The 72,089-nt window shown below is 36.1% G+C and overlaps 6 protein-coding genes and 3 pseudogenes across 8 annotated transcripts; 5 read left to right on the top strand and 4 right to left on the bottom strand.

Moving 5' to 3' along the window:
- Nucleotides 1-6,368: 6,368 nt before the first annotated feature.
- LOC114545144 (isoaspartyl peptidase/L-asparaginase-like) lies at nt 6,369-9,764 on the top strand. Its single transcript, XM_028563489.1, has 3 exons — nt 6,369-6,630; nt 6,896-7,068; nt 9,570-9,764. The coding sequence occupies exons 1-3, from the start codon at nt 6,369-6,371 to the stop codon at nt 9,762-9,764; spliced, it is 630 nt and encodes a 209-aa protein (XP_028419290.1).
- An 887-nt stretch (nt 9,765-10,651) lies between these two features.
- LOC114545139 lies at nt 10,652-13,079 on the bottom strand. The gene is made up of 9 exons (XM_028563485.1): nt 12,893-13,079; nt 12,774-12,797; nt 12,512-12,541; nt 12,352-12,396; nt 11,925-11,969; nt 11,736-11,780; nt 11,605-11,625; nt 11,465-11,518; nt 10,652-11,216 (listed from the first exon to the last, which is right to left on the bottom strand). Coding segments are annotated over exons 1-9 (411 nt in total). The 5' UTR covers nt 12,894-13,079; the 3' UTR covers nt 10,652-11,070.
- A 16-nt stretch (nt 13,080-13,095) lies between these two features.
- LOC114545140 lies at nt 13,096-16,658 on the bottom strand (annotated as a pseudogene).
- An 80-nt stretch (nt 16,659-16,738) lies between these two features.
- Nucleotides 16,739-50,604, top strand: LOC114545136 (tetratricopeptide repeat protein 28-like). Of its 3 annotated transcripts, none has more exons than XR_003690846.1 (3): nt 16,739-16,867; nt 17,787-18,037; nt 37,661-38,668. XR_003690846.1 is itself a non-coding variant. In XM_028563481.1 (3 exons), exon 3 carries the CDS (start codon nt 43,455-43,457, stop codon nt 48,018-48,020), a length of 4,566 nt encoding a protein of 1,521 aa, XP_028419282.1. In that variant the 5' UTR covers nt 17,964-18,037; nt 37,661-37,859; nt 43,414-43,454; the 3' UTR covers nt 48,021-50,604. The 3 variants fall into 3 exon arrangements, 2 of the variants coding, with proteins under 2 accessions (XP_028419282.1, XP_028419283.1); XM_028563481.1 differs by lacking the exon at nt 16,739-16,867 and adding an exon at nt 43,414-50,604 and having other exon boundaries at nt 17,964-18,037; nt 37,661-37,859; XM_028563482.1 differs by lacking the exons at nt 16,739-16,867; nt 37,661-38,668 and adding an exon at nt 43,414-50,604 and having other exon boundaries at nt 17,966-18,037.
- Nucleotides 17,919-19,250, bottom strand: LOC114545138. Its single transcript, XM_028563484.1, has 2 exons — nt 18,324-19,250; nt 17,919-18,003 (listed from the first exon to the last, which is right to left on the bottom strand). Exons 1-2 carry the CDS (start codon nt 19,240-19,242, stop codon nt 17,972-17,974), a joined length of 951 nt encoding a protein of 316 aa, XP_028419285.1. The 5' UTR covers nt 19,243-19,250; the 3' UTR covers nt 17,919-17,971.
- On the bottom strand, nt 21,945-23,498 carry LOC114545137. The gene is made up of 2 exons (XM_028563483.1): nt 22,630-23,498; nt 21,945-22,378 (listed from the first exon to the last, which is right to left on the bottom strand). The coding sequence occupies exons 1-2, from the start codon at nt 23,297-23,299 to the stop codon at nt 21,945-21,947; spliced, it is 1,104 nt and encodes a 367-aa protein (XP_028419284.1). The 5' UTR covers nt 23,300-23,498.
- On the top strand, nt 49,984-52,118 carry LOC114545145 (annotated as a pseudogene).
- Nucleotides 52,119-57,008: 4,890 nt separating this feature from the next.
- Nucleotides 57,009-58,798, top strand: LOC114545146. Its single transcript, XM_028563490.1, has 3 exons — nt 57,009-57,131; nt 57,446-57,692; nt 57,782-58,798. Exons 1-3 carry the CDS (start codon nt 57,009-57,011, stop codon nt 58,036-58,038), a joined length of 627 nt encoding a protein of 208 aa, XP_028419291.1. The 3' UTR covers nt 58,039-58,798.
- Nucleotides 58,799-62,949: 4,151 nt separating this feature from the next.
- LOC114545148 lies at nt 62,950-65,057 on the top strand (annotated as a pseudogene).
- The last annotated feature ends 7,032 nt before the right edge of the window (nt 65,058-72,089 follow it).

Raw genomic sequence — 72,089 nt, forward strand, 5'->3', positions numbered from 1 at the left:
CCACGGCGGTGCGTGCGCATCTCATGTTAACCCTTCTGTACTAACGTAGTTTGTTAGAATTACAATCAAACTTCAACTTACAGGTAAGTCTTGTTTAATTTTTAAATTATCTTAAATATGTCTTAGGCCATTGTTGATCAGTTGAGTTTCTTACATTTTAATATAATCTCATAAGTACCCCGCTGCGTTAAACATACATAACACGTCTGGCAAATTTGCATGCGAAATCGCTAGCTCGTAATTAATAATGATCAGCGGAAATCCCCTGCAGAATAGCCAATGCGCGCAATAATCTTGCGTTAATTAATTAAAGGTCATTATAATATCACGCTTGGTGATTGGTGTCAATTGGCTCCCATCCTAAAACTCAAAGATTACTTCTTACGTCATAATCTTCGCAAGACTGCTAATTAACGTTTAAACCTAATAATTATTTAAAAAAATATTACGTTTAGGCGGAATAACCCGCCGATAGTTTTAATTCTCAAAACTCCAAAAAAATACCTGTTTTATATCGCTAAATTGAATTATTTTGATATTAAACATCACTCATACCTGCAAGCTTCATGATAAACCGTTGAATGCCGTTTCTTCGTGCAATTTTTTCCTTTTATTCACGATGCTGTGTACGTACCTTTTTGGAACTCTTTCCTACCTTTTCAACGAAGCAAACAAAGTGACAAAGCGTCACACGCACGAGTGACATAAGCATAATTAAGTAAAAGAAGGTATAATATATATGAATTTGAATTTAAAAAGGGATAAAGCAGCTAGTTCTGAGCTGCCTGTGTTTTGAAATGTGCATGGTTTTATCAATAAATCTATGCCCCTCTTTGAAGTAACAATGTTAATTGTTTCAAATAGCTAGGCAAAGTATATCTACGCGCTCCAAACTATTGAAATCACCTATTGAAATTTGAATGACTCTAGTTAGCAAAATTTCGGCTGTGAAGAATAATTGGATGAATGGATGGACGGGTTGATGCATGGATGTACGGATGGATGAACGGGTGGATGGACGGACGGATGGATGGGTGGGTGGGTGAATGGATTAAATTATGTGGTGATTAGAGTTTATAGAATAAACTAAAAATTTTTATATTTACAAAAAAATGAGCCAGTATAGTTATTATTATAACTGTAGGTAATAAAATCCGTCGAGCACTAGTTCAAAAGACAACATCAGGGAAAGCTCAATAAATAACTATAAAAAGTGGAATGCTTGGGAAATCTTAAAAGACCATTCGCAATCAAAATTATTGTTTAGCCTAGAAAAAAAGTTTAATTGACGCGGAGGTTAGTTATAGTAAAGGTCGTCGCCTAAAACAACGCATGTCACATTAGCTAGAAGCAAAAAAAACGTGATCTTGTACGTATCTATTAAAGCAACTATTATGAACCATTAAAATACGTTAACTATATAATAGATTTTTTATTACAGGCAATTAAACAGTATATAAAACTGCAGTAGCTCCTAACTGTGCGTGACTGCCGTGTTTCTCGTTCTGGTTTATTTGCTAAAATATATACCTGCATGCCACATTATCATTCTACAATAAATAATCATTGATCGATTCCACTCGTGGATATATTATTATGCATGCTTACACTTACGTACCATTAATTATTACTTTATATGCATTTTACGGTACGGAAATTGTAAAGGTAGGTCTCTCCGAGAATTCACATAAAGTTGTTTCAGTTGTTTCAAATCCCACGGTAGTTACTCTCATCTGTATACATATTAAAGTAAAATTCCTGAATAACACTGTGGGGGACGGGTAATATATTAATTGTTTATTATAATTACACCATTCCTCTTAAAAGACATAAGCTATTTTTATTTTATTCTAATCTCTTTTAGACCTCTTGAAGACAAGATTAAAGTTGGCGCCTTTTCAATAATTATAATACAAGGTTGACTATTTCGAATTTTAATGCTAACTAGAAAACTAAGCATAATTTCAAATGTAACAACAATGTGCGTTGACACAAAAACTAATGAATCTGGTACAGTATGCTTACATTGATACTAAATTGTTATGTTTTCGTTTCATTTTAAGGAAATGGCAGAAACCTCCTGTACAAACCCCCCAAATCCAGGAACAACTGAGCAAGGTAAAGTTTAACCACGATAAAAACTGTTTAGAATTATATAGCAATGAAATATTTGTAACAATTATACAATTAGTCACTGTATACAGAAGGGAACTACAGGTTATGCTTCATTTAAGAAATAACGTATTCTATATCTATTTGGAATAGGACACAATCAAAATTCTTGAACATTACTATGGGTTATAATTATAAGAGGTACACGCGGACCGAGAATTGAGTGCTGACATCCACACATGCATGGAATTGGCGTAGCCAACCTGGCGATTTAGTCTCGTTATTTTGGTGTTCATCTACTGAGAAGACAATGAACTTTTTAAAAAAGGGAATAACTAAAATGAGTTGAAATTGGCATTGGGACTAAATCGCTAGGCGCCAGCTGTTTTGCATTGGTACAAAGAATTAATGCTAAAATTTATACTAAAATGATGGTAATGTCTTCATTGATGTTCACGTCCGAAAATCCTTAATCCTTTAGCTTGCACAGCAAATGGCATATATAGTAAAAGTTTTCAAACGTTATATGAATTGCCAAATCTTTGAAAAGTCAAAGCAAGTTTCACTTTCAGTACCCGCAAATTTCCAAGGAATTGCGGAAGGTTGTTCCGGGAAAACCACAAATGTTCACGACATGTTGTCCAGTCATGCTGGTGAGAATGACGCTGTAGCATAAATGAAAATGATATATAAAACCTAATGGCTCTTTCAAACAAAACCAAGCTGGTTTATTCAGAATTGTTGTTTGTTGTTGAGAACGGTTTAAATATTGTAACAAATAATTATAGCTACAATTTAGAGCTTAATAAAAAAACTGTAAGTGATGCTATAGCTTTTCTTCAATTGAATATTCAGCTTGGTGCATTTTTAGGCTCGACCAATAAGCTGTATTGTTCTGTCCGAGATTTGTACCGTCCTATATTATCCATAATTCTAAAAAGGCTAAAAAATATAATAATTTCTCTGCAGCATTCTTGAGTTAATTATCCAAATTTAATAAATGTTTATAAAAGAAAAAAGTTCACAGCATGTTTTCAGTCATACCGATTGGAATAACAACTTCAATTTATTCGTATTTTAAATTAGATTTATAAGGGAGTCTTCGATTGTTCAATTTCAATAAGGTTCCAATTAATGCTATAAAAAAAATGGCCTCTGTTATTTAAATAATTTTATTAGCGTGGATCACGTTGAATTACCTCAGCAATTGAATTAAGACGGTCCAATAAGATTCTGAAACAATTATCTCATTTTTTATTATTATATTAATTTTGTGACATAGCTTCTGTTACAAATTAGAATGTGAGAATTTTTGTAGAATGCATATTCATAAATTCATGTTAAGAGACTTGCAAAGACAATCGATTTGAAAAGAAATTGATCTTGCACAAAATAAATATATGAAGATTCCCCAAACACCCACCCCTTCCCAATTATCGCGCTTGCTATACGCCACTGGATTTTGTAAAAAAGTAGCCAGATGGCCTTGTTTAATCATGCCTGGATGATCTGGTTTAAGCCCGTGGAGTCGTTTTTTAAGGTGCAGATGAAATAAAAGATAAAGCTCCACAAATTATAGTTCAAGGAGGTTTGTATAATCGAGTTGTAAGGCGATCGGGCCGTCAGGATCTAACTATTTACCTGGACGCAACCAAAGAAGCATCCAAGATAGGTTATACAGTTTTACTGGTAAGCAAATTTTATACGTATTTGATAAAATTTATCTATTCATATTGGCGAAATTCATCCAGCAATTTAATCAGCGACTTAATGAGTTGTGATCAATTATAAACAGGTAATGTGTTTTCATGTTTATCCTACGCAGGAGAGTGAGTTATTTTGCAAAAGTGCGTGTTCAACTTTTGCATCTGATAGTACATTAGGAATATCAAAACGGGCGTGATTTCGTCAACATAATTTTAGTCATTACTGCATGACAGTGATGTGGGGTAAATTTAATATCTCTTTATGCAGAATGGCGGCACAGCCATTGACGCAGTCGAAGCAGCAGTTCGTCATCTGGAGGAAAATGAGTATTTCAACGCAGGTCGTGGATCATTTTGGAATAAAGATGGGGATGTGGAATGCGATGGAATGATTATGGATGGACATGAATTGAGAGCAGGTATATATGGATAGCCATTGTGTTTGTTAATAGCATTAAAATGTTATTTTTAATAATTATTTTTTAAGTTACTATGCAACGAAATTTCAGCCCTTATTTTTATTGTTGCACTGCAAAGAAAACTTGAAATGAAGACAAATGATTTTTTGTTCAATATACTTAGTTCAATCGTTTAAAGAATTCTTTCCAATGCTACCACAAAAATAAAAGGCAAAATTTGCCTTTGATGAATGGGCATAATTATTGTGTAATAGTACAATTTTTAGGAAAACGCCATATATGTTTCTTTGCGTAGACTTTCTGAATAATAAATACATAATAAACTTCGAGATGACATTGATATTTGAACAAGAGAGCTGAAACGTACCCTCACAAAATCACTTTATGTCTGATTGTAAAATTTCTACTGTAAAAACAATACTCATTTATAATATGGGCATTCTTCATTTCTGGTACTTAAAATATTTAACAATTACTCGACGAAAGCATTTTTTCAGCGATATTCACCGAGCCTGAGGTGAATAATTGTTTTAGTATGATTACAGGTGATGACAAGGTGATTTATTGGGATGGCGAATCTGTAAATACATCTACAATCTTAAACAAATATCTGGACAGTTTTAGAGCGATTCAAATAAAAAAATGCTTTCGAAAAATAAAGTTAAAAAGCGTTCTAGAACGTATTTTTTAACTTGAAAAAAATTTCAGGCCTATTTTTTTCACGTCTTTTGCGCTTTCAGGTACAGTATTTTCGTCAAAATAACGTATTTTTTCATCTGTCAGTTTTAATATTTAATATTTTGTAAAGAAATATTTAAATTTGAAATTTACTTACTTCTTGTACGCATTGTGCCGATTCCCAAGTTCACTCCTCTGTTTATTAGCGAAATCGTTTGAATCCCTCCGAATACGAAGGTCGGTCAATAGTCGATATAATAATATCGTTAACATTTTTAACAAGTTTCCAGACGTTTTCAAGTAGATTTCAACTAGCTCTTTAACCATCGACAACGTAAAATCCCAACTTTGACCAAATATGGCGCCATTGTGTCATCTCATCTCGATTGTTAACAATTTCGCATTGTTAGTCTTACATTCAAGGCCTTTTAATCTCAGCATTAACAAAATTAATATGACCTTTATAAAGGACTTGAGATTAAAAACATGAATAAAATATGAGAAAGACAGCATTTTACCACCCTGTAAAATTTGCACATGAGTCGTTCAAAACAATCCCTACAGATTTCGTGCGAGGAACGGGGAACGGCTCTAACAGGGGGTTGAATATCTTCATAAATGATAGAAAACTGCATCTGAAGACTGAAATACACACAACATTGAACGCGTTCGCACTATATATCGCAGTATATATAACAGTAAATTTCAGGATATAACTTTATTAATACATTGGTTTTCATTCTTTGTTTAATTACAGTTATTAGTCCTTTGTTGTCGAACGCAGCTTTTTCTCTTCGTGTGAAAATAGATCAACCCCCCTAGCATATCCTTATCGCGTTCCTCGTGCGAAATCTATACGGATTGTTTTAAAAGACTCGTGTGCAAATTTACCAGGGTGGTAAAACGCTGTATTTCTCGTATTTTATTAAAGTTTTTAATTCCAAGTGTTTTACAAAGGGTCATATTAATTTTGTTAATTCTGAACACCAAACATGCAGTGATAATATATTATTTAAAAATTTACGATTTATGTTTTAATAATTCATAGTCATTTTCTTGTAAAGTATTAGTTCTAGGCAATTATTCTTACCAATGAACACCCCTAAAAGCACCATCTCTGAACCATACAAGCAGCTCATATTACTCAAAGCTTTTTTGCTTTGGCAGATAGCACTATAGTGAATGTCCCGTTTTTGGGTGTTTCAGTTTTGCGGATATTTCGCCCTGTGTTACCCGAATACAGTTGAGTTTGCCTGTCCTAAATGAAATGGTCCTTGACTATTATTACTAAAAACAACTCCGGCGACATTTAGAAAAATCCGGTTAGGTGATTATCGCGTAGTAGTCCGAGGGCGCTCAACCAATCAGAGGGCAGAATTTCCAATAATTGCCTTTGTTATTGTACTAAACGTTAACCGTGTCAATAATTACAACTTTATATTCAGGTGCGGTAATGGCAGTACGACATTTTCTTCATCCTGTTACGCTCTCCAGGGCAGTCATGGAAAAGTCGAAACATTGTGTCTTGTGTGCAGATGGAGCTCTGGCATTTGCTCGATCAATAGACTTCCAAACTATTCTGGAAAATCCCGATGAACTTAAAATCCCGGATGCAAATAACAGGCAAGCTACCTTACCAGACGAGGGATATGGTGATTCAGTGACAGCTGTTGCATTAGACTCGAAAGGACGTATGGCGTGTGCCATTTCGACAGGTAATGATTGACGATAATCAAGTTCATAAACTCTTTCGGGATAATTCTATGAATTGAAGTTCTTACATGGTCAGGTTTCCTTGTTCGGTCTTGTAATGAATTTAAAACTAATTATAAGCTTTGCCCAAATTTATATAAGATATAATCGATTTCACGCTAATTTTTCGGTTACAAAGCGAATAATATCGATTGAGGCATTAAAAAATCGGAATTGCTATTCCCAGTTCACCTCTATACGAAACGACAAATAAGAATTTTTTTTCAGGTGGTACTCCAGACAAACTGATGGGTCGTGTTGGCGATGCACCTCTGATTGGTTGCGGAGGTTACGCAAATGAACATGGTGCAGTAACAGCATGCGGGCACGGAGAATCCATAATAAAAATGAATTTAGCAAAAGAGATTGTTCATAATATTGAAAAGGAACAAAGTGCTCAGGTTGGATGTAAATAATTTATCTCCACTTTGATAAATGTCTTTGCAGATTTAATCTCGGAATGTTTTGGATTTTTTGATGACTATACTGAGTAATATACTACATGCATAGCATGAAAATAGTTATGTATTTTTGGCATCAGTAGGGGCTTAAGGGACAAATTAAACCCACTACGGCCTCTGGTTGTTTTTGATACCTCGGGATACCTCTATACCTCTCTCTATATATATATATATATATATATATATATATATATATATATATATATATATATATATATACATATATATATATATATATATATATATATATATATATATTTATATATTATATATATATATATATATATATATATATATATATATATATATATATATATACACCCATTTGCAAAAACGTTGGCCGCAGATAGATAGATAGATAGATACTCGAAGTCTAATTAGAATTGCATATGACTACATTTGCATGGGATTTCAATCATATTACACAACATATGCAATTCTAATTAGATTTCGGGTATCTATCTATATATCTATCTGCGGCCAACGTTTTTGCAAACGGGTGTATATATATATATATATATATATATATATATATATATATATATATTTATATTTATATAATCTTAAAATTTTTTCATCGCTACACTGTGTTTCACGCTTAAAAAGCGATCTTCAGGCGAATGGATACTACGATTTTATAACTAACGGTTTGCTGACGCGTTGAGATGACTTGCGCGTGCGTTTGCGATTTTGAATTTTTTCGCGCTGAATTTATTGCGGTGTCTACACTTCGCAAACAATTCCGATCGTTTATTCAACGCTCTGTCTTTGCTCAATTCAAGGATATGAAGTTTCTCCTCCAAACACAGATTACATCTTTTTCCACCAGCTCTACACGCCGGGACTTGCTTTAAAAGGGACCACTTGATAGAGAATTGTCTCTCGCTTTCTTTCAATATCCAAACATATTTCGAAAGTTCCGTTTCTGTCGAGTAGCGCGCGTTGTTGAATGACTTTTTGTGGTTAGAGAAACGGTTCTTGAAGCTTCCTGCTGTCATTCCAACATATTCTTTCGTATCGCCGTCGTCGGTTGACGTAATTTCAGCTTTGTAAACCACGCTCTCTGACAAGCATTTTCCTGATAATGGACATTCTTCTTTGACGCGACAGTTGCAGTTTCTTTCGCTGGATGGTTCGTTTCGTCTTTGTAACACACGGTGGTTGTGGTTTGAGATTGAGGTTTTTACGTTGAGGTCAGCTACTCCTGCATGAACAACGTAAAAACCTCAATCTCAAACCACAACCACCGTGTGTTACAAAGACGAAACGAACCATCCAGCGAAAGAAACTGCAACTGTCGCGTCAAAGAAGAATGTCCATTATCAGGAAAATGCTTGTCAGAGAGCGTGGTTTACAAAGCTGAAATTACGTCAACCGACGACGGCGATACGAAAGAATATGTTGGAATGACAGCAGGAAGCTTCAAGAACCGTTTCTCTAACCACAAAAAGTCATTCAACAACGCGCGCTACTCGACAGAAACGGAACTTTCGAAATATGTTTGGATATTGAAAGAAAGCGAGAGACAATTCTCTATCAAGTGGTCCCTTTTAAAGCAAGTCCCGGCGTGTAGAGCTGGTGGAAAAAGATGTAATCTGTGTTTGGAGGAGAAACTTCATATCCTTGAATTGAGCAAAGACAGAGCGTTGAATAAACGATCGGAATTGTTTGCGAAGTGTAGACACCGCAATAAATTCAGCGCGAAAAAATTCAAAATCGCAAACGCACGCGCAAGTCATCTCAACGCGTCAGCAAACCGTTAGTTATAAAATCGTAGTATCCATTCGTCTGAAGATCGCTTTTAAGCGTGAAACACAGTGTAGCGATGAAAATATTTTAAGATTAATATAAATATAAATATATTGCTCTATCACACCTCGATATTGAGCACTCTTTGTTCAAGTACGGACAACGAAATATTATATTGGATATAATATCATCATCTATATATATATATATATATATATATATATATATATATATATATATATATATATATATATATATATACTAATTTATTCAGTTAAGATGTCACGTATTACTGCTCGCATGTTTGGAGATTGAAGCAAATTGAAAAACCATATATAACATTAAGTAGTCGATCGTATCGCTAGAAAATTCAATCGTCGAAATCCTTTGAGACACAATTTTAAATGCATGCATGGTATAGTTTCTTCTAAAAATGCGATTTCATGCACTAAGATTGCACTTTTATGGTCATTTTGAGTTTCTCCAGGGCTGTTTAGTTTGTATGCAAATTCTTTCCAACATTTTTTGGCACAATTAATAATTTTATACGCGGTGCAATTAATGAAGTAAGTCTCTCTTTTCGCCATATATTTTTTTTACTCTTTTCGCCAGCAATTATCTTTCGCTCATAATATAATTACTGGTCTTGAACTGAATAAGAGTAGAAATTCATAAAGTCTTTCATATTTTAGGAAGCTGCTGAAAATGCTGTGAAGAAAGTGAACTCTGATAGCCGCGTGGGAAGGTTTGTTGGTGTGATTGCTATTGACAAAGGAGGGAATATCGGGGTAAAAACAAATGCTGCGGTCATGCCTTGGGCGTCCATCAAGGATAATAAGATGAAATTTGGCTGGCACCAAAATATTTTCGAAACAGTTGACATATAATTTTTACTCGTGCACACAAAACAACGTAACAATAAACATTTGTAGAAAACTGACCATACATATGGCTGAGATATTTGTTTCTTTATTTCAACTAACCAAGTTCAAGAAAAATAATCAGATGTTTAAAGCTAATTATGTCACAGCATTGCTGGGGCCGGTTGTATAAAAACGTAGTTAAGAAATAGTTAAAAGTAGTTAAAAAGTAGTACTTTAATCACGCAGTTAAGCCGGTTGTATAAAAGTATAGTTAGCCTTAACTGCACTTAAAAAGTAGTGAAAGTTAACTATCTTCAAGGGCATCGTTAGCTTTACAAATCGTAGTTAAAAATGGCGTCTTGAACTTTTGAGGAGTGTGAAAACATTAAAATCAACCCATACCAAGGTTTTCAACCGTTATCCACTCAGAAAAGGCCCCGTCGGAGCTTTTAAACTTCCAATATGCTTTTATTTTTTCTTTTCGGCACCAACAGAGCATATTTTTGCTAATGCCAAATTACGATCCTAGCGATGCGAAACTACGATCCGGCCTAGCAAAGATTAGGCATCTCCATTTTCAACTGCAACCTAGCTGTATAGTTTGACTCAAATGTAGCTTTTTATATTAACAGCGCCTTTTTCGTTGAATTATTCGTTGAACTTTTTACTTGTTTTATTGCATTTTTTCCAATATTTTAGATCAAAATATTATCAATTTTTTAAAATAGTAGTCCACAGTCTTGTTCAAAATCAATTACAGCGGTGAATAATTTCAAAATACCAAATGCTATTTCTCTGTTTAACAACCCCACGCAAGCTCCACGCAAGTTAACTACGTGATTAGTTATTCATCCGACAAACTACGTTTTGTGCAACGAATGCAGTTATGTGGTGTAGTTAACTAACTAGAAATACATTGCATGCAGTGACCCCTCGCCGGACCTTAATGCAACAACATCATTTCCGAAACAGTGTGAAAATCATATTATATTTAACAAAATAAAGTATTTACAATAAAATATAACAATTTAAAACAGAACAAATTTAATATTTACATAACAGTTAAAATAACAAACTCGCAATATTTGGCTACGTTGACATACAGTGATTTCTCATCGGGTAGTCGAATTGTTGAGAACGATATTAAGATTGAAAACATTATTGGCTCATTTTTCACATGCTGATATCTCATTAATTGTTTGATTGAATCGCCTTTTAACCTGTTATGTTAATTTTGCTTGTGTATAGAATGCGTGATGTTTAACGTTAAAAATCAATGATGGTATAGAGATTATATGTCAACGTAGCCTAGTCTGCACGTTTGAGAAGTTTAAGCACTAAACTTCTCAAACGTGCAGTTTGTAAATTGCATTGAGGGCTTTTGCTGCCCTCGTTTTTGTGTTGTGCGCCCAGTCTGCCGCTGGGGGCACACAACCCTTGTGTGGCCCCGCTGGCCACACAACCAACAAACAGCCCCTATAAGAAAAAAAAAGTCACTATAAGAAAAAAAAAGTCATTATATATATATTATTTTCATACATTGTGATGGCCAGCGGCGTCTTTAGCAATGTTTAAATATTTGATTAGACCTTCTGAATTCTTTCTGTCACACCGGGCTTGGTATGTTTAGCCCTAGAGTCAAGGTTATCACAACATCACACCACTTTGCAATTGTTCACGTGACTATACAATACATGGCAATCCATAAGGTATTAAATACATACGCGATTGGCAGGCGCGAGCACGATGGCCCCGCACGCCACACTTGTAGCAACGCCCTAAGGTGGAATATCAAGAAATGATTGGTCTTCTGGCTAACTAAATTCGTGAATTAACTGACCATTGTCAATAAAACTTTATTAACCTGCAATATGTCCACGGAAACCTAAAAGAGAGGAGATGTCATTTTGAGCATCATTGCAATGTAACCATTATTGATCGAGTGTTATGTGTTTACATAGGTAATAACACTAATGAAATTATACAAATTAATACCTGGGAGCAAGCCTTTCCCCCGAAGAGCAGGGAGCGGATGATGTTCTGAAATGTACGTAACAAACTTGGTTGACACATCGCGTAAATTAGGATATTAAATTGATAACGAAAAGTTTTTAAAAATTGGAAGCTATCTGGAAGCAAATGGTATACATTACATTTCAGTAAAATTAAATGATACAATAATACCTGGGGGCAAGCCTCTCCCTTGTGGTGCAGAGAGTGGATGATCTTCTGAAATGAAACAATAATACACAAATACATAGATGTGATTTTCAATAATGAACAAAATACATAGATGTGATTTTCATGCATCCACCACAAGGACAACATTTTTACAAAATGGGGGGGGGGGGTTGTACGTAAAATTAAAGAAGAAAGGCAATTGGGTTGAGCTGGGTTGTGGTCTTTTAGCTCATTGGAAAATCTGTAACGGATAACAAAAATGTGAGGTTATATACCACAAATTATATATATATATATTTCTTTATATATGGCTAAGTCAATAATAATATTGTAAACTTGTGCATTGTTGATATAATTGTGGTGGCACAGGATTTACTGTGATAAAATGAGAGTATTTTAGTTGTGCACGGGGAGCTACAGGATTGCTCACCTGGCCCATCCACTGCCACGGCAGGTTGCTCTGCTTCTCTTAGATCTATGGTGAAGGGAAATTTGTATATAAAATGTATTATACACTTTATTGTTGTGAGAAAAAATGAAAACAGTGCGACAAATGAATTAGATTAATACTTTGAATATTTTTTATTTACCTTCATCACCCTCTGCATCAACTTCAATTTCTAAAATGCAAGAGGCAAAATCTTTAATCAATATTTAGTACTTTGCTAAATTTATACTACAGTATGTGTGTAAATATGGCCAGAGTATTATAAAGGCCACACTAAATTGATTTATGTCTTTAAGAATAAATCTATGTTTCATATATATGGCATGTTTGTCATGTGCGAAAAGAAAAGGTTACCACAAATTATGTATTTCTTATATATGGCAAGTGCCTATCTGTAAACATACCAAGTACTTCTTCTTCATTTTCCACTAAAATACATAGAAAAATCAATAATAGTAAAAACGTTTACCATTACACTACAACCATGAGAAAAGTGGTTTGTAAAAAAGAGGTTGAATCTTACTTTTTTCTCTCCTTGTAGATGATCTTATATGCCATCAACATAAAAATATATTGAGTAAACATATTTTAATACTATTTCAAAAGCACTATACGGTTAAAATACATTGTATACTCGAGGCAAGCTTAAAATTCCTTCAATATAGCTACTGAAATGTTATTTTTGAGAAAAGAAATGTATTAAAATAGCAAACTTACATTTTTTTGAATAATATTTATGACTTTTGTAGCTGTAAAATATATAAAAAATACAATAGTTTCATTAGTTTATTGAGAAAAGTTAAACACACAAGACAATACGCGTCGGCGTTGGAAAAACATGCCAATTTTAAAATGCAATAAAAAGGATACAGAAGTTTCTCCCTAAAATATCTGTGCGTAAATTGGTAAATCAAATTGTCGACTGTGGAATAGTATATTAAAATTTATTCGAGCGAACTTTGAAATGTTTAATATTTTATAAAGTTTTTTATTTTGAAAAAGACTTACCGCAGTCCAAAAACAGCAGGATATCGGCAGGATATTTCGCGCTCTTTTTGAAATTTATGTTATACGTGAATTTTGCGTGTACTTTATTATTGTTACCAGGCAAATCGCGAAATATCCCCGCGCGATGGTATTGTGGTTTTCATTTCATTGATTGTTATTGTAAATAGGTAACTTACCTGATTGATATAGTGTACATGTCAACAGCCACCCTCAAAAGCATAATACCTGATATTATGTCTAGTAACAGGCAATATGACACATGTACAGTACATTGCCATCCTCAAAAACAAAATTATAGAGGCAAAGTTGTAATAAGACATACAAACTTCACTTCTAAAATTGTGTCTAGTAGCAGGCGACTATGATTTCCTCGAAAGCACATTGGTGCCCAGTATCATTAAACAAAAGGATATAACAACTTACAATACAATCCATATCTTTATATGCATATATTCAATGCTTATGCCTCTGCTCAGTCTTTTCTGCAAGCACACGAAGTCGTCGTTCCGCTTCTTGTCGCTTCTTCAAATTTTTATTCCTACCAATGACTTTCAGACGATCAAATGTCATAGGTTCAAACACAATATCATTAATTGATCTTACCCTAGATGCTGCCACAAATGTGCAGCCAGCAACTCTCTCCCCTTTACCTAAATCAACAACAGCCTTGGTTAGTGTCTGTCCTTGGGACTTGTGTATCGTCATTGCATACCTCAGCCGCAAGGGCAATTGTTGTCTTGACAAATACTTTCCATCCGCCATCCACTCAAACAGTCTTGGAGGCACAGGTATACACTTTGAACATTCTTGTAGAAATGCAGGGCCAGAATATGCTGGAAAATGAACCAGTACTGCAATCGGTAGATTTGGTGGACCCATATTCTCTGCAAACCAAAATTGCTCAACAGTTCCAAAAGAGCCATTGCAAAGACCGACTTCTGCCCAAAGGTTACATGTCAGCATCACTTCTGCTTTGGTTGACAAAAAGAGGACAGCTTCCAAACCACCTGCTTCATCAGATGTTGCCGCACTTGCACCTCGACCAGAATGCCTTGCTTGAATTTTGACCAAGGGTTGTCCAATCTCTAGCAACTTCTCATAATTATATTCAGCGACACTTTTTTTATCAAAGTACAGCCGGATTGCATCACTAAATCGATCCATTGAAACGTTAGGTCTGGAGTGCTGTATTAATAGTCTCCAGTCCATCTCGGTAACTTGTCCATCTCTCATTCTCATCAATAGCGCCCTGAATGCAACTACTTCTGGGTCTTCACCAATCTGTCGCATGACCTGCTCTAAAATGACTACCGTACATAATCAAATGTTAAATACATACTGTGACCATGGTCACTGATTACAGATCCATTACCTGCAATGTACATTGGTTTATCGCCTACAGGAGGTAACTGGCCGAAATCTCCCATTAGGATAATCGACAACCCACCAAATGGGATATCCTCTTTTCCTGTACCTGCACGTAGTCTGTTGTCAAGCCATGAAAGCATCTTATGTCCAATCATTGACATTTCATCAATAATGAGAAACCTCTTACCTTCCAATCTGAGCTGCAATCTCTGTAAGGAATCGCCCTGTAATTCTCTGTATTCCCGAATCGGAAGTTGAGCTGCGGAATGCAAAGTTTGACCACCAATACTGAATGCAGCAATTCCAGTGGTTGCTGTGACAATACATTGGTCTTGCAATACTTGCTTTAGGGCACTAATTAAATATGTCTTACCTGTGCCAGCAGTACCACTTACAATCATATGTAGTGGTTCACATTCATCATTAGCCATGGATGCAGTGATAATGTCAAATGCCAGTCGCTGTTTGTCATTCAAGGTCCCTGGGTCAACCACCACTTGTTGGTCACCTGTTTGATACTGCATACCTTGCTCCTCTGCATCCTTTCTCTGTTTAGAAATCCACCCAGCAGATTCTCTCAACAAATCCCCAGGCACACCTCTTGCTGCTTCGAACCAATCCACTGCCTCGTTATTTGCCATTTGATCTCCTGCATCCTCATAATGTTGGTTGAGTCTACATAACAACATCCAATCCTCAATTTGCTCTTCCTCATTAGGTTGATCCTGTTCGTCATCGCTTTCATCACTACTTTCATCAGTTCCATATGCATATTCTCTAGCAAAATCTGTCTGAAGAAATGAAGCATATATATGTGTTAATAAACATATCATCAGTTTCCTCCATATTGTCCCATGCATTTGATGACTTATCTTCCCATGGTTTAAACTTAATGAGTTGATACTTGCAGTATTTTCCAAAGGTAGGGCTGCCAGGATTGGCTGTAACCTTTGGAAATGTCCTGACAATATAAGGATTCACTCGTTTTGTCAACTCACCTCTGACTCTTGTGAACTGAGATGCATACTGCATCAAATTCAACTGAGATAACCCCCTATACCTACTCTCCACTTTTGTCCGCTCTCCATAATCTTGAAGAACAGAATTCTGAAGTACTTCCTCTTGTGGATTTTCTGCATCAAGGATCACTTTTCTACTGTTTTCTAAAGAAACAGTAACAAAACTATACGTACAGCCTACCAAAGGCAAACTGAGTAACATATGGGCAGTCTCCTGAGCAGCCATGTCCCTATCACCAGCAACTTGAATCATTGCTTTCTTGATTGCAGAAGACACTTGGTCATCATTCTGTAATGAAGATACAGACAACTTCAGTATGTCAGAAGCAGATTTTGATCGTGGTTCCCCTTTCGCTGCATACTTGGCCATGTATCTTGCACATGCCTTTTCATCTACAATTACCTGCAAATCCACATTGGCCCGCCAATTCTCAAGCATGACCCTGTTGTGTGAATTCAGCCTCTCATCATTTCTCTTGGTTTGCAACTCTGAGTGTACAGATTTATTTTTCTTACCTCGAACCTCATAAATCAGTGCAGTCTCCTCTTGTAATGGTTTTGGGAACCCAAATCTGCACTCTGCAGGCAGGTCAACCCTCTTCTTTTTCAGGCAATACGCTGGACTGCATCTGGTGTGCCTCTCTACTGAATTTACTAACCTGTGATAATCAACATCATGATTATCAACTGATGTGGCTTTCACAGCAGAAGGGTGTGGATCTGGTACTGTCCAGTTCTCATCAGGCAGATCATCATTAACTGTGGTCACAAGCCAGTCAACGTAACTTTAAAAGAAATAAAAATAACATGGTTATAACACCTAATTTATATATATTTTTCCATAATTGTAAATACTTTGCTGTTTACACTCTCAATTCCTTAGCATTAGGAAATATCAGTTTCTAAAGAAAATATACGGAATTTTGTTTTTTTGTGAATGTATGTGGAAGCTGTATTTAGCAAAATTTGCAACATTGTAGCAATAGTAGGCTAAAACTAAAAGTCTGGGGAAAATGTTTTTTAAGATTTCTACAGCACATACAAAGAATTTCTAATAATGCACATGCAGCTTATACCGTGGACACAATTTGCGTATTTATGTGGTGAGTGTAAATCATTTATAATACTTAAGATATACATACAAACCTTACCTAATTAGCTTTCTCTCCGCATCTTCACCCTCTCTGACAATTTCCTGGCAAGAGAATTCAAAATCGTCCAGGGCCTTTTTTAACATATATACTGGGGGGGCCAAGGCCCCCCCACCCTCAATGTTGGCCCCCCCAGTTCACTATTTTGGCCCCCCCAGTGAAAATCCCCTTTTTAAAAGATATTAACAAAAAATGAAGAATATTGAATAATTTAGCTCTGCGACAGTGTATTACTATTAGCATTCTTGTATTCTGTAACCCAACCTTTGTTGAATGTAATTCGACGAATGTTATTTGTCGAGACAGTCGAGCACGAAAATGGCTTAAATAGACAAATAGATTCATCAATGATCAATCATTTTTCTGTTGTAATGTACAATATTTCAAATGCATCTTTACCTTTACAAATATACATGGATATTTGAGTGTACAGAGATTATACAGTTAAAAGAAAATCTTCTTCAGACTGGAAAATACACTAAACTGTCAAATATACACTCCATTACTCCCTTATTTTTGGTAAGACGTAAGTTAACTTTGTATTTTTTGTGCGTTTTCCATATTTTTATCTGAGATACAAATACAGTTTTTAGAATAAATTTGAAGGCTCAGAATATAGGAAATGGCGTTTCTTGACTATACTGATTTCAAAAATCTCCCAGGTGCCCCCTAGCTTTCGGCCATGATCGACATTCCTACTTCTTTCCGCTAGTGGGGAAGCCCTTTTTTGCCAATGGCCCACCCACTCGAAATTTCTTAAAAAAGGCCCTGAAATCGTCAGGGGACATTTCATTTTCTTTCTCTTTCTCAAGCACTGCTTGGCATGCACGTTTACGTAATAATCGAATATCTGGATCGTTCTTTAATTTAGCACATCCATGAGCATGTATACTTCCTCTGGCCTGATATTCAAACCTATACCAAAACCATTCAGCATCCAAGACACCTTGAAGCCAATGTTTGATGAACTTCTGTAGCCTTTGCATGAAAAACCAATCTGTCAGGTGTGGATTGTCTATCACTGCTTGTGCTCTTTCTGTTCTTGATGCCCCCTCGTTACTTTGCAATAGTCTTTGCAAGTCTGGCCAATGGCTGTCAGCTGCACTAAAGGTAAAGAAAAAGGTAGGGCAACCTTTTTGTTCAATCAGGGCTAACAGTTCTTGCAGTCTCTGATACCAATACTGATTTGTACCCTGAATTTTTGAAACATAACGTTGCAAACGATTTACCATTTGATTTGCACCCATAGAGTTTACCATTGTTTTCAGCTCCTCCATAGTCATGTTTGCATCCGCTGGATGTTGCCGGAAGTAAATGTTAGCTTGTGACAACAACTGATGTCTCTGCTTCATATTCAACGCCCAGTATGGGAACCGGGGATGTGAGGCAAACCTCCATTCAAACTTACCATTTGGCAGCCTCTCTGCAAACTTCATCAGGTGTTTGAATGCCTCTGCCAAACTTACCTCATGCTGCCTGACTCTGTTTGTTGGGTCACCTTTCCCATGGGGAAATAGTGTGGGAAATGCCATGCTTGCCAAACCATCTGTTTTAAACTCATTAACAGCATTACCTTCAGTTGAGGGCCAGTCTAAAGGGTCAACCTCATTCACTGCATCTTGAATAGCTGCACCATCCTTTCTTTGTCTTTGCCGCATAGGAATAAATGATGTACTGCCATTTCCTAAAACTAATTCTTCAACTGTTGCATTAGCACTCATTACAGGTTCTTGTGGGGGGCCCTCATTTTCAACATGAACTGGTAGTTCATTGTCATCAATAATATACCTTAGCTCTTCAGGGACACCATTTTCAGGTAGACGTTGGATAATATCCCTGTCAATCTCAATATCTTTGAAAAATGGATTGTTTGTTTTCAACCACGATATAGCTTCAAACACCTTGTGTCGACGAACTGTAAAATCTTTATGTGTTTCATCAGCACCCTGCCTTCGCACAATCATAACAGGCAAGTCAGCCACTTGTGCAGGCAACCTATTCAAAAAACTTTGAATATCCTGTGGTAAGTTTAGCACATGACCTTTGTAGCCCCTTTGCCCACCATGTTTTCTGTAGACTTGCATGATGGGGCAAACCCTTGAAATCAGCATTTCCTCTACCTGTGTCAAACCTCTCAATTGCTCTGGAACAGTACCTGGGTCCATGTCATTGCCAGTACTGAAATTCTTTGGTGATTTCTTGTCTCTTTGACACCGGTAACAAACGAAGGGATCTGCTGCCAAGTTTTGCTTTGTCGGCCAAGTCTCTTTACAAATTGTACACTGCCGATGCTCTAAATGCTCTTGATCTAAATGAAAACTGTGCATTTCATTCTGAACAAACTCCTGCTCATGCAAGGGGTTGTCAACATTTTGCCAACCACCTTCATGCAAATATTGGTCTGAACTACTTATAGCATCATCATTTGTACCATTCTCATCACACAGTCTTACCTGATCGTTTTCTGACTGTACCTGCTGTGGTATTGACCTTGTCTCATAGGATCTTTTCGCTCGTTTCCTCACATTTTCAAGCCTTTCTGCTCGCTTTTGGACACTTTCACGTCGCCTTCTCTCTCTTGCGTTAGCTCTATTTTCTTCCCTTTGCATCTCACTTTCTTCACTTGTACTTGCTTCTTTTCTCCGTTTATAAGCAGCCCTACGCTTCGCCAAGCGATTCTCCTTTTCTTCTGACGTTTCTTGTTGCAAAAGTAGTCGTGCATTTTCCCTTCGTCTCTCGAGTACCTTGCTGGAGCTCGCTTCAATTCTACGCTTATGAGAAGCCCTTCGCTTTGCCAAAGAACGTCCTTTCTCTTCCGACGTCTGCTGATGAGATTCTTCACGTCTTTTATCTCTTTTCTTTCCTCTTTCATCGCATGTACTTACCCTGACCATTTTTTTGTACGCATCTCTTCGCTTTGCTAACCTATGCTGCTTTTCCTCTGCCGTTTCTTTATCCATCTTGGCCTTATGATTAACCCTTCTTTTTGCCAGCATTTCCTCGTGATAACCTGCTTCCTTCTGCATCTCGGTTTCCAAATTGGACATTGATTTTAACGAAAAATTTGCTTGTCTTAAGCACAGTAGATTTTTTTTGTAAAAAGTTTTTAAATGGCTTTTTAAAAAGACAGTTAAATCGCTGACGCTGTATTTTAAATATAAACATTTTGTCTTGGCCAATCAGGATGATACTGGTTACCAGTGTTTACTCGTTCAAAATTTCGCGCATGCGCATATCTAACAAAACCACCCAACGTCGACCGTCCATGACAAAGAATTAGAGAGCTTTAGATTTGACTACGGCTCCCGCTACGGCTACGAGATTCGTCATTTGCGCGCCAATCACGCCACGGTCAGCTATCGCTAGTAGGGTTTGCGCGAAAACTTTGTAGCCGTCGCCTCGTCTAGTACGACATTTTTTAAAAACTTGGTAGTTTCGACTACGTGGTGAAGCCGTGAAGGAATTTTAAAAGGTAAGGCGTTATAGCTAAGTGGCTATATCTCTTATTATTATGCAGAATATTTTCTTATGAACCGGAAGTGGAAGGGCCCCCTGTCGGTAAAGTCTGAGTACAACTTTGTTTACATTTTGTTTATAAAATTTTCGTCAAGATGTGTCCACTTCTTCGTGTCTACGTTTATGGTTGTGCTGTTTTTCTTGATATAAATCTTCAACCGAATCGACGGCTTCAACTAATGTCAAAATTTCTTAATATTTTAAAAGCAAAATGCTACGAAGACCGTGTTCATATATCAAGCGTTTATTTTTATAAAATACAGTTTGAATTTTTTTATTAAAACAAACCATTTTTATTGTATTGTTTGTATACTTATTTACCATTTAAACAGACATATATTTTATACATAAATTTAACTTATTGTCTTTTTAGATGGAAAGCGAAAACACAAATGAGACGGGGAAAAAGGGTGTCTTTGTTTGGCGCGAATACCATGACAGATATTTGTTGGGGGAAGTGCTACTTTTGAGCCATACAAGTATCGTTTCGGCTCGAAGGAAAGGGGATCTGCGTGGACTTCAATTGCCGAACATTTGGAAGAATTTGGCATGAAGGTCAGCCAAAGATCGGTGAGGGAGCGGTTTAGTCGGATGATGGATGCATTTAAGAAGAAAGAAGCGGTTGAGAAGAGAGCTAGTGGTGTGGATGTTGACTATACAGAGAAGGACAAAGCATTGCTAGATATCATGGAGAGGATGGAAGAGTGCGAAGCAGAAAGTGAGCAAGAAAAACAGAAGGAATTGCGGGAAAAGGAAACAGCTGAAAAGATGAGGAAGCGTGCGGTCGAGAGGTTTGGTGAGACGAGGAAGAGGTTGAATAGTGAGAATGTAGTTGGGGAGATGCCAAATGGAAAACGGAAAAGGAGTGGGGAAATGATAGAAGTGCTAAAGGAGTCTATAAAGGCAACCAAAGAAGAGAGGAAGCTGAAAGGAGAAATGCGAGAAAAGGATATGAGTCTAAAAGAGCAGCAGTTAGCAATGCAACAGCAGTTCCAGCAAAGTCTGTTGGAACAACAGCAGCAGTTTCAAGTGCAACAACAAGCCATGACTATGGCAATTGTCAATGCAATGACTGAATTGGTAAAAACCATTAAAAAGTAAATTTTCCTTTTATTTAACATTTGCATGGCAACAACTTTTTATATTACAACCAGAATATTTATATGTTAATAATATGTACAGTGTAAATATCAATTTATGAATAGGAAATTATTATTTAATACCAATTTTTACACACTTGATAACAAAATTATTCATATCCCGAACACAAATTTGAGGTTTTGCACTTTTTAAAAAGGAATAAATGAGTTGGGAAATTTTGAGCTTTCCTCAATGCCACAAATCAAAATCAAGCTCTTAAATAAGATATTTTTGCTTCACACCCTATAAGTATAAAAGCAATGATTGACAAGGACATGAATATTTTTGTTGTCAAGTGCAGTTATATTATTTACATATTGTTTTAAGAATAATTTAAATATTTTTCAAATGTACAAATGTTAATTAATTGTAATTATTCCACATCAAAATTGTTTGTTTGAAAATATTCCTGAAGAGTCGGTGGGGCAAGACCAAAAAAATATGTAGTCGTGGAACCATGTAAACATGTAAGGGCATTTCTCAGCAAGGCACACACTACATAAATCTTTCCAACATGACTTAAACCAATCTTCAGACTATGTTTGAAATTCAGGAATGCGAAGTAAGATGTAATATCCCCAAAAACCCATTCGACAGCAACCCGAACAGAACTCATAGACCTATTAAATTCCTGCTCCTCATTACCTAAATTGCCATGTCGGTATGGTGACTGAAGGTGTCTTCTCAGAGGGTATGCAGGATCACCGTATATGCATAATGGTTCACCTGTTTCTGTGTTGCAGTGTTCCTCAAGTGACTGCAACACGCCAGACATCCTTAGCATGGCTGCATCATGCCTTTTCCCTTCTACATAAACAAAATGTCCAGTGGTAACATAGAGAACTTAATTAAAGGGGGTTAATCCATCCCCATATTAATTTAAACAAGTGCCACAGTGGTTACATGAAAGCTGATTGAAGAAGCTCTTCATGAGCCTGTAACCCTGGTATTTATATAAAATATATAGTCCTGCAAAGTATATACACAAATGTATATACACACATGTTTGTTTACCTAATTATAATTTGTTATACTGCAAAACAGAAACATATACCCACCTACTGGCCCGTAAAGGTTAGCAATAAGTCCATTTGGAGCAACTACGGATTGAAATTTAATTGCATGGACTCGTTTGTGGCCGTTATAAACGTGTCGCTGGTGCTGACAAGGGCGAGCGATTGCTCTGACGGTGCCATCAACGAAACCCCAACAGTTGGGTAATGCTGCTCCGTGCTGATGAATAGCATCTGCGAATTCTTCCAGACATTGAGGTGCAAGCCACGGCTGATTCAATGTTCTCAACAAATATCCGTGTGTTTGGTAGATAAAATCAACAACCTCAGACGTTATTAGACTTAACTCTGGTACTGATCTTCCAAACCGATGTACAATATCACCAAATCTACATGGGTATGCAAAACGTCGCAATAGGATGCATAAACCTTCAATTCCAGAAGCCACCGTGCCATTAGAGCAGCGAAATTGTTCGGGAATCATCAATGCTTCGGCTAAGGCGTCCAATTCTGATTTGTTAACTCTGAACTCGGCTAGGCACTCGTCGTCATTCATTTGCTGTAGCTGGACATTGATGTTATCGTATTGCCAGTACGGAAATTCCGGCGAGGTTTGCTTGGTTGCTTCGTGTATGACAAGAAATTCTTGTGCGGATATATACTTTTGCGTAAATAAAAATGCAGCTGCTTCTAAAAGCGTTTTATTGCAATACATGTCGATGTTGTTAAAATGGATCCAACTAAAAATACGACTACCAGCACAAAAAAATCACGAATGCAGTACTCGTACTCGTAGTTGCAGCCATCTTAACAACTACGCGCTTGACAACGACTACGGCTACGAAGTTTATAGGACCCAGTCTTTTCGCAGTCGTTCACGTAGCGGTAGCGGGAGCCGTAGTCAAATCTAAAGCTCTCTATTTGGACAACTTTGGATTCGGCTATGTTCTACCGGGTTCCGGGTGTAACTCCTAATCTCCGAGCGGAATTAGTACCCTCGCACGGCGCTCCGCGCCGGCTCGGGGATTATAGTTAGGGATTTAACAGGGATTTAATTTACAGTGAATGGCGATAATCATAGTTAAAGTTAACGACGTTTTTATACAACCGGTTCTAGGTCATGCATAACCATTTAATGAGCACTATAAAATTCAGGTAATTTTTATCTATTTACACCATCCTGTTACAAGTAGATTTTAGTTTCAACCCTGCTTTGAGGGTTCCCCCCAGGTTATAGAACTAATGTAAGCAAACCGAGGGCTCGGGCTAAGCTTAATTCTAGTTACTCATGCAACCATAAAAACTGCATGCATTCTTAAAACATTTTTACAGCACTAATAACTAATGTTACACCTACACTGTTGTCAGCTCAAGTTTAACGGAATGGATTAAAGATTTTTATAGTTGGCCCTGAAACCTCGTTTTTATGTTAAAGCTGATTTCCACATTTATTTTCTAAATTAAATTATTTTTTATTCATGTGTTGAGAAAGGATGTTCTGCTATATACCCGTGGGAATCAAGTATAAACTATCGATCGCATTCAAGGTGGTCGTAGTTCCACAAGAATGAGCTTGTGACAATTATTCGAAAATTGTGCACTTGAGTACTGACAGCTATGAATATTGCGGCAGTATAATACTAGTAGAAATACATGCATGCAGCAACCCCTCGCTATTTCAAACCAAGTACACAATTTCCTGAGCTAACCTGATCTAAACTTATATTATGAAATGACCCAAAGTCAAATCAGTCTTATTATAATTTACCGAATATATTATAGCCAATAATGTTTCCATCATTCGATACAAAAATAACCATAAAGTCCATAAAGCTAGTGTACATAAACATTGTCCGTTCAATTTTCCTGCATTGTAACATGGCAGCAATTAAGTAGTGGTTTAAAATCGAAGTTTCAAAGGATTAAAACAGTACACAATCTTGAGAGACAAAGAAAAAACTTCACACGCTATTTTACCGACCATGACATCTTTGGACAACTTTGGATTCCGCTATGTTCACCCGGGTTCCGGGTATAATTCCTAATCTCCTAGCCGAATTAGTACGCTCGCAGCTTGATGACGAAACTTTTCGAGTGTGCGGCGGGATGTCCTACAAATAGTGATGTCAGACCATAAGCTATTTGTAACGAGCATTTCGCTGATCTGAATTGCAGACTTTGCGCGCACCATGCATAAAAGCTGAAAAAGGGGATATTATATACAAAATGCTTTCAAAATCACCGAGTGATCATTAATTATTGTAATCTATCTAAATTTAAATCTGAAACGCAGAAGAAGAAAAAAGATCCGAACACGGTATTACAGAAAATGGAGGTGCTTTTGACACCTTGAAGTCTTTTAGCGGGAACAATTAAGTGAGTAAGAAATGTAATCTTGAACAGTTTTTTTAGTTTGGATTAAAAAGTTGTGGAAAGTTTTCTTATCTCGCTTTCTCATGAATGACAAGACGTGCGCTGTATATAAACATGAACGGGCGGTAATATTTTTTATTTTACTAGTAAAACACCAGTCGAGATCCTGCACACCATGCTTCTTGGGCCTGTGAAATATTCAGCATGCATCACAATAAAATCGTTAAATGAGCACGAGAAAGACCAGCTGCACGCGAAAATATCAGCTTTCGACCTGAGACCGTTTGAAGCACACATAACGGGGAAACATTACAAGGAATTATGGTTCTTACGTAAGGAGAGATTTTAATTTCGGTCTTAATTTCGAGTGGAATTATACACATTTTAAATTCAAGCCAAGAACAGTTGATGGAAAAGTGAGTCAACTATAGGTCCTCATGCAGGAGTCGAACTTTTGCGATGCCGGTGCAATGCTCTTGCCATTGTGTATAATTCCACTCGAAAATAAGACACTTTCATGCAACCTCTATAAAAATGCATATAATTATAATTTCCTAGATTTGAAGTATTCAATTCCACAATTAGAAGTATCGACTTTAACATGCAGCAATCGGCTTGCATCTAGTTTAGACATTAACAAATCTAGTTTGGACAAAGTTTGGGGTGGTAGATTATAATGTAGGCTAAGTGTGTGTGTTGAATTTGATAGACGACATTATAATTTACTTTATAAACTCCGTTTTTTCAAAATATTCTTGTGCAAAAACCAGTCGAGGTGTAAACATAAAACTTCGGAAGTCGTATGAGACGTCTGATGTTAAATTTCATAGTAATTATTGATTAAAATAATTTACCATAACACTGACTATAGATGAGTATCTTAACTTCCAGAAAATGGTTGGAATCTTGTCGTATTTTTGCTATTTTTTTCACAAGAATATGAGGGTAAACTTTGATTCTTTGAAAATATACGGCCGTTACGATGTGGTTGCGAGTTGCTACGACTACAGTGCTTCCGCTTCCAGAAATATCTTTCCATACTTCTCTTCTCACATACGAACAATACCAAGATACCAAGTACCCTCCAAACACCCCAACCCACACAAAATTTTGCAACTATCATGTCACCATCCCTATGCTTAACTAATTTTGTTTAACCGTGGCGAGGGGTTTCTGCATGCATGTATTTCTAGTTAGGAATTGTTTCCCTATGTCTCGGTTTTCACTGATAAATTAGGCTCACTATGATCCATGGGAATTTTTGGGAAAACCGATTGCTCAGGAGAAATTAGGAACCCTACTCGATCGTCTGCAGTTCCTTATGTATGACATAACACATTCAGATTTGTAGTGAAATACGTTTGAGAATACTAAAGTTGTGTTTACCACAAAATAATGACTTTTTATACCTGTGCCGGGTCTTATTTTCAAATTCAAGTGTAAAATCTTCCGACTTCATTATACACGGTGAATTCGGTCGGAAATTTAGTCTTGTTTTTTTTGTTAAACTGTAAAAATTCCTGATCACATTCGAGTTTCCCTCTAAGGTAATTAAATTATCTATAATTATATTCCATATTAATTTTATGAAAATCTAAATTTATGAGTTTCTTCAAAATTTTGCGAAATGACAGTTATGTGGGTTTAAAAATACAAATATTTGTCTCGACCAATCAAGAGCTTAGTAGTTGACACTGGCGCATGCGCATAGCGTAGAAGACCGTCCATGGCGTGAGGTCCATTGCATAATGGCGGACAACTTTTATTTCGCCTTTGCACATCGCGGGTGTAAATATCCGAGCGGAATTAGTACCCTCGCACGGTGCCCCGAACCGTCTCGGAGATGAGAATAAAGCAATGCATGAGATCAAAAACAGCACAGTTATAGTTCCGTGTAAATTGTTTTTTAAACCTTAAAATCGTTCATGTTGTAGTGTCGTTTCTCGACATTTCAGATTAGTCCAAACATTCCCTGCAGGCGGAGAAGACAAGTAGATTAATCCTAAATAAAAAGCTAGTGCCAGCGTCGTAGTTTATTTATGTTTTCGTCCTATATGAAAGTTAAAGTTAAAGAAAAACTTGTTCCCAGTTTTTTTTTCGCGTACTGCGTGTTCCAAATGTTCTCCGAAATAAATGCCAACTGCGATCTGATTGGTAATATAATATAATCGATGCACATATGAAATGATCGCCTCTGACTTTATTTTATTTCCTTAAGTTTATGTCGTAAATATGTAAAGGCATATATAGCCGCATAGGACAAGCAGTTTTTTTTCAGATTTGTACAGAATCGCTAAAACTAGACACGTAACGACAACCGTAACTGTTTACCCAGACCGCAGTTGAAATTGATTTTCCCAGAGCTTTTGGCACTTGCAGTACGTGAAAAGCCTGGGAAAGAGATTAAAAATTATCCGGCAGTATTCATTTCTTTAAAAATTAGTTGATTTAAAGTCAATAAACAATAGAATATTGGGAAATTTTTTTTAGGATAAACAAAAGGTTGAATGTAGAGAGAGGACTGTGATTTGGGTAAGAGTCCGTCCCAGTCCTCCCACTACATTTTGACCTTTTAGGTATCCTAAAACACACGGCCTTAAAGTATTAGCGCAGCAGTACTAAATTGTCAGTCTGACTACATCACGTACTGTAAACTGTAAGCCGTACTTAGTAGTGATTTTAGTTCTTTCAGAGGATACAAGCACCAACAATGAACCAAGCCGAGGAGTTCGATTTTGTTACAGGCGCGAAACCGGGCTTTTATCCAGTTGGCATTAAAGCTAATAATCTCTGAATTTTTTTCCTTGTCTCGGTTTTTTGTGGCTTATTAGAATATGAAATTAAAAAATAAACCAAGATTAGTTTCACTTTCAATGGTTGAGTATTTCCAGGTTCTGGAAGTGTTCTTCCAGGAAAATAACATAAGTTCTTAGTACTTATAAGTCTCATGCTGGTTTTGGAATGACAATTACATGATGATTGCATTAATTTTTGAATAATTGTGTTAAATCTATCTTGGTCACAAAGACAATCGATACACTAGTCTTTATTGCATGCAGCCGTTGAAATAGTCTCACGAAAATGTTCTAAACGACAAAAATTAAAGAATTTCTGTTATGTCATATCCAGGCAGTTGACAATCAAATCTAAATATAGTTATAATTCATATAGCAACTAGCTAAATGAAGGGCCTACAAGAATTTTCGAAATATTTACACATTCAATAATATTTATGTCGGCGATCTCACAATTATATGATCGTAAATTGTTTTAGAACCTAAAAACAAAATTGTCTTTATGGCAATTAGAATATTAAAATAACATTGGCGTTACAGTTACTTATACACCTAGTATGGAACCAATACAAATATTTTGCATAAAAAGTACTGTACCTATCGGTGATTATCGATAAAATTTTATACAGCCTTTTACACAGACAGAATTAAAGCACATATACAGCCTTGCGCTTGTTAGCTCTATTGCGGATGCACATTGTGAACATGCTCATTAAAAAAAAATGCCTAAAGGTGCGTTGACTATATACTGATGGATTACGCGTTAGCAGCAATTCACGAGACTAGTAATTTCAAGTTGCTTTCTAAATCGCCACTTTAATAGCACCTGTTTGCTAGGAGGTCATCATATATATGACACTATTGAAAGTGCTGAGTTTAGACCAAAATATAGTGTACTATGGCGCTTGTGAGATATATTAGTCGAAATGTCCAATTATATATAAGTGAAATAAAGTCTCACCAAGTGAGATTTTTTGGAGCTAAGTATGTCGTGAGACGTGGTTTCCTGCATGCATGATTTAAATACTTTAATTTTTTGTCGATAAATATTTAAAACATTTTTGCGTGATTTCTATAACATTAAACTAAATTTAATGCGTATTAATATTAATAGGATTTTAATATTCTTTGGCATTCAACATAATGTTATTATTTATTTTCGCAAACTGATAAACAAACTTAAGGTTATACTTTATACATTACTGATAGCCGATAGCTTTAATGAGCTTGTGTGTCAAAACGCCGTACGGCTTTCTATCAATCATACATTTTCACAAACCCTATTCAACTTACATATCTCGTTCTGAAATGTAGAGATGCCCTGGCGACGCCAGTAAAATTTGAGTACAAATGGCCTACATGTATATAGATAAAAATCTAATAATAATAATAAAAATTTAATAAGTAAATTAAGATCGGTTTTACTTTCATCGGTCATGCAACTATATGGTTTAAAGTTCTGCATATTATGTTCTTTCAGGAAAATAACAATTCGTAACAGAGTTTTTTTAGTTTCATGCTGATTTTGGAATGGCAACTGGCTACATACATAGTAATTGCATTTTGAGTAATTATCTTAGAGCGTCTCTTGGTCACGAAGGCGCGATAAAATAAAGACTGTGGATGATTCACTGTAGTTGGCTTCGCAGCCGCCAAAATGCTGTAACTTAAATCCCAAGAATTTCAGTAAAAACAGATCTAGGCTGTTTAAAGATTAACAAAACAAGTGAAATGCATCATCATAATGACATTTGATTTCATAATGCATGGCAACAAAAATTTCACATTGAAAATTGATGATGCTTTACCTCCCTAATTGCTGTTGCTATTAACAATCTTTTTGCAAAAGCATTCCTGAAGATAATTCGGAGTTATATGTATATAGCTATAAGGACGATAATCATTGCCCTTCAAATTGAACATGCGACAGCGTATATTTATTAAATCTTGGTAGCACTACTCTTGGAAAGGTCTCGAGAAAGATTTCTTGTATCTATTCAAAGAAAAATACATTAGGTACTCTTAATATGATATATAAGTCAGTTGTCGTTCCTGACAGGACTTACGCGAGATTAGATATTTGCTATAAAATCTCTCGGCACAATTAACTGGACTTTTGTATCAATTTGCCTCTCAATTCAACTGTGTCTGCCTTTCCTTCCAATGCGAGTATAGTTTTCCCTAGATATTTTGTATTTTTGACCCACAGCTTTTAATAGCCGAAAGGTTCAAAATATTATTTAAATAATGTCAAGTTGTCTTAATTAAGTCAATCACTTTGCAAGTGCTATTTTTTTCTTCCGGGAAAATGACAAAAACTCACAGTATGTTGCAAGTATCACGCTGGCAGGGTTATAACTGCACGTTGAGACGTCTTGCAGCTAAAACGCGGATATTGAGACAACCCCCGTGCTTTAAAAGTTTAGAAGCGTTGTGAACCTAAATGTTTTTCGACATTCAGAAGCACATCGCACTTTAAAAAGTACCTACATAAGTTCAAAAATGTGAAAAAACCGCATAATATTATGTTAACATATGGACATAACTTTCACTTTGTCTTTGTGTAACACTTTGGAATTCGCACTTATATTAAAAGCTTTTGTACATATTAGACTGTTAGAGCTTATATTAGCATGTGCAATGTGTTCACGAAAGTAAATTATTCGTGCTCTGTTTGATCATATTCTTCCATAGCGTGCGAGGTGCAAACGAGCCATAAACGACACATCTTTAAATCGGCGAAATTTCGAATAATATTGTCTTAAATCTATCTTGGTGATGGAGATAATCGATACACTGGTCTTTCTTGCAGCCGTTGAAATGGTCTGACGAAATTTTTCCGAACGACAAAAATTGAAGAGTTTCTGTTATATCATGCATATCAGGGCAATTGACAATTAAATCTAAAAATAATTCTAAATCATAACATTTGTATTCTTTCCTTGCAACTAGCTAAATGAAGGGCTGGCTACAACAATTTTTGAAATATTTACGCATTCAGCAATGTTTTCCTTGTTTATTTGAGCAAATATAATCCTCCAACAGCAATTTCAAATTCGAACCGAAATATTTTGCGTCAAAACGTTGTGATAAACACGCGCGGGCCTTCGTGGGATTGTCGACTGGTCGCGCGAGAAAATTCAAATCCTGATTTTTCTGACGTCAAATGCTTAAAATGCTTAAAGATAAATGCATATTTTTTATGCTTCCTTCGATAAAATTGAAATTTCACAAACGTTCCTGTAATCTCGAAGTGCGTGAAATGTGCATGTTACAAGGAAGCAATTATCTGGCTGAGTTTTATGATCATACTTTGGAAGATGACAAAATAATCGTCTTTTGAACACAATTGTACGCTATATAATTAAAACTGTAGGAAGCCACCTTAAACGGATGTTTACGAAAGTTAATTAAAAATTTATGCCGCATTTTTTAGACACTTCTTTAGGAAACTGGAAGAATTTTGTTATAATATAATATTTATACCATTCAAGTACCATTTCCGGCTTATTTCCATGCAGGTTCATAATTGCAACGTTCCTCTACACGTAGATGTTCATACAGCCTCGCGCTGGTTAGCTCTATTGCGGATGCACATTGTGAACATACTCATGAAAAAAAAAATCGCCTGAAGCGTACGTAACTGTACTGATGGATTGCGCGTTAGCAGCGCTTCACGAGACTTGTAATTTCAAGTTGCTTTCAAAATCGCCACTTCAATTGCACCTGCATACTTGAAGATTGTCATATATGACACGATAGAAAGTGCCGAGTTTAGACCAAAATATTATGCACTATGGCGCACTTTGTGAGAGATTTTTAAGGCATTATCATAACTTTTACCAAGTCCAAATGTACATTTATAAGTGAAATAAAGTCTCACAAAGGCGAGATTTTTCGCAGCTAAATGTGTCGTGAGACGTGGTTTCCTGCATGCATGATTTAAATTCCAATAATTTTTTGTCGATAATTACAACTGGTCTAAACTTTTTTTTGCGTGACTTCTATAACATGAAACTAAATTAAATGCGTATCAATATTAATAGGATTTTAATATTCTTTGGCATTCAACATAATATTATTATTTATTAGCGCAAACTAATAAACAAACTTAAGGTTATATTTTATATATTACTGATAGCCGATAGCTTTAATGAGCTCGTCTGCATGTGGAAACGTCCATCAATTATGCATTTAACAAACCCTATTCAACTTACATAACGCGTTTTGAAGCGTAGCTACCCTGGCGATGCCAGTAAAATTTGAGCACAAATGGTATATGGGTAAAAATCTTCATTTAATAAGTAAATCAAGATCCGTTTCACTTTCATTGGTCAACTGTATAGTTTAAAGTTATGCATATTATGTTCTTTCAGTTTCGTTAGTTTCATGCTGATTTTGGAATGGCAACTAGTTACATAGAAATTGCATTTTAGGTAATTATCTTAATTCGAGCGTGTCTGCGTCACGAAGGCGCGATAAAGATCGTGGGTGATTCATTGTAGTTGGCTTCGCAGCTGCCAAAATGCTATCACTAAAATCACAAGAATTTCAGTATGTCGGATCTAGCCTATTTACAAACAAAACAAGTGAAATCCATCATCATAATAACATTTTTTTTATTCGTTTGTAAAAAAATGGTGCCCGCCTCCAAAAATTTCCACATTGAAAATTGATGAAGCTTTACCTCCCTAATTGCTGTTGCTATTAGCAATCTTTATGCTTCTAAACATTCCTGAATATAATTCGGGTCGATATATATAGCTATAATCACGATATCATTGCACTACAAATTGAACATGCGACAGCGTATATTCATTAAATCTTGGTAGCACTACTCTAGGAAAGGTCTCGAGAAAGATTTCTTGTATCTAATCATGATCAAAGAAAAATACTTCAGGTAATCTTAATAATTATTACATATAGGTCTGTTGTTGCTCATGACAGGACTTACATATGGGTTATAAATTTCTTGAGTAAATTTTCTTGAGTAAATAGCGAGCGCTTTCCAATCAAAAGTTCAATAATACAATCAAATATATCCATATAAAGAATGACATTCACAAGAGAAGATATATAATTCGTATTTTAAGAGAAATTACGAAAAGTATTTCACTGATCACAAACCGCAATACGACGCTGCATATATATTATATTTTAGCCATGCAGCTTCTGCGAATTTTCTGGACTTCGTGCTTGGGTCAAATAAACTCAAAATATCCTCAAATAATGCCTAATGCATTGATCAAGTATGACTCGCAGAGAAAAATCTATTGCATAGAAAGTAGCAGAGTTATTTCCACATTTGCAAGATACAATCCCCCGGTTTGACGCCATGCTGGAAAGCAAATCTGGCAGAGGCTTCCTCAATTTTCTCTCTCCCTAACCCTCGCCCGCGTTTCTAATTTCAGCAGCAGAGGTCATCTTTAAAAATCTGACTAGCGCATTTGTATTCGAAGCCTCTGCGGAGGAGAGAGGATTTTATTAGTCTGGCAGGAAGCTAGACAGGAACCGTAATGGCTAGTGTACATTGACCAATAATCATACTGTCATACCAAACACCGTCGCTTGATCTGTGACTATAATTATTCTGTTTGGTTGTTGAAAGAATAACTCGTCATTTGGATCCAAATGACATACATATTTCTCAAACGATGAAACAGGACAAAGGGGTCCGCCTCTTGCAAACATCACTTTCGTTTCCGTAGCCTCGTCAGTCTCGCGACGATTCCTTGTCAATTCGCCTTTCTCCATGATAACATATTTGATAACATATTTGATAATTAACATATTAACACTGGCGGTTTCAATTGAAATTTTTAAAGTCTCTAAGATTTGTTCCGTAATGTGTCCGAGCTATTGAAATATAAGAATCTTTTTATACAACCTTTTGATGTCGTTACGTTCCAATATAACCAGGGAGCAGCGTGGCAGCGTCTTCAAACAAATTAGCATCAAATGTGGTATAACAACTGCCTAAAATAGACAAAACATTTCTCGACGTTTCCACCTCAAGGCCTTCGTCAGAAGAGTTAGTATGAAAATAAATACCGGAGAATACATGCTTTGTATGGTGGCAAAATGGGGATAAAAATAGGCCAATAAAAAATCAAAACAAATTGGAATACATTACATTGTTAAAGGCAAGTCGCTTGTACGCTAATTTGCATTAATTTTTATTCCATACATAATGGCCTTCGAATTTCGACTGGTTTTCCTTTAAAATAAAAAGTTAGTGAAAATATATCACTGCGTAATGTGAGAGCCACAGACTTGGAGCACTGTTTGCCGACCTCTAGATGGATAGAACAGCTGTTTAGAAACGTTTTCGTAACCGAATCTTTTACCTTGGAAATTTCTGCAGTCCGCCAAATTTAAAAATATATTGCTCAAAATTTTTGCCGTGTTCTCTGAACGAACTAATAAAATCACTCACATTCATACCAACACGTCGATTTGTTATTCTAGTCATTTTCATGTCTTAGCTTGGTAAGTATGATATGCACCAATTTGACCTCGATGCGGACGTGCAGCAATGCTAACGTGGTCAGTTTCATGTGTTTCGCAACACAGTTCAAAGACTACTTACTGGAGGTTTCAAATGATCTAAATAGAGCCTTCTTCTAATACAATTTACAAACGGCAGTTCGGGAGCACAATTATTTTATTTTATGTCGCAAGGCGAAGAGGCTCGAATTGCGAGTGACGAAGATAACTTATCTTATCATAAGGCTGCTAGAAAAAGGCAATATTATGCTGAAAGGAATGCTCCAAGAATTTATTTGTTGAATGAGGACACGAGATCAGATGGCGAGGCTATTTTTCGTCGCTACAACCCCTACCTTCTCGCTTGTCCTACAATTACAAATATATAAAGTTTTAAATAACGGCCGGTTTATTTACAAGCTTCGCTTTATATTTTCTTCAAAATATAATAATATTTTCTTCAAAATATAATGATATTTTCTTCAAAATATAATATAAAATAAGCATATTAATCACAGATCACAGCCGGTCGAGCCAGAAGAAAATAAGAAAATTATAACGACCCATACGTCATGTAAAGATGGCTATCTTAATAATAGGGAATGGGGAATGGGGGAATGCAGGAATGGGGGAATGCGGGAATAAGGAAACGCGGGAATAGGGGAATGCGGGAATGGGGGAATGCGGAAATGGAGGAATAAGGGAATGGGGGAATAAGGTAATGGGGGAATAATGGAGTGGGGGAATAAGGGAATGGGGGAATAAGGGAATAAGGGAATAAAGGAATGGGGGATAAGGGAACGCAGGAATGGGGCAATAAGGGAATGGGGGAACCGGTGAACGAGTGATCGGGGGAACCGGGGAATAGGGTAACAGGGGGATGGGGGGAACCAGGGTGTTTTGAACATTTGACGTTTATCACTATATCGATTAATTAATATGAACATTTAAATAATTATCATTGTTGTGTTAGTAAAAATTAACTAAGAGTTGCCTATAGTAACCGCGCGTCATTTGTAACTTGAGAGAAGAAAGGAGAAAGTTAGGCTGAGGTAGACGCACCTCTAGAGAGATTGAATATTTGAAGGAAATTGGTTCGAGCGTGAGGTGATTCACCCATCAGGTATACCAACGCTATAGTTTATAAGTTCGTGAACTTCTCGTATACTATTTGTTTTATTAGTTGATTTATAGTTGATTTAAGTGAACTTTATTTAAGAATTAAAAAACGAGTCGCGTGCCGAGTACACGAGGCGTAGCCGAGTGTTTTACAAGCTTCTCGAGTATTCTTCCAACATTTCCCCGAGTGCATTATTACACCATAAAGGCACGCGACGAGCTTTTTTAATTCTTTTATAATATAAGAAGAAATTATAGGGCAAAAACAAAATTTATTCATTTCATCAATAATGAAATTCTCTTTACATGTTATTTAAGATGTTGCTTAGCAACAAAAACTTCAAAAGCCAGAAGCGTGCAATATGGCCTCACAATGCACGCGCGGTAGCCAATCAAATTGCTCGTTATATCATACTTATATTATAATATCGCGTATAACCATTGTACTTGTATGATTGGAATGTGCCACATGTAATCTTTAAATACTTAAAATTAAAAGAAAATCTTCTTGCGTGTCGCAGTTAGTCTTCCTGGCATGTGTCTTTACCACAGGGAACAGGGTAAAGGTAGAACTATGGACTCATTGAGCAGCTAAACTAATAGTAACAGTCTTGAGCCTGAAAGGAACAACTGTTAGTATATATTAGGCGTGTATACATGCAGTATTATGGCTCTCTGTATTCTCTCAAATATATTTATTGTTATTAATGCCAACCTAGCTGGCAAATGTGAATTGTTATTGTGAAACTCAAGCACTCTTGTATTAGATTTTACTAAAGTGAAAAATCAAAATATACTTGCCTTTCAGTAAAAATTAAAACTATAAATAAGATAATGGTATTGTTGTATGCTAGTGTGTTCATATCAGAAAGTATTTTCCCTATATACTATTTAACTCTATAGCTTTTCAAAGTTGGTAGTATATTTAGAGTGTTTTACTCCACTGATTTTAGAAAACAAACTTTTTGGGAAACATATAATTATGATGAATATGTTTTGTTGAAAGAAACATTTTTGGTTACAGTGAAACAACAATGTGCACTTTGTGAGTAACTTGGTAATTATGTAATAAGCAATGTAATTGTAATTAAATACTTGATAAGAAAACTAGATATCTGCTGTATGAACCTCAAATTGGCATGCAAACATTGCAACACTGAATACTATGTATGTATATTACCCTTTTACGACATTTATTGGAGTACATAAATACTTCCTGTACTACAATAAATATCTAAATGCCGTACTTGATTATATACTTGTCTTGATTATATATTTTCTGATATAATGTTTTCATATAACTTGCTATAGGCCTGAGACTTCCTACCAAGGAATGACTGAGACTCATTAAAGATTTTATAAGATTTTAAGCTTTGTATGCTGATTGGGAAAGAGCCAATAGGTTGACTATATATATGGTCTCAGATTTTAATGATGAAAGGATTTATATTGTTAATAACACTTCATTTTCATGCAGTTACCCTACCCTTTTCTCTTCAGCCCTCAACCCGCTAATAAAGGATGACGGTCCTTAGTTAATTAAGGGTCAGTGGGTTCTTTATAGATTTTGTTGAAAGCAAATGCAAACATGCGAGAAAATTATATACACAGAACAGTTTCTAGAGCAATGTTATTCGGATTTCCCATATCAATAACATATGTTCTAGCTGTTGCATATATCACTATTGAAATGATTGAAGTTTTGCATGCCAACTAAATGAACACACTAGCTAGCAGTACACAACCATACCATTATCCTATTTATAGTTTTAATTTTTACTGAAAGGCAAGTATATTTTGATTTTTCACTTTAGTAAAATCTAATGCAAGAGTGCCTGAGTTTCACAATACCAATTAACACTTGCCAGGTTGGCATTAATAACAATATAAATATATTTGTTAGTAGCATCCTAGATGCAGAGAGCCATAATACTGTATATACACGCCTAATATATACTAACAGTTGTTCCTTTCAGGATCAAGACTGTTACTATTAGTTTAGCTGCTCAATGAGTCCATAGTTCTACCTTTACCCTGTTCCCTGGTTCCCCCCATCCCCCTATTCCCCGGTTTCCCCGCTCACTCGTTCACCGGTTTCACCGTTCACCGGTTCCCCCATTCCCGTATTCCCTTATTCCCCCATTCCCTTATTCCCTCATTCCTGCATTCCCTTATTCCCCCATTCCCTTATTCCCCTATTCCCTTATTTCCCCATTCCGCTTCCCGCATTCCCACATTCCCTATTTTAAAGATAGCCGTGTAAAGATTATATAACCAACGTAAACAAACATTGTTATTCGCAGAATAATGCGCAGAACGGACTTTACATCATCTTTACGTGGCCGTTGTTGAAGTTCACGGGTTGGCAAATAGCATTAAGGATAAAAAACCCGAACTGATATAAGGAAGTATCAGACAGTCGGTAGAACTAGGAGGAAAGCAAAGATCAAACCGAAAGCGAACAACAAAGGCTATGCCTTGAATCTAATAGCTCCTCAACGGGTAAGTTTGTTTAACTTAATATATAGCCATGTCAGTAGCTTTAGAAACATGCATATATCTACCATATATTTCTACATATACTAGCTAGCATGCATATGAGACCATAAATCTATAGAGTATACAAGCAAAATAATTATATAATTTATATTGTGTTATGTAATATACAAAGTTTAAGTGAAAGTGAAGTCCGCACTGCGCATAACAATTTGAGGCCCAAATTTTCGATTTTTTTAAATAAAAAACACTACTTGACATTAATTTAGGCATAGCGAACCAAAATGTTGCTAGATATTCCGAAGAAGTTATACAGATATATGATATGCCATACATGATCTAAGATTTTATACATCAGCATGTTAAAATAATCAAAGTGGCTATTCGTACTGGAACAGTACGCCGAGTGTGATTTGCTATTCGTACTGCATTCAGGCCCGGAGCTACGGGGGGGTGTAGGGGGGTGTCACACCCCCCCAGAAAGTTTATTCTTAGGTTTAGTCGGTAAAATTGCTATTTTAGTCGGCAGACAAACATACTATTGACACTATGGACCGATCCAATATAAACTTGACAAAGTTTCATCCAGAGTGTAATCGGTACAAGTCCGTGGATCAGTCGGTTTAGATTACCTTACACCCCCCCTGTAAAATATCCTGAGGACGGCCCTGACTGCATTCGAAATGTTTCTTTCAATTGTCGCAATAATAAAGGTTTTTATCGACTCTTGTAATCGTACCTTTATAAAGGGACAGTAAGCGATTGCAACAAACGTTATTTTCGTATCGGAAATCGATGTTTGAATCCTCGGCATACCGTACGGCGTACGGCCGAATTAAATGAGACTTGTAAAATTTTTCATATTTTTGTTTTTATTCGTGTGGGCACACGCGGGCGCGCGAGACCATAAAGGCCGAATTACGCACACCGGATGCGAATTTTCAGATTTCAGTGGCAGACAAAATGAATTCTAAAAGCAAATTTTGCAAGGTATGGGCGCCAGAGCATTCAAAATATACTATCGTTAAGTAACCTTCAAGACATGATAAACTTTACTAGCTTCTGGTGAAACAAACCGAGTTAGTGTCGGCCTTAACACTACCCGCTCGCGCGCCCGCGTGTGCCCACACGAATAAAAACAAAAATATGAAAAATTTTACAAGTCTCATTTAATTCGGCCGTACGCCGTACGGTATGCCGAGGATTCAAACATCGATTTCCGATACGAAAATAACGTTTGTTGCAATCGCTTACTGTCCCTTTATAAAGGTACGATTACAACAGTCGATAAAAACCTTTATTATTGCGACAATTGAAAGAAACATTTCGAATGCAGTACGAATAGCAAATCACACTCCGCGTACTGTTCCAGTACGAATAGCTTATAACAAGACGCCGGCTTAGGCGTACACTCGTGCTCTAGGGATTGTGTTCTAGGGATTTAATAGCATTACTTGAGGGACACAATCATGGCGTGTTGTGGGAACCTATAGCGTAAGTTAAGGCTTTGTGGTTACCCTGGGCCTGGGAGGACTTACACGACAAAAATGTATCACACAAGTATAAAATAATACATTTACATTATTATCACAATTCACAAATGCCGATTATAGGTAGCCTATAAACAATCCTCACGGCGTGACATATTACTGTGTCAATGCTTCTATTATATATTGACTGCAGACTGCAGTGTTTTAGTTCCGACGAAAGCTTTCAAAAATCTAGTTGTAATAGTATTGATTCGTATTGTGCGTAATGTCAGTCGACGGTTCAAACATTTAGGTATTAATAAGTGTGATTTATAAGCATTTGTAGGTCTAAAACTGCGAAAACATCGATCATATATCTTGCTTTCATATAGGAATTTAAAAATATACATCGCACCAAGGAATATGCATTAAATGTTGCACCGTAGTAATGTCTTCTGTGCATATATATTTTGCATCCTTCGTATTGTTTGTAAAATGTGGTTTGTATTGTCGGATAATTATATCTCGTAATATACATCGCGCACCGTAGTAATGTCTTCTGTGCAATATATTTTGCCGTATTGTTTGTAAAAGTGGCTTGTATTGTCGAATAATTGCATTTCGTCATACATTACTGGGTGAAGTGCGCAATGCATTCTGGGTCATCGAGGTCCAAAACGCGACCGACACACGACGAAACCTAGACTCGTGCCCTCCTAGAGCACGAGTAATGATCAATGCAGTGACAATATATATATATATATATATATATATATATATATATATATATATATATATATATATATATATATATATATATATAACGAAATTGATATTTGGGCATAGAATCTGCTTTTACTAAACACTTTGATTCATTTTGGAATTAATTTCTGTAGTTTACTTTAATTTTATTTTTGTTCCATCACTTTCATGTCCTTTGATGCTTTTCAAGATAACAAAAGTATGCCACCTTTATTAAGTACCAAGAGCTTGATATATCATAAATAAAACTTTCTCACCCCCAACATTAATTGCAGTACCCATGCAGTTGCATTATATAAATTGCACATGATTTTATCATATACAAATATTGAGGAAAGATATTATTGATAAAATACTGGTGGATGCATAGAAAAATGTATGATTATACCCTCTTAGCTCTACTGACACTATTTATGTCTCAATGCTCAACCGACAGCACTCAAGTTAGCAGCTGTGATTCCTAATGTCCCTCTCTTTCATTTGTAAATGCTATTTACAGTCTCAATATAGGTATTGCCACATAAAATTGTGTCAGTTCCCCCTGCCATGTATGTACAATGAATGGGCTAATCCTTTGTGTCGCTCTATTATATATTCAGAGTCATGGGTAAAGTAATGACTTTTGGGTTTTATAAAAGAGGCAGGCATATCAGCCATCTGTAGTTGTAATATGACAAATTAACACACACCCGATATGGCGAGTTATTAAATGCAACATAATTGTACTGGAACATCATAGTCTAGCTTTAAAACTATATCTTCATTCAGAACTTTTGCATGTATTTTTCTCTCTTTCGTTTAAATGCTGTTTAAACTTAAAGTAACAAAAATTCATATTGCTCACCACCAGGTTTAGCAGTTCATCCCCCTTCCCGTGATCCTCAATTTAGCGTGCAGGATTTGCGAAATGCCTCTAAATAACGCACACAAATATATATGGCGCACCCTGAGGGTGAGTACATTCGAATATCTATGGAGTATCTATGGAGCTGTTATATATATGTTATTTACCAGATTGGAGGTCTGTATAGGGAAATATATTTCCCGAGGTCTCAAAAACAGCGTTTTGAGACCGAAAGAAATATTTCCCTATATATACTAAACTGGTAAATAATATATTTATTTTTTTCTTGCGCTCCGAATTCATTTTTTAGCGTTGGCTCTGTGCTTTTGAATCTCGAGCGGTCCGTACGCCCTCATACGGACCGCTCGCGTAGCCAATCAGATTGCAGGAAACGCTAAAATATGAATTCGGATCGCAAAAAAAAAATGAAATTGGATATTAGAAGTATAAACCGAAACCACGCGCGTCTGCACGTGTCTCTAAAATGCACCTTCGTTGAATGCAGAGCCACTACTTGCAGAATAAGTTTTGGAGTGCGTTGGTGAGAAATCGTCTGCATCCAGTTGCCTTTTTGGAGAATAGGCGCCAGACATTTTTCCAAATCCCTATCATTGAATCCGACGCGATGCCCTAGCTTCATATGTCGAGATCTTCAACGATTCTCATTAAGTACAGTAATTTAGTTAGTATTTAGCTAGCAGACATTGAAAAGAGCACGCCACGTACTATTGAGGAAGAAAATACTAAAACTATTTATTAGAACTATGTATTGGAACTATTTGTTTTTCATAATTATTAATTTTGGTAAGTGAATGGCGCGAGCTAACAAATCACGACTAACGTGATATTAAGTGACGTGTATAAACAGTGTAAATGTGTAACCAGGTTATTGCACTGATGAAGACCTGGGTTAATGGCGCGATAGCTTTGCATTATTAAATACTTACGTGGTGTACCTACAAGCTAAATTACTTATCGACTGTCACCATGCAAACACAATAAGATTCTGAGTTTGTTCTTCATCAGTCTTCACAAATCGAATCCGAACGTAGAGGAGCGGGACACAAATCCTACTGATGACCGTGAACATTCATTTGGAAAAAAGCAAAATTATTTTAAAACAAATAATAAACAAAGATCGAGATTTTGCATGACCACAATGTAGCTATATATAGCTCGAGCCTCAATTGAAAAGTCAAAGAGAAATTTTATATAAATTAGGTGCTTTTTCACGTTTAAACATTTTTTGCATAGCCACCGGTGCTTGTTTAATATGTTACTTCTGCCTGTTTAGTTGAAAATTCGATCAATCCTAACATAAATCCTGAAGGAATTTGCCGTTATTTATCCACATTAAGTGTTTCTCCCCTAGTAATCAGCGTGCTGGATTTGCGAAATGCGACTAAAAACGAACATAAATAATTATATATGGCAACCTATGAGTGAGTACTCGAATGCAGTATTAATATATATAATTAGCTGTTATATAATTGGATATCTCAACCTGAGTACTGAGATGCAAATTTTACGCGAGTGTTAATAATGTTAAAAATGTGTAGTTTTATTGGCGAACTTAAAGTTTAAAAAGTTTGGTAATTACGTTATACAGTGGTTTAATATTTGCGTGTATAAAACTAATACTGTATTAAGTACCATGTCTACAAAGTAAAAAGATTGCTTGTTAGTGCAAAGATCACTAAAAAGGCAGCTTGTTTAAACGAATGCAGATTGCTCGGTGTTATGATAAGGCTGGTCAGATGAGGGGTATAAATATCTGCACCTTTGTTAAATGCAGAGCCACAACCTCAGAATAAGTTCCGGAGTGTGTTAGTTAGAAATCGCCTGCATGAAGTTGCCCCTTTGAAGGATTGGCACCAGACATTTCTCCAAATTCGTACCCGCGAATCCGACGAGATGCCCTTCATATCGATGTCCTGCAATGATTCTCAGTTTGTTCCTCATTCACAAATCGAATCCGAACGTAGAGAGGAGCTGGACACAAATCCTAATGACCGTTAACATTCATTTGGAAATATCAAGATCTGCAGCAGCTCGGTCAACCTTGGAAAGGGGAGAGCAAACTTCTTGACCTTCCTTGGAATAAGGCTGAAGATACTGAAAACGTCCCTGATATAGATAAACTTTAAAACGTGACATTTTCATATTTGTTAGATAGCACAAACTGATTGAACGACTATAGCGAATAATGACAATTCATTGCAAACCGTGTTAGCAAAATTAGAAGCCATGCGAATGTATTACAAATCCATCACTGTTTTTGCGACATAAACAAATGTTCGTCCCAAAAACAGCCCTAGGGTGCATTTTCAATATCACTATTACCAGTCCGATTATCACTGTTACAATTGTCGATCAAAATAACACCTCAAAATACGATTGTGTCAACTAAGGAAATACTCTTCCATGCCCAGTATATACATTAATTAACCTCTTCTAATACGTTTTTACATAATTTTGTTTTAAGGTCTGAAGTAAAGATATACAGACACTTGAAAAGGTAACAAAATGGGTTCGAAATCTTCAAAATCTGTAACTGCAAACAATGATCCCATAGGAAGAGCAAACAGCAATCTCAACTTAGGTGATACCCATTTTAGATTAGCAGAGTATAAAAAGGCCATTACCTATTACATTAAATATAGGGAAACTTGCACTGAAATTGGCAATTTTCAAGGATTAGCAATTGCCTGTGAGAAACTGGGTTCTGCCTTTTTACACCTAGGACAACATAAAGAGGCTATCGAGTATTTTGCAACAAGTTTAGAAATTTTCATTCAATTTGACAATCACTCAGAAGTGGCAACTAACAATGGCAATTTAGGCACTGCCTATCATAGTTTAGGAGAGCATGAAAAAGCTATTGACTATTTCAAAAAATGTTTGGAAATCAGTGCTGCTATTGGCGACAATTCAGGAATGGCAAAAATTAATGGCAAATTGGGCAGTGTTTACCTTAGTTTAGGCGAATATGAGAAGTCCATTGACTATTTCAAAATAGGTTTGGAAATGAGTACAGCTATTGGTGATAAGTCAGGAATGGCCGATAATAATGGCTATTTGGGCTATGTTTATCATAAATTAGGAGAATACGTAAAATCCGTTGATTATTCAAAAGAAGGTTTAGAATTGAGTACTGCTATTGGTGATAAGCAAGGTATAGCAAGTAAAAATTGCAATTTGGGTAATGCCTACCTTGGTTTGGGAGAATATGAGAAGGCTATAGCCTTTTTTAACAAAGGTTTAGAAATTAGAACCGCTATTGGCGAAAAATCAGGTATAGCAACTATAAATGATAATGTGGGCAATATTTATCTTATGTTAGGCGAAATTGAGAAAGCCATTGACTATTTTAAAAAGAGTTTAGAAATGCGAACTGCTATTGGCCATAAATCGGGAATAGAAGCTAACTATGGCAATTTGGGTTATGCTTACTTTAGATCAGGAGAATATGAGAAAGCCATTATCTATTTTAGAAAAAGTTTAGAAATGAGTTCTGCTAATGGCAATAAGTCAGGAATTGCAGCTAACAATTGCAATTTGGGTAATGCCTACCTTAATTTAGGAAAATATGAGGAAGCCATTGAATGTTATAGAAAAGGTTTAGAAATTAGTACTGCTATAGGCGATAAGTCAGGAATAGCGACTAACAATGACAATTTAGGCAATGCTTACTTTGGATCAAAAAAATATGAGAAAGCCATTATCTATTTTAGAAAAAGTTTAGAAATGAGGACTGCTAATGGCAATAAGTCAGGAATTGCAGTTAACAATTGCAATTTGGGTAATGCCTACCTCTGTTTAGGAAAATATGAGGAAGCCATTGAATGGTATAGAAAAGGTTTAGAAATGAGTACTGCTATAGGCGATAAGTCAGGAATAGCGATTAACAATGGGAATTTGGGCAATGCCTACCGTAATTTAGGCGAATATGAGAAGTCCATTGGCTATTTGAAAATAAGTTTGGAGATGGCTACAGCTATTGGTGATAAGTCAGGAATTGCAACTAACAATAGCAATTTGGGCAGGACCTACCTTGATTTAGGACACTATGAAAAAGCCATTAACTATTTCAAAAAAGGTTTAGAGATGAGTACTGTTATTGGCGATAGGTCAGCAATAGCAAGTAACAATATTGATTTTGGTAATGCCTACCATAGTTTAGGAGAATATGAAAAAGCTATTGACTATTTCAAAAAAAGTTTAGAAATGAGTATTGCTGTTGGCGATAAGTCAGGCACAGCAACTAACAATGTTAATTTAGGCAGGACCTACCTTAGTTTGGGAGAATATACCAAGGCCATTGACTATTTAAAAAAAGGTTTAGAAACGAGTACTTCAATTGGTGATAACGTACTAATAGCAAGAAGCAATGGAGAGTTAGGTAATGCCTACATTAATTCAGGAGAGTGTGAGAAATCTATTGAATATTTAAAAAAGGGTTTAGCAATGAATACTGCTATTGGGAATAAGTCAGGAATAGCAAGCAACAATTGCAATTTAGGAATTGCTTATCTTGGATTAGGAGAATACGCGAAAGCCATTCGCTATTGCACAAATGGTTTAGAAATAAGTGTAGCTATTGGCAATAAGTTAGGAATAGCAGAAAACAATGGTAGTTTGGGTAATGCCTACCTTAGTTTAGGAGAATACGAGAAAGCTATTGACTGTTTCAAAAAAAGTTTAGAAATGAGTACTGTCATTGGCGATAAGTTAGAAATAGCAAAAAATAATCGCCGTTTAGGTCTTGCTTATCTTGAATTAAGAGATTATAAGAAATCCATTCTCTATTGCAGAAAAGGTTTAGAAATTAGTACTTCTATTGGTGATAAGACAGGAATAGCATCTGGGAATGGCGATTTGGGCCATACTTACTTTAGCTTCGGAGAGTATGACAAAGCTATTGATTGCTTCAAAAAAAAATTAGAAATGAGTACTGATATTGGCGATAAATCAGGAATAGCAAGTGCGAATTTCGGTTTGGGCAATGCTTATAAATGCTTGGGAGAATATGAAAAAGCTATCGATCACCAAAAAAAGTGTTTGGAAATTAGTACTGCTATTGGTGATCAAACAACAATAGCAAAGGTCAACGGCAATTTGAGCAATGTTTATAGACGTTTAGAACAAAATGAAAAATCCATTGATTATATAAAAAAAAGTTTAGAAATGAGTACTGCCATTGGCAATAAGTCAGTAATAGCAAATAGCATTTCCAATTTGGGCAATGCTTTCCTTAGCTTTGAAGAATACGAGAAAGCTATTGACTGTTACAGAAAGGCATTAGATATTAATACTGCTATTAGCAATAAATCTGGAATAGCAACTCAGAGTGGCAATCTGGGGATTGCCTACCTTCGACTAGGAGAAAATGAGAAAGCCATTGACTATTGCAAGAAAGGGTTAGAAATCAGTATTGCCATTAATGATCCGTTACTCTTAGCAGCTAGTAAGAGCAATTTGGGAGCTGTACATTTTGTTTTAGGACAGGAAGAAACAGCAGTATTATGTTTAATGGAATCTATCAGCATATATGATAAAATATTTTTAAACTCAATACCAGACCAAAATAAGTTGTCATTCACTCAACAATACTTTAGCGCCCATGTAATGAACATGAGTTATTTTATTTCTTTGGGGCGCATTGAATCTGCATTATTAGTCATTGACCTCGGAAGGGCTAAAGAACTTCATTTGTCCATTGAAAGAAAAAATAAGTCTTTGAATACAAAAATGTTCGATTATGCAAATGTGAGATGGAAGAGAATCAAGAATAGTGAAGAACAGGTAGAAATAAAAGAATTACAGAGCATCCTCCAGGTAAGCAGTAACGATACTTCCATTATAGTATTTGCTTTCGATTTGGAAGGTTTTCTCAATGTTTGGGTGTTGAATGAAGAAGTAATCTTTAGAGTATCAAAATCAGAAGCACGATTGGAAACATTTGTGCAACTGATAAGTGAATTGTTCAGAATGGTGAATGTGAATGTTAATCGGGATTCTTCGTTTTTCGAACACGATTCAGTGGCCAGTATTGATGAAAAATCGATTCTTCCTTTGGACGTTTTTAAAGAGAAATCTCCGTCTAAAAATCATTTTGAGAAACCTTCTGTTGGTGATGATGATTTAAACCAAGACGGTATTTTGAAAACATTGTTTAAACTGCTGATTGACCCTGTAAGCGATGTCATTAAGGGCAATAAACTTATAGTTGTTCCGGACAAGCAATTGTTTTTTGTCCCATTTTCGTCATTGATTGATGAAAATGGTTGTCATTTATCCCACAGTTACAGCATTCAAGTTACGCCATCATTACACACTCTAAGGTTTAGCATTGAACGCTCTCAAGATCGGGGCCTTGGTTTTGCGTTGTTTGTTGGTAATCCAACTGTTGGAGCGGTTTCCTTAAATGGAAAAGAATTTTCACCCCCTGCCCTACCAAATGCTGCTAGAGAAGTTGAATGTCTTTCAAAGCTCTTCAATGCTAGACCCTTAGTGGGGCGTGAAGCTAGAAAACAGGTTGTACTGGGTCTTTTATCTGGGGCTAGCATAATCCATATCGCTGCTCACGGTGAACAACTTCGAGGTGAAATAATGCTTTCCCCTAACGTTTCCTCGACTCGGCCAACTTCAACTCTTCCTTATCCAGACGACTACCTCCTCTCACAGAAGGATATTATAAATACTTCTTTGCTAGCTAGCTTGGTAGTTTTATGCTGTTGCCATACCGGGCAAGGTGAGATTTCTTCCGAAGGTGTCATAGGTATTGCTCGGGCATTTATTGCAGCCGGCGCTCGCACTGTTCTCGCCACACTATGGCCCATTAGTGATGATGCCACGAAAGAGTTTATGGAAGTATTTTATGGTGAGTTGTGCCAGGGAACATCGGTTTGTGAAGCACTAAGAAAAACAAAGAATCTCTTCCAAAAACACCAAATCCAAGCTTACCGGTCTTACACAATCTGGGCTCCATTTACCATCTACGGGGAGGATGTGGTTTTTCAGAAACATGACATCGAAAATATCAGAGATAAATCACGTGACAAGTTCTCTGGTTTTGTTGTATTACCCTGAAGTTTGTAAGTATAATAATTATATAGCTTTGTTTAGTCAGTATCGAATTTTAAATATTCTGTTTTTTAAATCAATATAAGTAGACATTTCCTGTCTTCAAAGTGTGATAGTGCGTTGTAATAAACGAAATACGATTGGTATGCAGTGTTGCAGTTATCGCCAAGCCGTAAGTATATATCAGTTTCAATTCAAAATGTGATTTCGTTAAGCCTTGTCCGCACTTTAGTTAATTGCAAGAATTCCCTATCCCCATTATTTGCATACTTATTCGCTGGTCCCAAAAAGGGGAATAGCATTTTCTTGCAACTTGCATGAACCAGGCTTTCGTCCCTTCGTTATTGGCGTTGCGTAAGTTCTTGAATTTCGGTCCTTAGGTATCGGGCCAGTCAGGATTAGAACATTAACCTGCTTACTTCTCTTTAATTCCCAATATGGAAGTCAAATTTTATTTAGAATGTCATTTCAATGTCAAAACAATACGCTATAGCAAGCAGATATTCTATTTTTTTTCTCCACTCGTCATCGGTTTACAATAGTTATATTTTTGAAGATAAGGGAGGTGGCTGCCTGTATGAAATTTTTACTAATGGAAGCAGCACTTTATTTGACTTTGCAGATTAAACTTTTTGTGCAAGTATTTGAACTTACAACCTAATTCCCAAGAAATAAATTTACACTTTTTTCAGGCATGCGCTGACATAGTAAAAAAATTCACTTGGAGAAAAACAATTGCAAGCTAACACCGTCCTGTTCAACGTTTCCGAGATATATTTTGGTACATGTATGTGCATGTAGAAAATAAAGTGCATGTAGCAAATTATATCTGCAAAAGTTCATCTTCAATATTATAAGTTTGCGAAATTCCAGATTTTTTTACTACGATAACACAAAATATTTAATTTATGTGCGGCAGCTTCCAATGTTAAGTAATTTTAAGCGAACGTAATTTAGTGAAAAACCTAAAATTAATTGTCAGTTTATTTAAACTGAACAAATCCTCCATAGTAGAACCAATATACCAATAGCTCTATTTGCGCAGGTCATTAATGAAGTATATGCTTACAACTTCAAACTCTGCGATATTGTAACTTGAGACTTATTTATAGATAAGAAATAACATAAACTTTAGCCAACATTCTAAAACCTAGTGGACCGACATCACGCGTACTGTATTGATATGTTTCCGCAATGAAGAAGGAAGTAAAAATATGTGAGGATCATCGAAGCGTTGTGATATGAATTTGAACTTGCATCACCGAAAACATCGTTAAAAACATACGAAATAATTCAATATTTTGCCTTTTGTTGGAAAAAAGGATAACATGAAACAAACCGATGTATCTTCTACGTCTTAGTAGAACACTCGTGACATTTGTTATAACAATTGTTGAAAGTCATAAAGCGTCTTCACAGTTATTTCATAGGCATAAAAAAAATCGGGCAAATTGAAACAATAATTGCTTGACATACGAAAATTAGAAATCTGCAAGACTGCAAGAACAATTACTTTACATTTAAAAAATGAACACCTCTTCAACACATCATATGGTATACGGTGATCAGTTGACTCACTGAACTAAAAAAGGGAAAGCAATGAAATCGAAAAATGTTACCAGTGTTAAAGTATTGGACAGGTGAAGTTTGAGTATTGTGAGAGTTCTTCATTCGACAAGACGATATATGCCCATGCGCGTGTATTTGTTGAAGAAATAATTATACTAGAGTTGCACGAAAGCTCCTTCATTTGTCGCTTCGTTTTTATAATCAAACGAAGCAAGTGGTTATTGATCTTGTGCTTTAAAAAAATCATCTTTACTGGAGCCTCGAAATTTTGTACAAATCGTAATAATAACTGGACCACGGAATAAGGATTTGAAAGGCTTTTATTTCATCTATATACTAAGTGGATCGTGTTGAAACATTTTCATTACAGGACGGATATAGCGACCATGTGCATACGGATATGCCGTTCAGTAGCGTTGTACGAGGAGAGACATCCCATAAGCAAGGAAGTGCGGAAAGAATTGTGCCAGTCCACAAAGTGGTTGAAGAATGTTGGTCGTATTGTTTACAGAAATTCAGTTAAACTTAAATTTTCTTTTTTCAAAGAATTAATCGAAGATGAAAGGTTTTAGAATAGAGAAGATGTAGCTATGCACATATGTTTCCAATGATAAAGTGTGTTTTTCATTCATTTCATAAATTGCATTTAACCGATGAAAAATAATTATCTGCATGTGCCTGTACTACTGTCTTGTCAAAGGTTTTTGAAAGTGAGCCATTGTTTATGCTCAGCCTCTATATTCGTCTCGCATTCTAACACCTTTTTATCTTCCAATACTTATTGTCATATACTGCGAGATGTTGCGAGGAAGAATATTACAGCAAATAATAAAATAGTATAAGTGGAAACAATTGTTATAACCTGCAAGCTTATTTTGAAGCTTAAAAAGTTAAGGCCTTCAATTATTAACTATATATAGAATTACCGTAAATTATTAATATTGGACCCTAAATTACCAAGTTAGAAAATATTATTATTTCTATGTAGTACGTATCATATGGATATTTTATTTCATTATTTTCTTTTATTACAATAATTAAATACAACAATAAAAAAGTAGTCAATATAAAATTTCAGGCGACCGGGACGGAACACGGGCTAGTCTTTGTGTTATGTATGACATGCAATTTTATAACCTTCCTAATGGGCTCATATACCTCTCGAAAGTTCACCTTAACCTCTCTAAACAAACATGGGACCTCTGCTCTCTAGGCCTGTAAGCCACGCCCTCATGCGACAACCCGAAAGTTTTTTTTGCTGGCAGAGCGCGGTTCAAAGACTAATCAGTGAATTTTAACGTAACAAGAGACCTCATTGTCAAGGTTTTATTTACAACTTTACAAGTGGTAATGTAATGTCATTGAAAAAACCTCGCCTTTTTTCGCGTCGTCGGCTGTACACTAGGGAGGTTATGATCGACTTCCGCTACGAGTAACGATAGCAATATAAACAAGTCATTTTGATGAGAGATAATCCGGTATGCAAATTTGTCAGGATTTCGGTATTCAAATCAGGGTTAGTAGATGAAACGACATCACACTAGTTATTTGTTTTCTTGGTCTTGGCATTTTGTTTTCTCAGTCAGTTTCTTGATAGCGTGAATAACAATTTGTTATCATGGAATGGGTAATGCAAAATCCGCAAACTACATTGGCCGAAATAGTTGAAGAAGTATTTAGAGAAACGCTATCAACATACGGATGTTCAACACTGTACTATTACTTAAAGCGTAACGGTTTTCCTCCAAAAAGGTAAAATTAATACAATATCTCATATATTTGTGTCATTGCATGCCAAAATTTAAACAGTATTTGACGAAAGCGGTTTTGTAAGTTATGTTTCATAATTAAAATTTATAAATATGCACACAGTATTCAAATATGTACGCGTGCAAGATGGTTTTGTTGTGAACTAACAGTATGTTATGATTTGTTCGGTAGGATAAAAGAATATGTCGATCGTATGGGTATAGCCAGAGAGGAAAGCGAGCAGTTGTCAAACGCCGCCGTTTGGCATGGGGACCGCGTATCACAGCTATTCCTGTCATTTCAATAGAAGGGTTGCTTGACATAGGAATTTACGACGGAAATGTAACTGGCGAAACGTTTCTTGAGTTTGTGAACACAACACTAGCACCTTGCCTGTTACCATTTGATGGTTTTAACCCTCGCTCAATTGTTATACTTGGTACAAAATATTACAAACCATACAGTTATTATGTTCTTTTTTTTCTAACATTAGCATATGATAATTATTAATCGTATTTTTATTGTTCAGACAATGCAGGTATACATCACACCCAACAAGTCATTAACGCAATCAACGCAACAGGAGCAATGGATTATCTATCTACCACCATATTCTCCCGACCTAATGCCTTGTGAAGAATTATTTGCACAGACAAAATGGTACATTAGAGAAAATGACATTGCCTGGCAAAGCTGTGATGAGCCAGAGTTAATGGTTTTTGACTCTTTTGTTCAAATAACAGATGAAGATATAAACATTACATTGAACATGCTGAATACTTTTAAACGCAATCAAGACGAACGCAATCTGGAGAACAACGAAGCCATTCGCTATAAGGAAGCAAGTTCATTTAGAAGTTTTTCTTTCTGGTCAGAAAACTGTTCGTGTGTTAAAACGCCAGAGTCTTCTAAGGCTTTCAGCTCTTTCAACTGCTCAAAAATGGTGGAACGTATTCGTATCTAAAACATGTTAATAATACATTAGTGAACGTTTTAAGTTATTGCTGTTTAAATTAGTGTTTAAGAGACTACAGGTTTCGTACCTTTATTCTAAACGTTAAAGTATTTGTTGCATAAATTAGAAAATCCATAATTCTGATTAATACCTTGCTCTCCATCTGGTTTGATGGAGCAGGGTTGGTACCCGCTGTGGTACTTGTGAACGCACTACTAGCGTTCGCAGTCGTTGCACTTTCTGCGACCCTATCTGGCATCTTTTTTCCAGTGAAGAAAGGTAATCGCGGCGGCACGTCCTCACTGTTATGTGTGCCGTTCATCTTTACAAAAATAATGTGAAATGTGTGTGACTATACTATTGTACGTTTTTAATTCAGTGAAACTATAACGAGCGTATTCGTTGACATAATAATGCTAAGCAATTTGGATTGCTGTTTTTGTTTTCTTACTGACCTTATCGCATGTCAACGTTCAAGTTATAATTTACAATATTTCTACTTATGGGCCTCGGACACAGTTAACACTGACTTACGCCGTACCAGCATTTTTGCCCAAATCTTTAATTTAAATTCGGGCATATTGCATCCTTGTTTATTTCTAAGACGTTGCAAACAGGTTTCGTGTTGTAGTAATAATGCAGACAGGGTAATTAAATCCGTTGCCGTGATCATAATTCAATGTAAAGCCTAGAAAGCATTAAAGTTCTTTGGAATAAACCGAACTCATCTACGACCAGTACAGTAAATAATAGAAATTAGTAATATGCAACGACAAACAAATATTGATAGTTAGCTACCTTCAATCTGTTTTTTTAGACCTTGCTTTTTGTTTTAAAGTGTAAAACAATAATTATCTTAAACATGTCTTAGGCCATTGTTGATCAGTTGAGTTTCTTATATTTTAATCTCAAAAGGTTATTAATAACCGCCGTGCGCGTGCCAGTCTTCAATGTAAAGCTTCTGAACAGAAACAATACAGTTCATATTCGCATTTAGATACCTTGCGAACCTATAATTATAAATGTTCGATCGCGAAATTCAGAAGCACATCGTACTTTAAAAAGTAAAGAAGTTCAATTGTTAAAAAATGTAAATAAACCGCATGATACATTCGCTTTGTCTTACACTTTGCCTTTGGAATTCGCGCTTATATAGTTATATTAAATCTTCAATCCTGTGCAAACTACGACGTGTCAACGCGCCCATACACGACCACATCATCTTGTTAAACGGCGACAGCAGTGATATTATTAAAATAGGACCAGAATCAACATGTATTAATATATTCTTACCCCAATTCAATCTAAACTTAATTGAACAGCATGAAAACAACGGTTTATTCGTTCTTCTTGGAGGAATTGCCGTATCATGCGAGCGAAATCGAATCGCGCATCGGAAAATTAGCCAAAGCTGTAAGTCATTTTAAGAAAATGCTGATGTCAGCAATCCCACCATATGGCCAGGGCTATACTACTTCTGTACACCACAACTGTTGGGAGATAAGACTGCATAGGACAAAGATAAATACGATTACATACACTTTTTAAATACTAGAATGTTTCGCGCCATTTCAGACTTGCGACGACGAAAAATAAAAAAAATAAAACAAAAAAAAACAACAAAACAAAACCGAGGCGAATTTTCAAATCCGTCGCTGACGCCGGAGTATTAAATTAGTCATATGCCGCGAAAAACAAATATTGATATTTAGCTACCTTCAATCTGTTTTTTTAGACCTTGCTTTTTGTTTCAAAGTGTAAAAAAAGAATTATCTTAAATATGTCTTAGGCCATTGTTGATCAGTTGAGTTTCTTATATTTTAATCTGATAGGGACCCCGCTGTGTTAAACATACATAATTGAAACCTTGAAGCAAAGCAATGAAGCATTGGCCGTTTTTACACTAGAGACGCATAATGCGTCTTCCCAGGTTATCCGTCTTCAGTATAAAGACGGACAACACACAGCAGACGTATAACATGTTCAGTTTTTCGTGTCAGAGATGTATAACCAACGATAGTTCGTCTAGACGGATAATGCGTCTCCCGTGTGAAGACGGCACGTAGACGAATAATTCTGGAAAATGAGACAGTGATAAAATAAACCAGACATTTTCATATAATCTATTCGCGCGAGTTTTCATCCACTTATTTGTCTGATTAGTTGTCCCTCCTTTAGAGACGCATTATGCGTCTCTATAGTGTGAAAACGGCCATTGTCTGAAAAGGACGCCTTAAGCCGGTTTTCCACTAGCGATATTTTTCGCGCGAAGCGACTTTATTCTTTTGTATTTGAGCAATTTGTTCCAGATGGTTGCAGTTGAGAGCTCTGAAACAAAAGTAAAATCTCGCTTCGTGCGAAAATAAACATTAGTGGAAAACCGGCTTTACAGCTTTGCATTAGAATGTTGTTGCAAAAATAAATTATGTCTTGTTTGATTTTTAAATGAGACCGTCAAAGGCTGAACAAGTAATAAACCGTCACCGGTCAGAACTATACACACTTACAACCAGTGTGAGGGTACTGATTCCATCATGAGATTAGGAATTGTGTGATAAATACCAGCCATTAAATATGTATATATTCCTTGCTAATTGCTATATGCAACGGCTGGTTTTTTGGTTCAAAAGTGAAAATGAAACACAAACTAATGGAGATCTTAACGCAAGATTATTGCGCGCATTGGCTATTCTGCAGGGGATTTCCGCTGATCATTATGAATGACAAGCTAGCGATTTCGCATGCAAATTTGCCAGACGTGCAATTAATGCAAAATTTATGTAACTCTGCCTTTCTCCAAATTCCTTTTTGTTAGGTTTTTGCTTTATTTTTCCTTTTGCTTAAGTCGAGTGGGTAAGATATCTGTATCAAGGTTCAGCCCTGCAGGTGCATTGTGAGACATCAACTTTGTGAGACAATGACTATATGGCGACCTTTAAAACTGGGAACAAGGAATCCGGAAATCCAAACTAAATATCGGGATTCCGGGAATCGGAGCTCAGTAATCGTGGAATCGGAGTTCGGTAATCGGGGAATCCGGGATTTGGGGAATCGGGGAATTCAGGAAACCACATAAAAAACAAGAAACAAGCTCGAAATAACGCGCGTCATAAACTGATAAACATATGTATAAGCGTTTTAAATTATCAGTTCACCAACACTTTCAGCCTAGTAAAAACAGGATACGTATAAATTATAATAAAGGAACGTTGCTATCGTATCATTTCAAACCCATGTCAGGACATATGGTACTTGTCACTTGCCAAAGAGTGTAATTAAATGATATTCTTTGCAGCTGTGATGTAAGGTAGCGTAAAATGGGCTTGACCTTTGGGGTATTGAAATGGGTAAATAACATGACCTGGTAATCGTGTAGACATCCTAACAATAGCATGTGTTAGTTTGGTTTAAAAAGAACTTGTTATTAAAAAATCATCTCAGGCTTCGTTAAATCTCAGGTGAGCTGGCTCATGTGAGCTGCCTCAAAGTGTATTATTTTACACCCTGGGCAAGTAACAAGTACCATTTCCGGCGCTATCGATTACATGCATAAGGGCACGATTTGAATAAATAATAGACATGCCGCGGTCTGCGAAATACGAAAATATCTTAATATTGAAAATGCACGAGTTTGCACTCATCGAAACTCTTAAAAACTTCCGAAGACGATATAATTATGTTTGCGGTTAAAGAAATTTACTTCCTTTACAACATAACTTGTACTCGTGTGCAGTAGGCTGCCCAGGCCCAGGGAGTTCAGTTGATATATCCATATCAATAGTGGCCGTTGATGCAGTTCACGGGTTGGCAAATAGCATTGGATAAAAAACCTGAACTGATATAAGGATAAATATACATTCATCGAACTATCAGACAGTCGGTAGAACTAGGAGGAAAGCAAAGATCAAACGGAGAGCGAACCACAAAGTCAAAGGCTATGCCTTGAATCTTAGCTCCTCAACAGGTAAGTTTGTTTGATATATAGCCATGTCAGTAGCTTTAGAAACATGCATATATCTAGCATATATTTCTACATATGCTAGCATGCATATGCGACCATAAATCTATAGAGTGTACAAGCAAAATAATTATATTGTGTTATGTAATATACAAGTGAAAGTGAAGTCCGCCCTGCGCATAACAATTTGAGGCCCAAATTTTCGATTTTTTAAAATTAAAAACACTACTTGACATTAATTTAGTTATAGCAAACCAAAATGTTGCTAGATATTCTGAAGAAGTTATACATATCTTCATACATGATCTAAGATTTCATACATCAGTATGTTAAAATAATTAGTAAGCTATTAATTAACAAGCTTTCCTGATATGATCGGTACAGTGACAATATACAGATGATTCAATTAAGTTTGTGACAGGCAATAGGCAAATGTATATTCCACGCGCAAGAGGCATGAAGGGATTGATGGCATTTTATGCATAATTATGCAACGAATGAAGTCATTATTGGAAAAGCATTGTTGAGTATAAATATAATCATCTCGTGGGAATAGTGTGAGGATGAACTTAAGGCTGTTATTATACTGTATAGCGGTAACGTGGAATACACGTTGTTTTGTATTATAGAAGTAACCGAAATCAACCGTAGTGTAAAAATGCCCCGTGCGTACAGTGCAGACCTGCGATGGAGAGCGATTTTTTTGACTGATATTTGTGGACTATCTGTACAAGCGGCTGCTTTCTTCTTGCAAATATCAGAGATGTCGGTTCGTCGCTACGTTGGCAAATTTCAAACAACAGGAAACGTTAACACAGAGACAATGGGAAGACCTTCTGGATGCGTATCGTTTCATCCTCAAGAAGAGTATGTTATCATGGAATGGGTAATGCAAAATCCGCAAACTACATTGGCCGAAATAGTTGAAGAAGTATTTAGAGAAACGCTATCAACATACGGATGTTCAACACTGTACTATTACTTAAAGCGTAACGGTTTTCCTCCAAAAAGGTAAAATTAATACAATATCTCATATATTTGTGTCATTGCATGCCAAAATTTAAACAGTATTTGACGAAAGCGGTTTTGTAAGTTATGTTTCATAATTAAAATTTATAAATATGCACACAGTATTCAAATATGTACGCGTGCAAGATGGTTTTGTTGTGAACTAACAGTATGTTATGATTTGTTCGGTAGGATAAAAGAATATGTCGATCGTATGGGTATAGCCAGAGAGGAAAGCGAGCAGTTGTCAAACGCCGCCGTTTGGCATGGGGACCGCGTATCACAGCTATTCCTGTCATTTCAATAGAAGGGTTGCTTGACATAGGAATTTACGACGGAAATGTAACTGGCGAAACGTTTCTTGAGTTTGTGAACACAACACTAGCACCTTGCCTGTTACCATTTGATGGTTTTAACCCTCGCTCAATTGTTATACTTGGTACAAAATATTACAAACCATACAGTTATTATGTTCTTTTTTTCTAACATTAGCATATGATAATTATTAATCGTATTTTTATTGTTCAGACAATGCAGGTATACATCACACCCAACAAGTCATTAACGCAATCAACGCAACAGGAGCAATGATTATCTATCTACCACCATATTCTCCCGACCTAATGCCTTGTGAAGAATTATTTGCACAGACAAAATGGTACATTAGAGAAAATGACATTGCCTGGCAAAGCTGTGATGAGCCAGAGTTAATGGTTTTTGACTCTTTTGTTCAAATAACAGATGAAGATATAAAACATTACATTGAACATGCTGAATACTTTTAAACGCAATCAAGACGAACGCAATCTGGAGAACAACGAAGCCATTCGCTATAAGGAAGCAAGTTCATTTAGAAGTTTTTCTTTCTGGTCAGAAAACTGTTCGTGTGTTAAAACGCCAGAGTCTTCTAAGGCTTTCAGCTCTTTCAACTGCTCAAAAATGGTGGAACGTATTCGTATCTAAAACATGTTAATAATACATTAGTGAACGTTTTAAGTTATTGCTGTTTAAATTAGTGTTTAAGAGACTACAGGTTTCGTACCTTTATTCTAAACGTTAAAGTATTTGTTGCATAAATTAGAAAATCCATAATTCTGATTAATACCTTGCTCTCCATCTGGTTTGATGGAGCAGGGTTGGTACCCGCTGTGGTACTTGTGAACGCACTACTAGCGTTCGCAGTCGTTGCACTTTCTGCGACCCTATCTGGCATCTTTTTTCCAGTGAAGAAAGGTAATCGCGGCGGCACGTCCTCACTGTTATGTGTGCCGTTCATCTTTACAAAAATAATGTGAAATGTGTGTGACTATACTATTGTACGTTTTTAATTCAGTGAAACTATAACGAGCGTATTCGTTGACATAATAATGCTAAGCAATTTGGATTGCTGTTTTTGTTTTCTTACTGACCTTATCGCATGTCAACGTTCAAGTTATAATTTACAATATTTCTACTTATGGGCCTCGGACACAGTTAACACTGACTTACGCCGTACCAGCATTTTTGCCCAAATCTTTAATTTAAATTCGGGCATATTGCATCCTTGTTTATTTCTAAGACGTTGCAAACAGGTTTCGTGTTGCTTGACTGGGTCACCTTCATCTTCTAAATTAAACAAACGATAACGGGAGAGTCGATATTGGCAGATTATTGAGTGGTAATGTTTTGTATAATTGCATCTTTTTACCCTCATCACTCCCAGCAGTGCATGACATGAATTGCGAATATGTTCGCTTCCCGCTTAACGTGGACTTTGTGGCCGTTTGGATGTGAGGATCTGCCCATAGCCTCACCATGCCATATTTTGCGGACGAGTAAGCTTCTCCTAGTTGTGCCGTATTCGACATTGTCAGTTTTCGATTTTTTTCATCCAAATATCCCAGGCGAAATGAATCAGCATCGATTGCTGGTGAAAGTTCCTCTTTAAACTGCTTGAACAGGAACTCACGTAGCGCTTTCACATCGTTAAAAATGTCGACGTTTTGACATGTATATGTGTCATTCTGCCTTTTATTACCTTGCCGTGTAACTTTTAACATGATATTAACGCTTTCTTCCTCGTAATTTTCCATGACTTTGGAACCGAATATCCACCAAATGCACTATTTATCAATCTAATTGTTTGCTCGCCTGCAAAGTGCAACCACAAACTATTGTGATCAATGCACATGTTCCTTTGGGAATTGCAAAATCACCGCATCTTTCATATGTGTCTTTTGTACTCTGTTGTTCGCATAGTGTCATTGTTTGGTCGAATGATAACATAATAAAATAATTAGCGTCCATTAACGACACCATTCAAAATATGTCGATGCATTAGTTAGTCAAATGCACTGGACCCATGACACTGTTCGCGCTTACAATTTACATTTGCCTATTGCCTGTCACAAACTTAATTGAATCAGCTGTATATATATAACGAAATTGATATTTGGGCATAGAATCTGCATTTTCTAAACACTTTGATTCATTTTGGAATTAATTACTGTAGTTTACTTTAATTTAATTTAATTCAAGATAACAAAAGTATACCACCTTTATTAAGTACCAAGGGCTGGGTATATCATAGGTAAAACTTTCTCACATTCAACCCTAACATTAATTGCAGTACCCAGTGGCATTATGTAAATCGCACATGATTTTATCATCTACAAATATTGAGGAAAGATATTATTGATAAAATACTGGTGGATTCATAGAAAAATATACTATTATAGTCATTAATCCCTCTCATGCTCTATTGACACTATTTGTGTCTCAATACTCAACACACAGCACTCAAGTTAGCAGCTGTGATTTCCAATGTTGGTGTCTGTCATTTGTAAATACTAGTTATTAATTAAAAGTAACGTAATTAATTGTACTGGAACATCATAGTCTAGCTTTAGAACTATGTCTTCACTCAGAGCTTTTGCATGCATTTTTGTCCCTTTCGTTTAAATGCTGTTTAAACGTAAAGTCACAATAAATTCATATTACTCACCACCAGATTTAGCAGTTCATCTCTTAATTTAGGAATATCAATTAGTGTTGCTCCCCCCCCTCAATTTAGCGTGCCGGATTTCCGAAATGCGCCTAAATAACGCACACATTGAGGGTGAGTACATTCGACTGGATTGTCTATAAAGCTGTTATAATTGGATTATAATTATAGAGCTGTTATAATTGGATATAAACCGAAGGAGTATAAACCGAATCCACAAGCGTTTGCACGTGTCCCCAATAATGCACTTTCGTTGAATGAAGGGCGGCTACTTGCAGAATAAGTTTTGGAGTCTGTTGGTGAAAAAATCGCCTGCATCCTGTTGCCCTTTTGGAGAATGTTGTGTGTTCTTGTACAAAAGCACAGCCAGATCTCTTCGAGTAAAGACAAGTTTTAATCTATATGCGTAACTAAACGTTATACAGAAGCTGCCATATTTATACCCTCGACTTGATGTTAATTACCATACTAAAATATGCAGTACTTCCAGTACAGAGAAGAGGGCCAGACATTTCTCCAAAACCGTATCCTTGAATCCGACGAGATGCCTTTCATATATCGAGATCTTCAACGATTCTCAGTTTAATAAATTAAGTTTGTAGGTATACCACGTAAGTATTTAATATTCTAAAGCTTTCGGTCGGTTAACTCGGGCCTTCGTCAGTACAATTCGCTGAATTAACATTCAGACGTCACTAAAATACCTCGTTAGTCGTGATTTTAGTTAGCTCACGCCATTAATTAAGCGGTTTCAATTACCAAATAATTATGAAAAAGAAATAGTTCTAATTAATGCGCGTGTCCTAGACAAGTATTTAGCTAGCAGACATTGAAAAGAGTACGCCACGTACTATTGAGCAAGAAAACATTAAAACTAAAACTATATATTAGAACTATATTAGAACTACTTCTTTCTCTCAATTATTTGGTAAGTGATTGTGGCGAGCTAACAAATCACGACAAACGTGATATCAAGTGACGTGTATAAACAGTGTAAATGTGTATCTATGCAGGTAATTGCACTGATGAAGACCCGGGTTAACGGCGCGATAGCTTTGTAGTATTAAATACTTACCTGGTGTACCTACAAGCTAAATTACACATCGACTGTCACCATGCAAACACAAGAAGATTCCGAGTTTGTTTTTCATCAGTCTTCACAAATCGAATCCGAACGTGGAGGAGCTGGACACAAATCCTACTGATGACCGTGAACATTCATTTGGAAATCAAGATGAGCAGCTTGATCAACCTTGGAAAAAAAGCCAATTATTTTAAAACAATTAAAAACAAAGATCGAGATTTTGACCACAATGTATATAGCTCGAACCTCAAGTGAAAAGTCAAAAAGAAATCAAATTTAACAAATTTTATTGCAGTTTCAGTTTGCACTACTGTGATTGCAGCAACATTCAGATTAGTGACTCAGGCATAGATGTGTGAAAAAATGAATGCATAGATAAATAAATAGATCACGCCACAATCACGCTACATGTTCTGACATGTTTTTATATAATTTTATATTAATGGATGCTTTTTCAAGTTTAAACATGTTTTCATAGCTACAGTTCCTTGTTTAATATGTTACTTTTACATACATAATTTATTCAAGATAACAAGATAACATTCACAACAATCTTGAACAGGAAATCGTGAGGTTAACCCTATACTATGACAATTCCCCAAAACAATACATTACATACGACTACTACAAAAAAGAAAAAATTTTAAAATGTTCCTAACCTAAATGTCCATTAATTTTTTAAGTCCATTCTTAAACTGCTGAAGACTGTTAGCTTCTGCAATTTCTGCTGGCAAATTATTCCACTTACTTAATATTCTAATAAAAAATGAATATTTATAGCAATTTATCTTAGCGGCTTTAAGATACAATTTGAACTTATGGTTTGCTCTAGTTCGATTGTCCTTCGTATATTCAAAAAACAATTCAGGCACCAGACCATTTAGGCCATGAATTGACTTGAAACATTCCACAAGTGACAAATATTCCCTAAGTTTTTCTAGTTTTGGCCATTTTAATAAGCAGCAACGTTCTTCATAGGACATTTCACCCCGTTTTTGCTGTAAAGCAAAACGCGAAGCTCTACGTTGAACTTTTTCCAATGCAACAATGTCTTTAACCAGATACGGGCTCCAAACTGGAGCTGCATATTCAATAATTGGTCTAACAAGAGTTTTATATAGGGTCGAGAATACGTATTGATTTTTAGTGCCTACCGTACGTTTAATTACTCCCAAGACTTTATTAGCTTTGTTTACCGTAACTCCTACGTGTTCACTCCAAGATAAATCTCTTGTGAAATGAACTCCTAGGTCCTTCGCACTATCAACACACTTAAGTTCTTTTCCCAACGTATAACTAGGTCTAGTTGTATCTTTCCTGTGTGTAATTCGTATTGTTTCACATTTGTCCGTATTAAAGCGGAGTTCCCATTTCTTTGCCCATTCGTCTATTCGATTTAGGTCTAATTGTAATGCTGGTTCATCGACATCAACTTTCTTAATTTCCCTATATATTTTAGTGTCGTCAGCATATAACTTACTGCGAAAACCGTTGTATCGCGACCTCTATTCAATAACGTTCAAATGGACTTTGGATTTTCTGTTCCGTCAATCAAACTATAACAATAGGGGTGGAGCTTTTGGAAAGTAGCTAAGTACGATTGCGAAACAGCCTTATCTTGAAAAAAAAATGACTAGAGCATACCCAGAAGAGTTAAGGAGGAGAGTTGTTTATTTGTTATTGGAAGGCTATAAGATTAAAAACGTAGCAAAACTTCTTCACGTGGGTGAAACGTTTGTCAAGAAAATTAAGCGCCTTTTCATGACAAATCAACCACTTGCACCGAAACGAAGACCTGGGAAGCGCCGATCGTTTAGTGGTACGAATAGATATTTATTTTCATATATTATATTAGTTACAAATTTTGTGCGTAATATCAATATCAAGACCCAATCACCATTTTAGAACAAGTTAATTTTAAATAGACACTAAATTAAGTTTCAAAATTGCAGTATTTATATGTCGTATGATGTCTGTCAGATGTCAATTGTATATAGCAGTTATTGCATTTACTCGTGTAAATTTCTAGCCCAGCATGCCCTGTTTATATGTTTGTCAACTGTATACATATATATATATATATATATATATATATATATATATATATATATATATATATATATATTTAGGGCTCTTGCATGTACAGTAATACTGTAACTATTGGTAACATTTACATTTTTGTCCATAGCACAAGATATTTTGCTCATAAGACATATCATTGAGGAGTTTGCTGCAATTTATGAAGATGAGTTGCAAGACTGGTTATTTTTTTCACTGGAAGAACGTTTTCTTTATCATCTATCCGCAGATGCTTGCAGAAAATGGGTTGGTCGAGAAGGAAGGTACCAATATTGCAAAATTAGCTAATTGTTATATAAAAAAAATCATATGTAACTGATGATATATCATAAAAAATATCATGAAAAAATGAATATGTAGTAACTGCTAAAATTGTGAGAAATATGGCTTGAATGTATTTTGCTTTCATTTTAGTTAAACATTTATGCAGTTCAAAGGAGTGACATGAAAAGAGCAGAATATCGTAGAAGGATAGCACAGTTTCAGCCTCATCAATTTATTTTTATTGATGAATCTTCAAAGGATGATAGAACATTTCAGGTGACTCACAGTTCTTATTTAGATAATGTTACTTAAAACAGTACAGGCAAATTCATTATAACAATTCAGGTGGTAATGGTTTCCTAGATTTTTTCAGTGGTAAATATAGGGAAGAGGAAATGGGCAGGGGTAGTGCACACTCAAGTGAAGTCTGCATGTGCCTGAAAAACTGTGTATTCTGTTTTGGAATCTAAAATTTTTTTAAAATGTGTCTTTAATATGCTGGAGATGCCTTATTTAGAAGAACAAATTATTTTACTATATAATTATAATTATACTATACCATACAAATTCACTTTCCTGTCTGTCTTGTGGCATCCTCACTCAGTAGTCCTCACCTCATCCACACTACCCCACCCCATAAACTACACCTGAATTACACTACTTTTTTATGTTGTCCCTGCCTGTCTTGTAGTTACTGAGTTACTTTCAAAGAGACGATATGGTCGTGGATTAAAAGGCAGAAGAATTTCAGTGAGAGGAAACTTTACACGTGGAAAACGCTACAGTGTGTTATGTGCAATCAGTAATCTTGGTGTAAAGGTAGCACATTCTATTCTTGGGTCATACGATATGGAACAATTTGAATTTGCAATGGAACATTTTGTAATACCATATGTTGGCTCAGTTGCAAGAAATGAACCATGTTCAGTGGTTGTGATGGACAATTGCAGCATTCACAACTCAAATAAAACTATTGAAACGATCAGGAAGAAAGGAGGAGTTGTATTCTTTCTACCGTATGGAAAAAATAAAACTGGATGATTTTTCTGTTGGTATTCTTCTTGTCATCAACATAATTCAAGTTCATCACTCTTTTACAGACCCTATTCTCCTGATATGAATCCGATTGAGGAAGCTTTTGGAACTGCCAAAACATGGCTACAGAGAAATGACAATATTTGTGTGAAATATCCAAAGAGGTGTTTTGAAATAGCTCTGGCACAGGTCTGCATATAATTATGTTGATTATAATGATTTCAATCTCTACCAAAGTTATGAATAAAAGAAACACGTACATGTACTGCATATGTTGTGAACATTCTTTGTAAAAAAATATTTTCCAGATAACTGCAAAACAATGTACCGGATTTTTTAAGGACAGTGGATATTTTTAAGAATTTCAACAAGTAAGAAGGAAGTTAATAACAAAGGTTGTTTATTAAGCAACCGAAGTTTAGCAATCTAACAAATAAGTACATAAATCAGCAGAGTTCAACAACTTAGTCTCACATCATAACAACTCAACACTACTAGTACATAAATTTGTCTAGTAATACATTAGCTAACAAATCTAACTGTATGGCTATATCACTGTCATCAATGGCTCAGTGCACTTTCTATGGCTTTTTTAAGTATTTCCTGGTAACCTTCATCGATTCCTAACTTCTTCATAATATTATCACCTAAGCTTGGATGAATTAGGCTAGCAAGGATGGGGCCATCGACACCTGTTTTCGTAAAATAAACTTTCAGTGAACTTAGACGATTTTCTTCTAAAAAAGCCAAGCAATCGAATTTTGTAAAACTTGCAATATTTTTCCTCCTTTCTTCGTTTTCAGCACCATGTGAGCTACTAGAAGATGTTGATGGTGTTGCATGACTCACAGAAGTGGAAAGCAGCTGATGGCTAGGAAAACAGGATGTGGAAGAACTTGGAGATGGCATCTAAATAAATTGATTTTTTGTTAATTTTTTGTACAGCATAATTTTGCTTTCTGCTAATTGAATTATGAAGACAGTGGAGACTTTTCAATCAAAGGAAGTTCTTTTTTTCTCATGGAATAACCTTAATTGCAGAGATTAAAAATTTAATAATAAATGCAACTATCAATAAAATCTAATAAGACATACCTGTTGTTGCATTATTGGAACACGTTGATTACTTAGTAAGGCTAAAAGGGAAGTTTGGAAGAGCTCAGTGGTGTGCTGATTCTGAATCATCATTGCTTTAAGTAGATCACCAGTACTGGGCATACTATCTGAACTTTGAGGGACAGACAATTGTCCTTTCTCATGGGATTTTTTAGGAAGCACTCCAACCAGATCAATGTAACCTCCCCAGTTTGGTTCATCACCAATGCCAGCAGATTTCCCTTCGAGTATGCAATCAGTCCATACTTTTAAATGTTTGACACTGAATCTACTTAGCGTTCCTTTTTTCTCCAAATCCTTTACCAATTGAATGTGGATCTCATTCCAATGGTCATTGCTAGTCTTTTTTGGCTGCGCTGCTTCTTCTGCCATCTCAACAAGGTCCAAATCTCTTATATCTGCATCACTCCATTCATCAGTTCCTTGTGAAAATGGAAGGCTTCGTTTTCTTTGTTGAGGTGCATGGTTCTTACTGGTTTCTAAAAATATATTGTACCAAATATTTACATAATTCACATACTCCATTTAAATAATTGTATATAATAGCCAGAAAATATTTGCCACAAACCTGGTCTATCAATATTGACAGATGCACATGCAATACGAATTGACTGCAATTTCCCCTTACAATTATACTCTTTTTTGCAGTTTTGAAAATCTGCTTCTGTCTTCAGCTGTACAAGTTGTTTAGTTCCTTTACGAAGCCAAAATAAACCATTGGCTGGTACATATATGACAGGGACAGTTTGGTGAGATCTTAACAAGGCCTTCAGGCCAGCAACATTGCAATCCTGTGCAACATCATGAAGAACAGTCAATGTCTTACGTATTTTATTAGTATCTCACTTGTATTAGACATCTTAGTACTTGTACTTGTAAATTATCACTGAAAAGCCCTTTTGGGATGTGTTAATAATAAATCACTATCACTATCACTATCACTATCAAGTAACCTCAAATAAATAGACATCCATATTCACAATAGGTGCAGGCCTAGCATTATTGCGTTCCATTATTCTTGGTGAACGACGAGGACTCATTCCTTAAAGAAGTATAAATGTAGTGTTTAGTTTTATCATATTTCTATTTTCCATTAACCCATGTCTTTCTGTCTGTGTGTGTCTGTCCATCAATTACTTGTGGAATATTTGCCAGAAAACACACTTACCAGGTTATTCAATGCTGGATGTTGATGTTGGTGAAGCTGGAACAGGTTTCTCTGGTATAAGATCGACTGCTAATACCATAGTGGATTTTCTTGAGCGACGCCCACACTCACTGGTCATGGGGTATTCTGCTAACAATGCGGGGATATCGTTATCTGAGTGCATTGCAACCAATTGCTTGCTCTTTCCACTTTTCTTGAAAAAAATACGCGACACTATCATGTGTTTCTTGCCAAGGCGATTGCGTACATAATCGTCGATACACAAGCAGAGAGTTTCGTAAGTCCAACGATGAGGCAATATAAATGGCGTTTGTTCAACACCGTACGCTTTGCCACCCTTGGTTTCCAAATACAGACAAACCTCTCTCTGGAAAGTAGAAAGTTACACAAATTTTTTCAGCATCCAGATGTAAGAAAATTATTCATATATTCATATATTCATATGCTCATATATTCACGTTCTTCATATATCACGATCTTCCGTAAGTCGTACGTTTTTATACCCCAATGCACCTAAACATATGGCAGAAAGAAGGTTTTTACATTAGTGTATACCGTTTCATTTCCATAGTTTTCCACGATTTGTGTGTCTTCCAAATCTGGCAACTGCATATTGACAACGCTTTCACCACTCTCTGAATCCTCCATTTTGGGTTCAATAGCGAGCAACGTGTTTCGAGCTCCGCCCACTGTAATTTGATTGACGGAACAGAAAATCCAAAACGCAACCGAACGTTGAGAGACTTCTGACAATCAGGAGTCGCGATACAACGGTTTTTGCAGTAACAGTAGAAGTTACATCGTCTCATATGTCGTTTACTAATATGAGAAACATAATTGGGCCCAAAATCGTTCCTTGGGGGACACCAGATCTCACAGCCGACCATTTGGAACAAGTTCCGCGTATAACAACACGTTGTTTGCGGTTATTTAAAAAGTTCCTAAACCATAATAGTAGTGAGTCACTAATACCATAACGTTCCAGCTTCAGGAGCAAACGTTCATGAGGAACGCTATCGAAGGCCTTAGAAAAATCTAATAAAATAACGTCCGTTGGCCTTGACTTGTTTCTTGATTTAGCCCAATCATCATAACACGAAAGTAACTGCGTGAGAGTAGATTTGCCTTTGAGGTATGCAAATTGATTTGAATTAAATATATTTAGGCCTGACCAGAAATCTACGACTTTAGCTCTTACTATTTTTTCTCCTATCTTACATACAATAGACGTTAACGATATCTGGCGGTAATTTTCTCTCTTATTTTTACTCCCTTTTTTATAAATTGGAGTAATATTTGCAGACTTCCAACCCGAAGGCAGCTCACCCCGAGAGAATGATAAATTTAGCAACGCACTTAACGGTGGTGATAATTCGTATGCACATTCTTTCAGTATGCGTGCTGGTAATTGATCTGGCCCTGGAGATTTATAAACATTTAAGTTCTTTAAAAGCTTCTCTATCTCATTAGCAGAGCAGACAATCGTCGACAACCTAGATTCGGTTCTATATGCAAATTCAGGGAAGTTGTTATAATCCTCCGATGTAAACACTGTAGAAAAAAACGAACTCATGCTTTCGGCTATGCTTAGGTCATCTGTTAGGATTTCGTCTCCAACCTTCAAGGATATCAGATCGTTTGTACCTTTTTCTTTAGATTTAACAAAGCTCCAAAATGGTTTTGGATTATTGTTTTTCTTTAATTCCTCAGATAGGTCGTTAATGTATTGCCGTCTTGCTAAATTGCACGCTCTTTTTACAGAGTTGTTTAAATTCCGGTATTTGTCCCAATCCTTTACTTTGGAGGATCTTTTGGCCTTTTTATAAAGAGATCGTTTTCTTCTGCATAACCTTTTCAAATCTTTATCAATCCAAGGTGTATCAATTTTTTTTTCTGGCCTCTCGTTTAGGAATGGTTTAGCTGTGAATAACAAATCAGTCCATGCTGCCCAAATATTATCCATATCCTTATCTAGAAAGGCACATTGCCATGGTACACAGTGTATTAGGTTCCTCAAATGATCCCAGTCTGCTTTTTTAAACAAATAAACAATTTTTTTTGACTTACGCTTCTCGTATAATGGATTAGACAGAAAAAATGTAATTGAATTGTGATCTGAAAAGGGTTCTCCGACTTCCAAATCATGTACCGTGTCTGGTGCTGATGTGAATATAAGATCTAGGATGTTTGCTGTCTTGTTGGCTTGTCAACTAATTGCGTCAAAAAATTATCATGGATTATATCTGTCAACAGAACATAATTCTCAGTATTCTTTGAGGCCCTAGGATGGGGCCAATCGAAGTCAGGTAAATTAAAATCACCCACTATTAGCAGCTCCCTATTAGCATCACCATTAGTATTCTGAAGCTTATCAAGTGCCGCTTGCAAACCGACTAACGGGTTGATGTCACTGTTTGGTGGCATATAGAAGACTCCGACAGTCATTTTTCTGTTTTTAGATAAAATGACATCAACAAATAAGATTTCATAGTCACAAAGTAGATCATGTCTTTCGAAAACTTTGATCGTATCAAGCACTGCTATTAAAACACCCCCACCTTGGCGTCCATTATTAACACGATCTCGTCTGAATATTCTATAATTTTGAGGGAACAGTTCACTGTCAATGATAGAACTGTCCAGATGCGTCTCAGTAAAAATCAGGATGTCATAAGAATGGGTGGAAATTTCCAGTTCAAGCAGATCAACTTTGTTAACTATACTTCCAGCGTTTGCATAAAAGACCGACAGGTCTGAACTGTTATATTGTTTTATAATCGGAGCAGAAGGTTCGTGATTCAACTCACCAAAATGAAGGGCTCGGTTTGCGGGTCCAGGGTTAGATTTTCCCTGTTTAATAGAAAATTCGAAAAATTCTGACATAAATCCTGAAGGAATTTGTCGTTTTTTATGCACATTAAGTGTTTCTTCCAAATAATCGGCGTGCCGGATTTTCGAAATGCAACTAAATAACGAACATAAATATATATGGCATATGAGTGAGTACATTCGAGTGTAGTATATATATTTAGCTGTTATATAATTGGATATCTCAACCTGAGTACTGAGATTCGAATTTTTCTGGAGGCTTAATAATGTTAAAAATGTGTAGTTTTAAACTCCTGTAAAGGAGTTTGTATGTATTTCATTTAGGACAGATATTCTCAACTGTTTTAAGGTACAATGACCATGGCGGTCAACATGGCATATGTGCCAAAAGCTGAATCCGGGACGAAAGTCCTGAAAATGACCACACCCAGAAACGGCATGGTCGACATAGCTCTAAATCCTGAATTATCAAAGCTACAGTCTTTCTGGATTGCTTATGTTTCAGAATAGTTGCTTTTAGGGGTGGTCACTAAAGAGTGAACTTAGCCTAAGTTTCATATATTTTAACAAGAAAATGAATGTTTACTATACCAGTTCAACTGCTAATTATGAGTAAAATAACAGATTGACCTAGCAAAGTCTAATTTTTCCCATTTTCTAAAAAAAATTGCCATATGATGAAAAAACATAATTATTTTAGTATATTTATTCTAAATTTCCTAGGAAATAACAATGTTTTGTTGCGATACGACATATTTCATTTTACTTCCCCCCCGCCAGAACACGATTTCAGCCATATTTTGCAAATTTGATCGCCGTTTTTCGCCGTCCGTTGCAAGCAATATCCAAATACTGAACTTTAGCACGATTCTAGTGGACTAATGAATTATTGAACCAATTTTCGATGGGTTTTGAAGTAGTGCCATGTAATATTTTTTCATTTTTGTTTCCCTTGACGTTCATTATGTCGCCATTGCAATGTTTCACCGCCTTTCTGCACGATATATGCCACTTCTTGATCCCCAGCTGAATTTTTTTCACAGCATCGATAATTAATTGATAATACAGTAGCAGCTATCCAAAATTTAAAAGAATTAGTCCAACTTGGAAGTAAAAAACCTCCCTTCGTTTATGGGGAATGAAATTCAAGTGCGAAAGTTTCGAAATAATTTGAAAGTCTCGCGCAAACTCCGCGACGAGTCCTCGTGGACAGCATTACGGAGGGACGAAAATTCAAGCATACATTTGTTCACAACCACATCAGTTAACAACCAGAGTAAAATTTGTCCGTTTTAGTGTTAATATTTCTCATAACAAAATAACAAGTCTCCGGCCGCGTTTAAATTGCATGTTCTTGCTTTCACAAAGCTAAAAAAATAAACCAGAAACATAATTGTGGAAATTTATCACCCCCTGCAATGTTGCCCACGAGCACTAGTCGTGGAGTGTGCGCTAGACTTTTAAATCATTTTGAATATTTCGCACTTAAACTTCACTCCCGATAAACAAGAGGTGGTGTTTTACTACCAAGTGGGACAAATGCTTTTAAATTTTGGATAGCTGCTATTGTACTATCAATTATTTATCGATGCTCTGAAAAAAATACAGCTCGGGATCAAGAACTGGCATTTATCGTGCAGAATGGCGGCGAAACATTGCAATAGCGACATGATTGATGAAATGTTAAGGGACAAAAAAATGAAAAAATATTACATGGCACTACTTCCAAACCCATCGAAAATTGGTTGAATAACTCTTTAGTCAACTACAGGGTGTATCAAAAAAATTCGAATCGAAATTTTGCGTGTAATAATGCAAAATATATTTGACAAATTTGGTTGATTTTTACACCATTGTTAAGTTCATTTATTTCTCTTTCAAATGACGCGTTGTACGTGTAATTTAGTTGAAAAACGAAGAAGTACTGGTTGGACAAAAAAAGTTCATAAAAATCACCATTTTCAGCCGATGGGAACTGGACGTTTGTTTTATTGAAAATTAATCCCAAAGGGCTTTAAAATCTAATCATTACTGAAAACTAAAACGCAAATTTATCGCAAAAATTCTGCTTATTCAATGTTCAACGATAGAAGTTTGAAGAACACAATGCCTCCATTGATTAAATTTGCATTTTCTTTTGTCTGGAGGTCTCATTTCGAATTCCCATCGGCGGAAAAATTTGATTTCGAGCAATAATTTTTAAAAGACGATAACTCGGCCAATTTTGGTCGTGTCGATATAGGAACGGTATAATCGTAAACTAAATAAGCTAATCTTT

This window comes from Dendronephthya gigantea, unplaced genomic scaffold (assembly GCF_004324835.1).
Source record: "Dendronephthya gigantea isolate DGI-Jeju-01 unplaced genomic scaffold, DenGig_1.0 1312, whole genome shotgun sequence".
Lineage (NCBI taxonomy): Eukaryota > Metazoa > Cnidaria > Anthozoa > Malacalcyonacea > Nephtheidae > Dendronephthya > Dendronephthya gigantea.

Bases quoted from the DNA above. Each gene is read 5' to 3' on its own strand.
- LOC114545144 (XM_028563489.1), top strand. From the start codon at position 6,369: ATGGCAGTACGACATTTTCTTCATCCTGTTACGCTCTCCAGGGCAGTC. The intron at 6,631-6,895 runs GTAATGATTGAC...ATTTTTTTTCAG, and splicing joins GGCGTGTGCCATTTCGACAG to GTGGTACTCCAGACAAACTG. The intron at 7,069-9,569 runs GTTGGATGTAAA...TTCATATTTTAG, and splicing joins AAAAGGAACAAAGTGCTCAG to GAAGCTGCTGAAAATGCTGT.
- LOC114545139 (XM_028563485.1), bottom strand. The intron at 11,970-12,351 runs GTGAGCAATCCT...GTTTCATTTCAG, and splicing joins CGTGGCAGTGGATGGGCCAG to AAGATCATCCACTCTCTGCA. The intron at 11,217-11,464 runs GTATGTATTTAA...TTTTTCTTATAG, and splicing joins TGCTCGCGCCTGCCAATCGC to GGGCTGTTTGTTGGTTGTGT.
- LOC114545138 (XM_028563484.1), bottom strand. From the start codon at position 19,242: ATGCACAGTTTTCATTTAGATCAAGAGCATTTAGAGCATCGGCAGTGT. The intron at 18,004-18,323 runs GTAAGTTTGAAT...GCTGACAGCCAT, and splicing joins TGCAGAGAGGCTGCCAAATG to TGGCCAGACTTGCAAAGACT.
- LOC114545137 (XM_028563483.1), bottom strand. From the start codon at position 23,299: ATGTATTGCAATAAAACGCTTTTAGAAGCAGCTGCATTTTTATTTACG. The intron at 22,379-22,629 runs GTGGGTATATGT...TTGTTTATGTAG, and splicing joins TAACCTTTACGGGCCAGTAG to AAGGGAAAAGGCATGATGCA.
- LOC114545136 (XM_028563481.1), top strand. From the start codon at position 43,455: ATGGGTTCGAAATCTTCAAAATCTGTAACTGCAAACAATGATCCCATA.
- LOC114545146 (XM_028563490.1), top strand. From the start codon at position 57,009: ATGTCGGTTCGTCGCTACGTTGGCAAATTTCAAACAACAGGAAACGTT. The intron at 57,132-57,445 runs GTAATGCAAAAT...TTTGTTCGGTAG, and splicing joins AGTATGTTATCATGGAATGG to GATAAAAGAATATGTCGATC. The intron at 57,693-57,781 runs GTACAAAATATT...TTTATTGTTCAG, and splicing joins TCGCTCAATTGTTATACTTG to ACAATGCAGGTATACATCAC.